This window comes from Boleophthalmus pectinirostris, unplaced genomic scaffold, assembly GCF_026225935.1.
Source record: "Boleophthalmus pectinirostris isolate CB_2022bp ecotype Guang Dong unplaced genomic scaffold, ASM2622593v1 HiC_scaffold_21, whole genome shotgun sequence".
Taxonomy (NCBI): Eukaryota; Metazoa; Chordata; class Actinopteri; order Gobiiformes; family Gobiidae; genus Boleophthalmus; species Boleophthalmus pectinirostris.
The window spans coordinates 20470175-20542263 of record NW_026571175.1 but is presented as its reverse complement, the minus strand read 5'-3'; the positions used below and the strand labels follow the sequence as shown (position 1 = coordinate 20542263).

The window sequence follows — 72089 nt, the reverse complement described above, 5'->3', positions numbered from 1 at the left end:
CCGCCCACAAGTCTTGCAAGTCCCGCAAGATGGGAGATGGGGACATTCGCTTTCTTAAGCTCTATCAAACACGGAGAAGCGGAAAGGAATTGTCTAAAATGTGAGTGAGATTCAACCACATCTGCAAATTTAAACTGCTTAAATGTTTTTATTAATGGATTAAATATCCACCACAAATGATGTATGATAGGCATACATTAATCATTTGTATATTTTACTTTACACATTTATTTTGTGGGACTGCAGTTTATCATCCCACCCGTCCACTTAGTGTGCAGTCGCTTCTGTGATGCACTGTTTTGCATCGGGTCCCGTGGAAATTTAAGTGCTTAAATGATCCAAATGATAAAAAACAAAGTGAAGCACCTCCTGTATTAGCACATGACATCACAAGGTGGAAAAGAGTGTTTTCTGATTGAGAGAAAAACTGAAAGTAGTGTGAATGAAACAAGTCAAAACTCCACGTATGTTTTTCATGAGGAAACAAAATTATAACAAAGATCAGAAAAAAGAGTAATATGGGCCCTTTAAAGTTTAATAAAGCATCAGACAGAGCAGTGCCTATAGTTAGCATCACATCCCCAGGGAATGTCGATGACAGTGCCAAGCTAAAAACACCGTTTTGAATCAAAAGTTCCATATTGGACCATCCCTAATATGAAGGTTGTGTTATTGTAATAGGCAGTATATGGACATATGGCTATACCTCCAGAAAAGTTGTGTCTTGTCTAAACATTGATATGTGTCTAAAACGGTTGCACCTTGGAGATTTTCAGCTCTAAAAAGCATTTGAGCGACAGGTGGGGGGTTTGCACCTGTCAGTTTGAGCAGACTTGGACAGTAAAAGCAAACGGGCTGAATCTCAAACCTGATAAATGACGTGAGATTGATTCTGGTCCAGCGTTCATTTCCTGCATCCTCTCCATCTCCGCGGCGATGAGGGCTCTCTGGTGTTGCTATGCGACAATCCAAATCATTATTGAATAAGTCATTAAGTTAAGGCTATAGTTCACTCTGCGACGCCTGATTTGTCAATGCACAAAAAAGAAGAATGTGCTTTAGAGGGACGTGAAGTGTTTGGAAAACTAAGAGACATTTTTAGACCAGATTTCAACCCAAACATAAAGACTACTCATCAAAAGTTGGGACACACCATCTCTTTTACTTCAAACAAAGCTATAAACATGAAAACTACCACTACACAGCAAATTCAAGAGTGTTAATTCAACTCATGTATTGTTAATTTTAACACTTTTACCATGTCAAATGGGGTCCACAATAAAATTCGTTAAAACTACATTTTCCAAAGTGTAGAAGGCTTAACACTGGTAAAGTGATGTAACCACACTCCTCATAGTTGAATTTGACACTGATTAAGATTTGATTTTTTTACACTAGTGTATAGTGAAAAACTAATAACTCCATATTGCTAAGTTTTAACACTTTATGAAGTAGAAATAGTGTAGAGTCTTACACACACTAATGCTAATTATGAAACATTAACAATGCATAAACTTTTTACCTCAAGAGTCAATCTTTCACTCTTGGGGTTTCTTTTGACACATCCAATGTCCCCGCTGCCGTGTTGTACAGCCTGCAGAAACACCGGGAATTCCGACAGCTCCCCTCAGAGTCAACTGCAGTGTAGCCGCTGAGAGCCTCTCCAGTCCCGCTTAAAGGCAGTGCGCCGGTCCGGAAAGTGAAGAGCATCATGGACACTTGTCAAGGGGCTTAGAGGGCAGCTCTACGACAAACCAGGGACAATAAGCAAATAGATTTTCGGCTTACAACAAAGTCTCAAAGTCTCTCAAGAAGTAGCAGAATCATCAGTGGAACATTATTCACTCTAAATACGCTATTGTGGTACATCTGATAACTTCTTAACTCAGTAAAGCATACGGTTACACCCTTATCATCAGAAGGCCCCCTAGTCAGAAAGCCCACTAGTCAGAAAGCCCACTAGTCAGAAGGCCCACTGGTCAGAAAATCATTACCTCTTCTATTGGTTTGTCAGCAACATATCTCTTGAACAATTGAATGTATATTTGATGAAAGCAACAGGGAATAATCCCTGGATATCAGGGAAAAATTTGTAAACTTTTGAATGTATAACAATTAAAAATGGCTGCAACATCAACATTTTTAGAGATATTGACAGGAAGACGCATAATCATGCATAACAGCATTAGCTAAGGCCAGTAATGCTTAATCTGTTGGTTTACAAACCCACCAATACTATATTAAAAGAAAAAGATTTAAAATAAAATTGAAATGAAGGTTGTAGAGCTCAAATTACTGAATATTTTGCAAGTTGTTGCCTGAAAATCAAACAATTATTAACCCTGTTACACTTAAGACAGCCATTTCCACCCAAATCATTATTTCCTCAAACATTTTTGCTGTATTTTAAGGGTTTAATATATTTATTACTTTTAATATTTACTTTTAAAAATATTTAAAACTTGAAATACAATTTCATTTGTAACAATTTGCAACACTACCTGAACATGGATTTTCTGACTGGAGGGTCTTCTGATGATAAGGCTGACCCTTAGCTTAGCTTAGCTTCGGACGGTGAAATGTGGTTTCTCTCTCGTAGTTCTCCCGCTGGAAACGTTACAAAAGCCCAACACTGATGTATCATTCATATTAAAAATATGAATATAATATATAATATAATAAATATAATATAATTATATAAATATAATAATAATAATAATAATAATAATAATAATAATAATAATAATATTCAAAATAGACACTTTCTAAGTGTTTGATGTTAACACTGTGAATCAACAACTGCTTGTTTTACTCTACAGCACTGTCATAGTTGAAATAACTCTTTACTGTGTTGAAGCATATCTGGATTTTCTTCACTTTACTCACAACAACACCAACACTGTTAGTCTAACACTTTTGAATTTGCTGTGTACATGACATCACAAAGTGGAGCGGGGCATTTTTAGCTTTGGAGATGTAGACAAATTAATGATAAGGGGTTACTGAAATATGTGCAAATGAAACAAAACACAACTCCATGTGTGTTTTTGACGACATAACAACATTGTAACATGGCTAAAAACTTACAAGAGTCAAATGAGCATTATTTAGGACCTTTATGTTTTCCCTTTAGTGGAAAAACGCGATGATAAGAATGGATGAGTGGTGAAATGTATGCAATCAGCAACATCTAATGCAGTGTTATTCTCTTGTACAGTGTTTGTGTCGTGTAGAATTGGCCTCTTTCCCGTCAGAGCTGGACTTAAGTGGCTCAGGCCTCAGATGACAGCTGTGATAAGTGCCTGGCTGCGTCCCATTTCTGTCCAAAGACAACTCCACTCCTCGATTCCTAAAACTGTCAATCAGCAAGAGCCATAGAGTTCACTTTCTAGAATTTTATCTCATAATCTCAGATGGTGGGAAAGGGCCTATGTAACTCTATAGGAGATTTACTTTTTTATAAAGAAATCCACAAACATTGAGCCATATCATTATTTGTCCTTTATAAGTCCTTGTCCTTTATAATTCCTCTCCGCTATATTTGATTACATAATTTTCTGTATTTTATATCTCTGACATATTAGACTGCAGTGTATAGACAGAAGAGTAGGCCCTGAAAAAATAAAACTCTTGACATCTTTAGGGTTGAATTGTGGCACCACTTTCTGAAGCTATCATGGAAACAATATTTCATTTTGGTTTATTTAGATTTAAAACTAAGGAATCAAGGAGTAAAGGAGGAAAGCGAACAGGACTGAAATGCGGCCGCTGATAGTCTGATGCCCAGCTCAGTGCGGAGGCGTCTCGTCCTGCTGTTTGTGTGAGTGTACAGAGCCACGCCCTCCCCTCTGACCTCCAGTGACCCCTGCAGGCTGTCAGGCTCATATGCGGCTGCAGCTGTCCTCATTATGATGACTGAGTCCATTCACAAAGAGGCTGAGCAAGAGGAGGAGGATGGGGAGGGAGAGAGGGAGGGAGCGAGAGAGGGCGAGAGGTACAGAGAGAGTGAGAGGGAGAGAGGGATGGAGAGAGTGACAAAGAGACAGACAGACAGACATAGAGAGAGAGAGAGAGAGAGAGAGACAGACATAGAGGGGAGAGAGAAATGAAGAGAGAGCGAGAGAGACACACATACACAGACACACAGAACCAGAGACAGGTAGAGAGAGACACACACACAAAGAGAGAGAGAAAGAGAGAGGGATAGAGAGACACAGAGAGAGGAAGAGAAAGAGAGACACACACACGGAACCAAAGGGAGGCAGAGAGAGGGAGAGAGATGCAGAGAGAGGGAGAAAGAGAGAGAGACACACACAGAGACAATCAGAGTTACAGAGAGAAACAGAGGGACAGGAAAAAAGAGACAGAGATAGAGGAAGAGTGAGAGAGAAACAGAGAGAGACAGGGAGAGAGAGAGACATGGAAAGAGACACAGAAAGAGACAGAGAGCAAAAAAGAGCAATACAGAGAGAGGGAGCGATACACACAGAGAGACAGAGAGATTAAGTAAAGAATCAAACTACAGCATAACAAGAGCAAAGTTGTGTTACTGTGACTATTTGTAAAACATATTCCAGATCTGTAGTTTGAGCTGTAACTGATAATATTCGCACATGCATTTAAATACAGTTCTTGGTGTCGACAGTATATTTGTCTGCCCACACCATTGACCTGAGTGTTTGTTTATGTAAGACTTGTAAGTTGTTTTCACTGGAGCATTGATTTTGTGTCTCACTGTCCCTGAGCAAAGACAGGTCTTAATTAAATCTAATACGAGTCCCAGGTCTTGCACATGAATAATAACACTTCTGTACACACCACACAAAAACCCGCCCCCTTCCACCGGTCACCTCTGTCACCATGGAAACTGCACTGTCAGTTAAAACCAGGAAGTTATTGACACATGCTCAACAGATAATCAATACCTTTTAACATAAGACAATGAAGAAATATAATGACTTGTAAGAAGGGTTAATGGATTTTTACTGGTACATTTTACGCAGTATGTTCCTACCTCATTTTAAGGGAAAAAATATAATCTCGTTTTCACAGATTTGACAAGTTAATGGGCCTGTTTTACACTATTTTCTGATCTATGTTGTAATGTTGTTTCCTCATCCTAAACATACCCAGAGTTGTGTTTTGCTTCATTATGTTTAAAATAAAAACCCTGCATATTTAGGCAGCGTTCTTTCTCAAACTGAAAACACAACATTATGAATTTATTAAATGGTAATACAGAAAGTGCTCCACTGTGTTTTTAAACTCTGCGTACCTTCACTAGAAAACATGCATCCCAAATTTCAGACTACTGGTCATTGCGCAATGCTTACTGGGAAGGGTCCTCTGAAAAAGTGAGCATCACACCGCAATGTCTGATTTCCCAGTGGGACCATATTGCTTTTGTTTCTGGTTCTGATATTGTCATATTTTAGTTATGGGATTCTGACATTATAATTGTGTGGTTGTTGGATGTCCCAACAGCGGAAAGCTTCTCAAGATATGGACTTCGGAAGTTTGTGAACTCCTTAAATGCAAAAGGGAATCAGATCTGTGTGACTGCAAACCTCCGTTCAAACTGTTGTAACTAAAATATGACAATATCAGAACCAGAAACAAAAGTGTTATGGCTCAAAAGACTTAAAAAGATCGTCTTTGACAATAGACGCATCCCACTGGGAAATCAGACATGGAGGTTTGATGCTCACTTTTTCAACGGGTCCTTCCCAGTATGTGTTGCGCGATGACTGGAAGTTCAAAATTTTGGATGCATGTATAAGTTGGATAATTTCAGAACTGGAGCCAGTCTCTGTTGAACAAAAGGTAAAAGGTAAAACTATTGCTTCATGACTAATAATAAAGCGTCAAACATTTGTGAATAAAACAAACACAACTATGGTTATGGTTTTGAGGAGGTAACAACATTGTAATATGGCTTAAAGCTCACAAGAGTCAATTTTGCATAATATAGGAGCTTTAAAGATGCAATATGTAACTATAATTATGCCTGAGATTTTCCACAGTAACATTCAAGGCTCCAGAAAAGTTCCTCAGTGCACCTTTAAATGCAGGATTAACACTTGATGACATTCACTTTCACTTTATTATAACCTGCAATATCAGTTAATGCATGTTCCTGATTATAAATAAATATTTCAAGCAATTTATTGTATTTTTTTCTATTTTTTTTCTTATTAATAATGACTGAAATGATGTACCCTCTACAGCCAAAAACTGGACCGTATTTGAAAAAGACTTTATATATTTTTTGTGCCTCTAAATGATTATTATAATTATCATAATTGAGGCTAAACAGTGCCATTATTTCTCCTTTTATATCCTGTCTTTATATTTTCTCTCCTCACATCTTTCACACCTCTCTCATGGAGCCATCACTGAAGCTAATGATCCTCCAGGAGACAGTGGCAAAGCTGTGAAAATGTTACAGCATTTATAATTACCATCGCCACATTTGATAGTAGAGCCTGGATCTAAATATAGCACTGATTTAATGTTAAGATTACAATATTCAGGCCACTATAAATGTTTAGTAGCAACTATAAAAAGTTTGCTGGACCAACTTTTAGCTTCTGGCAGTTCAGATTTTATGAAACTGAATTATGCATACCACAGCAGTACAAGTTAAAGGTACACTATGTAACTTTTCTGGTGGTTCTCCAATCTCTCGGGAGATCTTGTTGAAGCATTTTAAACTTTTTACACTGGCTTGTGATTTAAAATGTTGTTTTTGTTTTACTGCTTTTAAAATCATATACACCGTCATATACATTCAGTTTTTATTTGGAATGTTAAGCACTTTGTTTTTAAATGTGCTTTATAAATAAACCTTGAACCTTTGCCTCTCCATATCTGATCTGACCTGTAATTTGGCCTGATGTAATTTGGTCTGACCTGTAATCTGGGTTAATATGAGCATTTTTCAAACATAAATGAACTGGGTTTTTAAAAATGTGAAATCATTGTGTTGCAAGCTTTCAGTCACTGCACTCTCATTTCTCTTTTGTTTCATAATTTATTCCTTTCAATAGAAAAAAGTCCCATTTACACAAGACACAACAATGGTCCATTCATTGTACTTTACAGCAGTGACAGCATGTTCATAGAGCAGCCTTCTGTAGTCTTATTACCATATTATTACCAAGGAAACATTCACCATGTGTCCTGGTACTTTACTGTCTTAAATACTGAGGTTAAGATTGTGAGGTACCATAGTGACCCATGGCATTCAGCTCCAGACAAATGAAGACAAATGAAACGATGCTCGTGTTTATAGGGGCAAATTGGGGATAGTTCCATGTTAGGAATAGGAATTTATAAACAGACAAAATGGCAAAATAAAAACATATATCATATAGAGTGGATTAATATGTACATTTACTAAAATGATGAGGTTGCAGCTGTTACAGAGAGAGGGATGACAATTTTTCAGTGTTAAGTCAATTGGAGTCAGAAGCACCCCCATGCGCACTTATTTGGACATGGCGGCTTGCAGGTTAGTGGCGTCCATGTGTATATACAGTCCATGGTTAGGTTTTTAAGTAATGTTTATAATTATAATGTAAAAGTAAAAAAAAAACTAAATTACAGATTTTTTTAAACCTATAACATGCCCAATATGTAAAATCCTCCAGCTACTATAGTCCTCACAAGCCTAGCTTAAGATCTGGAGATGTTTTCCCTGAATGCTGCTTCTGACAGGTTACTCCAGCAACACTAAAGAACTGGTTAAATGTAGAGGACAAATTTCACTATGGCGACAATAAACTGCCTTAAACATGTTTTGTGAATCATTACCATGTTCATATTGTAAATAATCATTAGTTACATTCATATATGGTATTACTGTCCTGTAAAGTAAAGTGGTATCTCTTTATTTCTAATGTAGATTTAATTACCTTTGCTTTAAGCCATGTTATTATACTTTAAAACAGGGTCTCCAACCTTTTTCCTCTGGTGAGCTATCTTTACAAAATGAAAATGCTGGAGCGCTACTACTATTAGTAGTCACAAGAAATTTAGGAAGTATAAGAGCCATGGCAAGTCTATATCTATTTATTATCACACAAGTTAGGAATCAAAATGATGCATTTAAAATGGTAAATAATCAGATTTTAGTTATTAAGCACAATACATATAATTCAGAAATCCTTTGGCGAGCTACTTGGAAGGGGGCAGAGAGCTGCTGGTAGTTCACGAGCTACAGGTCTGAGACCCCTGCTTTAAAAACATACCTGGAGTTCTGGTTTGTTTCATTCACACATTTGAGTAACCCTTTTTAGTATTATTATTAGTATGTCTATATCTCCAAAATGTGTGTTCCACCTTGTGATGCCATGTAGTGGTAGTTTTCAAGTTAACTGCTAACCTTTAGCTTTAGTTCAAGAGAGAGTGACAATTCCAGGGCTGAATGACAAATGACTCTAGTGAGGGTGTGTGGACCGTAAAAACACAGTGGAGCACTTCCTGCATTACCACATGACATCACAAGGTGGAACAGAGTGTTTTCTGTTTGAGAAAATAACTCAGCCTAAACACGCAGGGTTTGAATGAAACAAAACATCTCCAGGTTTGTTTTTGATGACTAAACTAGATTATCACTAAAATTTTAAAAACATAGCATAATATGGGGCCTTTAAACATGCCTACAGTTTGCAGTTGTATAGTGGAGGGCTGTTCACTGAAACAGCTGTTAAAAAGCTTTTTTTTTTTTTTCACTGATTTGGAGCCATCCCATGAGTGATTAACCAGACCCCTTCTTCTGGAGACTGGTCCCTGGGGTACATAATCCTCTTGGTGCATCTGTCACCAAACAAGCCCCACTGTCTGTGTTTGGAATTTAAACTTTTGCCCTCAACATAATCCAGTTTCACCCTAAATACTACCTGTGGCCATAGACTGAGAAGTGAACTAAGGGAGTGTCACGCCACCCATAGAGTTTGGCACCAGTCAAATGAAACTCAATGAGGTTAGCTGTTATAGGAGCCAGGTCTGCATTAGGAAAAGGAATTTACCTGTTTATATATATACCTATTATATTAACCTATTTTTACATCTTAAAAATACCTTGAAAACATTCATTCTTACTGTGTCACCTCTCCACAGATCTGATCTGTAATGGTGGTGGATCTCCAATCTGAAAAGTTACTCATTGCACTTTAATATGTCTCCTTTAACTCGATCCTCATATTTCGGGCTTTTGTTGTTGAAGTCCACAAAACCTCTAGTGACTTTAGCTCTGCGTTGATTTCCCATGATGCTTCCGGGCTTTCAATACACACATAACAGGAACTCCACTGGGAGAGGAGGCAGGCTTGGAGTACAATGAATAAAATTAAACAGCAATTTATTATCTTTTGACAAGTAATTAAAGAAGTCTGGATGAAAAACTACCTTCTTTTCACTGTGGCATAGATACAGCCACTGCACCTTTAAGATGCCTAATCACAAAAGCATGAACGTGAACTTGATTGGATTAGGAGCAAACTGTCAATCACTCATTTACATAAATACTCAAACTCAAATTGCAAGAATCACAAAGGAAACTGGTACAGTAAAATGCAGACCCAAAAAAATTCAGTTATTTGTGTTAAAGAGCCTATATTACATGATTTTCTGATCCATGTTATAATGTTTTCTCATGACAAACAAATCTGGAGTTGTGTTTTGTTTCATTCACACATGCTTAACACAGAAATCCTGCGTATTTACTCTGAGTTCTTATCTCAAACAGAAAACACTTGGTTCCACCTTGTGATGTCATGTGGTAATCATAGACTGTATAAAAAAGTGGACTAAGCAAGTGTGACATCACCCATAGCACTCAGCACCACTCAAATGAAAATTGCAATACTAGCAGTTATAGAAATTAATTTGGAGCCAGGCTTTATGAATAGAAAGAAATTTTTGATGGACAAAATAGTAAAAAAAAATCCCACCGGGTTAATACGAACATTTTAAGACCAAATGATGAGGCTCACAGCAGCAGTTACAGAGAAACTGGTGACAACATTCTAATGCAAGTCAATGGGAGCCAGCGTATTATTCATGTCCATTTATATAGAGAGTCTATGGTGGTAATACAGGAAGTGCTCTACTGTGTTTTTAAACTCCATACACCTTCACTAGAATCATTTGGATAATTTCAGATGTCTGGGCTCTCTAATGAACCAAAGGTAAAAGGTGCCTGTTAACTTGAAAACTGCCGCAACATAACATCACAAGGTGGAACATTTTGAGCTTTGGAGATGTAGACAAACTAATAAATCATAAAGGGTTACTCAATGTGTGAAAAAAACAACAACAAAAAAAACACAGCTCCAGGTAGGTATGTTTTTGGTGAAACAACATTATAACAGTTCACAGAAGTAAATTTTGCGTAATATAGGACCTTAAATGGTTATAGCCTACTAGGAAATACTGATTAACTGTAGTTGTTTGCAGTAAATGAGTTATGACATATGCAAAGCTATGACATATCCATAGAAACGAGCTGATGACAGATCCCTAACCAAAAAGTGATGTAGTGCATGTAATAACTTTTTAATGTCTAGTCATAGAATAGTGTGAATGAAAGAAAACACAACTCCAGGTGCGTTTGCGATGCGGAAATAACATAAGAGGTCCTTTCCTCACTTCAGACCACAACGTTATCAGAAACATGAACAGAAACATTAAAGCATATTATTTTATCATTTTTGGTCACAGAAAAGCTCTTCCTTTCAATGTGAGCTGTTTGGGAAACTACGATTCAGCAGCTCGGCCAGATGGAAAAACTGTGGATGCATTTGGATTTCACATTCTTTTGATTCTCCAGTTGGATGCGACTCCAGTCTCGAGACTAATGGACAAACTGAAAACTTGGCTTTTAAAATAAAGAGGGAGGAATTAAATTAGACTTGTCGTAAATGGGCAACAAAACAACACACTTTTTCATTGCTGATCACATTATTTAAAGAAGCATTGTGTAACTTTTCTGGTGGAGGGTCCGTCAAATGCTTTTCTCTGTGGAGATGTTGTTGCTTTGTCTGGAATGTTTCACAGTATGGCATTAACATTTGTATCTTCATGGAAACCAAACCAGACCAAGTTACATATGAGATCTGTGGAGAGGCAACCCCACTCACAGTCAGAATACCTGTTTTTCTAGGTATTTTTAAGCTATAAAACCACATGCAATTTAATAAAGGTAAGGTAGAACGGTTTAATGTCATACTGTGGAATATTCCAGGCAGAGCAATGACGTATCCATAGAAACGTGCCGGTGACAGACCCCCAACCAGTAAGTTACGTAGTGCATGTAATAAACTTTTAACGTCCTACTGAACTATTAAAGAGGGGGTATTATACTTCTATGGGGTAATTAAATGCTAATATGGAACATGTTTGGTCCCATTGTTACCTTTCATTGTTTTCAAAATGCAAAATGTGCTGATGAAACTGCTGCACATCGCATCAGGTTTGTGAAGTTGTTGTATACAGTTTCATGTTTTTGTATACTGGATAGTGGACATATAACAATGTACAGCTAACCCTAAAAAGGGTTTGAATAAGGCCTGCAAGAGATCGCTAAATTACTCAAACATGCATGGATGACATCTTAAACCATTTCAGTCATGTTTTTGTTGATGGAACAACGTTATAACATGGTAGAAAGCTTCAAAAAAGTCAATTTTGCATAACACCCTCTTTACGTTTTGAGTTTTTAAACATTACACTGCAAAAAAAACTAAATCTAGTCAAGTTAAGATGACTTGAATTAAGAAAATTTATCATAATTTGAGTAAATTTCACTTGACAAATATTTGCCAGTGGAATAAGACATTTTGTACTTAAAATATGAAAATGCATCTTGCTACATTTAAAATACAAAAAACAACAGCAAGTTTTTGCACTTAAAATAAGAAACAAAATCAAATGTTGCTTGAATTAAGAAAAACACACAGATAATTTTACTGTCAAGTTAAATCTACTCAAATAATGTAAAATGTTCTTAATTTAAGTCATTTTAACTTACCTAGATATTGTTTTTTTCCATTGTATAATGCAGTTTCTTCACCAAACCAGATTAAGATGTGTTATGTTGAATTTATGCTTAATTAGGCTACCCACATCTCCAGAACTGAAAATACATGTTTCAAAATCCACAATACAAATGTTCATTAACCCATTTAAGATTATTTCCAATTTTTTATTCATCTCTCATTCACTCTATCAGATGATGAATACTTGAGCCATGACAACACCAAACAGGAGATGCTGAATATTGTGGGACATGAGGGACGGACTCGGAAATGAAAATCAAAATCAAAATTGCAATAACATCATACAATTTTCAGTTTCAATCATAACATACAGAGAGGTGGGCGCCACATATTACAAACCTGAATGCCAGTACAAAAAAAAAAAAAAAAAAAGGAAAAAAGGAAAATGTAATGTAAAAAATAATACTCACATTCATGTAAATCTCATTTTTATAGGGCTATTTCATGTGGTATCAATGAATAAGTGGGATCTTTTCGAAATAAGCGACAATGTGGCGTTTTATGCTCAGAAATCAGGTCTGAATTTGTTGAAGTTGCTTTATATTCTTATAGATTTCAAGCTGTAAAATGTGGAATACCAAGTCGTCTAAAAGTAGATTAAAATGTCTGAATAATATAGCGCACATTACATACGGGGCCTTTAAGGAGTTTAGCGTTATACACGGGATCAAAGCTCTTCACCTCATTTTAAGAACAGCACCTCGCGCTTTAATCAGGTCTTTCTCACAGTCTGTGTCCGTGGATCAGCTAAGCGCGTCCAAATCCTCCTCTAACCGTGACTCCCGCGTGGGACTGGAGTCTGCTTTGAAACTGATGGAGCCGTACAACTTGGCCGCGTGCTTGGAATACGCGAACGCTCTCCTCCTCATCATCTCGCCTTTGTACATAGAGATCATGAGCAGAGTGGACAGAAGCACGCCCCCTAGTGTCAGCAGGCACAATCCGGCAATTACGCACCGGTCCAAATGCGCTCCAACTCGGGCTTTCTCGCGCTCCAGTCGCTCCATCTCCCTCGCGGACACGCTGTCGGGGTCCACCCTCACATCGCGAGGGATGGTGTAAGAAAGAGCCACTAAAGAGATGCCTGTCAATAAACACGTGACCGCGATAATGAAGCCGTAGTCCACAGATTTGACATCGGAGTTCAGATCGTCGTCAGATAATAGATAAAGTTCCGGTATGTCCTCTTGCGACGCGTCTTCCTCCTCAAAGTAATACTCGCTGGACGTAGTTTCACTTAATCTGCACGTCTCTGGACACGTGCCAATAAGTTCCACATCATCAGCTCCATCCTCGTATTTTTGCTGCTGCTGTTGGCACACAAAACATGTCTCTGTTTGGGGTCCCCGGTGCGCGCTGGGAGCCAAAACCGACTTCCCCACTCCTCCGCCGGGATGCGCGCACTCCGAGCCACCGCTGCTGATGCTGGTAAACTCGCCTCTCGTTTCGATTTGGTCAAAGTAAAACAGTTCCATTTGAATAAGCGAAAGGTTCTTCTTGAGTCGACTCCAACATAAGTGTGTGTAAAGAAAAAAATAAATAAAAGTGGAAATGCAGAAATTAATTCGCTTGGAATGGCAACGAGGCGTTTTCAATCTTCTTCTGCGGCACGAAGAACAGTGAAGCACGCATTAAGTATTCCCCCAGTGAAATCTGTCTGTCCCTCGGAGTCGCTTTTCACTTTACCCCAAAAGATTTTTTATCCGGCTTCAATACGCGGTGATAAAGACGCGGTTTTCAAAGTGAACGGAGGCGCACCACCGCACTTCCCGTCTGCGATCGCTCCTCTGGCGTCTCCCCGCCCCAACAGCCTCTGCTCCCGGTCAATTAGGAGGGAAAGGTCCGCTAGACCCCGCCCATGGACCGGGCTGGACTCACTCGTTATGCGCCGTGACAAGTTCTGGTCCTCCTCAGCACCAGCTAATCAGAAAGAGTGGGAGGAGAGGGAGAGAGAGAGAGAGAGAGAGAGAGAGAGAGAGAGAGAGAGAGAGAGAGAGAGAGAGAGAGAGAGCAGTAGCGAAAGGGGGAGAGAGGAAGTGGAAAAGGGAGCGAGGGGGCAGAGAAAGAGAGAGGAAAAAAAGCAGTAGATGGGGGGTGGACGTAAAGCGAGAAGAGGGAGAGGGAAAGAGAGATAGTGAGAAAGTAAAAGAGAGGGAGTGAAAGTAGGAGAGAGGGAGAGCAGGACAAAGAGGAAGAGAGAGACAGAGCGGAAACAAGTGTGATCACAGACTATGCCTTATTAAATGAACAACACATAAGATGACTATAATGACTTGAGTACAGACTTTGAAATGTATGAACGAGAACAAACAGGCCTACTGAGTTGCTGATACTGCGAGTGGTGCAAATAATACATGACTACGCATAGTTAGGCCTGTCCATTTGGCAAACAGTTTTAAGGCAAATACTGTGTGTGCTTCAGCAGAGACATACAGAACTGCACACAAGGTCATTTCAGCAGATTAGAGATAATCATAGACTGTATTTATAAGTAGGTAACTCAAGTGAACATGACGGCGTTTCTGGCTCCATCAAGCTCCAATTGACTTTACATTGAAAAATTGTCAACTCTCTCTGTCATTTTGGTCTTAAAATGTTCCTATTAACCCGCCCTGCATGATCCTGGTGTTCCAATATTTTGTCTGTTAATAAATTCCTCGGTGCTAAATAACTCGGCTCTAAATTTGCTCCTATGGTCTATGGTCTATCCTGTATGAACTCATTTCATGCTACATGGAGAATCGTAACAGGAAATGGCAGAAGTATTATAGTTTACCATATAGTCACTGTTTAATTGATATAAAAAAAACACTGAACCTGATGGATTTACCAACATGTTATTTATCTTCTATTGATTACTAAACTCTGATTTTACAGAGGTCAAATAAATCTCTTTAGACTTACGATTCACAAGATTTAACTATTGCCTTGGGGCTGTTTTTGTCAATATCATTTACGGGCATGCACAATAAATAAAGACTAAAGCATTCCATGTTACAACTTCAAATGCTCTTTCCTTATCTATAAATGTCCCGTACTTTTCAAGGTGCACAATTAACTTTTCTGTTAGAATTTCCACCAGCTATTAGTCTCCATGACAATGTTACTGCTTTATCAGTAATGTTCTAGTCTGGCATTAAAAGTATCTATCTCCATGAAGACAAGCAGGTGATGCCATCAGGCTTAGTTACAGATCTGCCAAGAGGACTTCGCTCACAGATGGAGTGCATGTTTTTCAATGTATTTCAGAGTAATAAAAACACCAGCAATTTAAAAGCTAAAGCATACCAGAAAAATTATATAGTGCACCTTTATTTATTATAGAAAATTTTCTCTTGTGAGCTTTAAGCCATGTTGAATGTTTTAACAAAAACATACCTGGAGTTGTGTTTAGTGTCATTCACACATGTTTGAGTAATCCTTTTATCCCCAAATCTCAAAATGCTCTTTTCCTTATGGTGATTTCATGAAGCGGTAGTTTACAAGTTAACAGCTCCTTTTACCTTTTATTTAAAACAGATTGGCAATTCAAGGTCTGAAATCATCCCAGTGATTCTAGTGAAGGTTTATGGAGTTTAAAAACACAGTGGAGCACTTTCTGTATTACTACATGACATCACAAGGTGGAACAATGTTTCCTATTTTGGAGAAGAGCTCATCCTAAATATGCAAGATTTGTGTGTTAAACATGAACGAAACAAAACACAACTGCAGGTTCAGTATGTTTGTGATGAGAAAACAACATTGTAACATAGATCAGAAAATACAGTCTCTTTAGATCAGTTGGCTATTGTCCAAACAGTCCCATGTTCCTTTAATAATTTGAAAATGTCTGCAGCTCCAAACACCATTATATTTTATGGCTTCTAATGTAATCAAAAGGGGGATTAGCTTGTAACATTGTTGGGCATGCATACATTTTTAATCAGGGTGAAATATACCGGCTGTCAATGGGCCTGGAGTTGTGGTTCTGGAGGGACTTGGATATCTGTAAACATCATTATTCATGTAGCACTGCTCCTTTGGGACACTGGTTAACAGCATTGTCTGAGCCATATAGGAGTTCAAACAGGATTACAGTGCACAAAGTAAAGTACTTCTCTATTGCTAATATACGAGCTGTTTGCAAATAGTTGTGTGAAAAATGGGAATAGTTTGACAAAGGAGATTTAAAATGCACCACTGATGAAGAATGGTAGAGCTATTTCTGGGTTTAAAATAACAGCAGCAGCACCCCCCCCCCCCCCCCCCCAACAAAGGAAGGAAATAAGAAGCACATTAAGGTTGTTGACACCATCTCAATGAGCAATTTTGTCGAACGACTTGTGTGTATACTGAGAAATGGAGGCCTAGTACGCAGTGGTGGAAAATAACAAAGTAAAAGTAGTAAAGAACTGTACTCAAAGGTGCATTCTGTAACTTTTCTATTGGAGGGTCCACCACTCCATGTTGTTGTTGTTTTTTCTTTCATAAAATGTTCTACAGTATGGCATTTAGTTTAATTATCTCCATGGAGACAAGTAGCTCACGTTACCAGACCAAATTACAGCTCAGATCTGTGGAGAAGTGGGCCCGCTTGCTGTAATTCTGGGAAATAAAAGCACCTGTAATTGGATAAATACAAGATATATTTGTTTAATGCCATACTGTGGAACATCCCAAGCATCACTATGGAGATAAGTAGATGTAGGTCCCACAGTAGAACAGAGAATTGTCTATTTAGGAGAAAAACTATGCAGGGTTTGTGTTTTAAACATGTGAATGAGACAAAACACAACTATAGGCGTGTTTGTGATGAGGACAAAAATATAAAATCAGAAAGTAGTATAATATGGGCCCTATAATGCTCTACTGTGGCACATTCTAGGCCAAGGAATTATAACATATCATGGAGACAAATAGCTGAACTGTCCTTCACCAGAAATATTACAGAGAGAACAAAACATCTTGATTCTCTGTATGAAAAGTGAGTTAAAAAGATGTGTTATCAATTGAAAATAGTTTTACAGCTTTAAATGTACGGCTCTTTATATCAGACTAACAGCAAGCAACATGAATTTAAATCACAACACGCACTTGACTTCACCCCAAACAGAGCCCACAGAGGATTCAGACAAAACAAAAATGGAAACAGCACATATCATAAGCTACAAATATCATTCGTGGTCTGCATGTGGTACATAAACAAGATGTAAAATGTGTTATACTGCATTCAAATCAGGGGGTCTCATCACATTGTAAAAAACAATATCTAGATAAGAACATTTTACTTTATCTGAGTGGATTCAACTTGACAATTAAAAATATCAACCAGTGGAATAAGTGTGTTTTTTTCTTAATTCTACCAACATAGATTTAGTTTCTTATTTAAAGTGTAAAGTTTTTGTTTTTTAAGTGTAGCGAGATGCATTTTCATATTTTAAGTACAAAAAGTAGATAATTTTACTTGTCAAGTGAAATGTATTCAAATCATAATAAAACTTTCTTTACACAAGTCATCTTATTTTGGCTAGATTTTCATTTTTGCAGTGCATCTCTATAGTCTAAACCACTGAAAGAAGACAGCAAATCTTTATTCCACCATCTTGTTTTTCTATACACACTGCTATATACTGTATATATATATGCACAAAAAATATTACTGTAATTACTTGCTCCAGTACAAATTTATTATTAGTGTCAAAATGATGAAGAAGTTCAGTCAATAGTGGATATCTGATTGTGTGTGTGTGTGTGTGTTTTTGTTTTTTTTCAGAATTATTATTGAGGGACACATATTTAAGTTCTTTAAAGGGCCCATATTACACTAGTTTCTGATCAATGTTATATCTGTGTTCTTCCCTCAAACTGAAAACACTGTCATGCTCCTCCTCCTGCTTTTTTAAACATACAACTTGTCTAGAATAATTTTGATAATTTCATCCCAGGAATCACCAATCTACAAAACAAAAAGTTAAAGGTAGCTATTACTTTGAAAACTACCGCTTCATGAAATTACAAGGTGGAACAGAGCATTCTGAGCTTTGGAGACATAGACAGACTAATAATAAAAGATTACTCAGACATGTGTGATTGAAACAAAAGACAACTCCAGGTCTGTTTTTGAGGAGGTAACAACTTAAAGTTACTCAAGAAGCAATTTGGCATGATATAGGACATTCAACTTCAGCAAAAACATAGCAGGATCCTCCAGTTATCTTTGCCCTCCCAGCGTTGCCATGGAAATTTGCCCTCCATGCATGATGCTGTATGAAAAGGTGTGTGTGGTGTCCTTGACTTGTAAAGAGGCCGAGACTCTGGATGTCTGATGCAGGAGAAGTTTAAAAAACATGAATATACAACACAAAACTGACCATTCCAGTGTGGCTATGTACTGTAGAATCAATTATAAACACACAGATCAGGTCAAAGGTCAAAGGTTCGGCCATAATTATGTTTTCCCGAAGGTCAAATTATTATTCGTGTTGCAGACGGACAGACAAACACAATCACTGATGCACAGTATAGTATGTATATATTCAGTCAAAGTCTATTTTTTATTTACCTTATTTTTAATGCATACCTTTATTTCTATTTTATTATGTTTACTATTATTATTCATTGTTTTATGTGGTACCATAACAGCAAAGCAGGTTCCTAGTTTCTGAATTCTGTTCACTAAAAATGGCAACAAAACGTATTTTAAATGAACTCTTATGAGCAAATTTATGTAAAATTTTGGCTACTGTAATCATTTCAACCCCCACCCGACTAGCTCAGATTTGACAGAAAAAATTCTAGGAGGTTCACACACTTTCCAGCGGGAAAACTCCCAAATTTTAACTCCGAACTCCTTAGTTTTGTCATTAAAAATATTTTGTCAACTCTCCCCGGACCTGTTTTTAGCAGAGTTGTCCAAGGAGCCACTTTCAGATTGCTGTATCTAAAAAAAAAAAGGTAGATCCTTCAAATTTTCAAGGCTGGAAAGTGTGCAAACCTCCTAGAATTTTTTCAGTGAAATCTGAGATGACCCTTATCATTGTTTAATTTATTTACTTATAGGTATTTTATTACTTAAAAATGCATAGCTGTCATTGTCTCTATGGAGATGTTTAACACAATACTGCAGAATATTCCAATCAAAACAACAACATCCATGACAACAAGAAGGTTTTAAACACAGACACAAAGTTACACATTGCAGCTTTAATTGTTTGTTCTCTTACCAGTCCAAGGACTTATTCAAAGTGCAGATTTGTATTTCATTATTTATTTTCGCCAGAGAAAAGTGACACGCCTCCGGGCTGCTGTTAAATTCTAGACAAACAAAGGGGAAAAAAACAAAACAATAAACCAGGACTGCAACATCTGTCGTCATTACAACCAACATTATACAAGAGTGAACACGTTTTAACATCGCAGCTTTGAGGGGGCATCACAAAATAACTACATATGTTAAAAAAACTGACAAAAAAGAGCAGTTAACAGCAGATTTTGTCCTAAGATTTTGCAGTTGCTATAAAAATCCACGTTTTATCATCATCGTTTTATGTTTGTCCAGATGTGGGCGGACATTTTACTCCTGGGATGTTATTACTTGGACCAAGAAGAATGTGTTACAGTTAAAAAATGATATAAAAGTACATCAAGATACTGTGCATATTCTGGGGTCAAGAAGGGTAACTTAAAGGTGCATGTAATGTAACTTTTTAGTTGGGGATCATCTTCGTGTTTCTATGGATTTGTCATTGCTCTGCGTGAAATGTTCCACAGTATGTACTTAATATTATGTCACAAATCTTCTCTGCTAAAATTGGCCTTTCCTGCTCTGTTTGATGTTATACTTGAACCCTCTATGCCAAAGTATCATAAAAATTTCATTGCATTTGTTACCTTCATTGCCCGACGCTTTATTCTTCTTAAATGAAAGTCTCCTGCTCCATCCACAGTCCATGCCTGGATTAGAGACATTCTATATTTTGTGGACATGGAAAAAGTAATATGTACTCTTGGGGGGTCATTGAAGGCTTTCAGTTTGTTGAGTCTGTTTTTTTCTCTCTGTTCCAGAATGATGTTTTTCACTCTTGTCTTTGATTGATTCCGATCTCTCTCTCTCTTTTCAGTCTGGTACATGTTTATTGAGTAGGTGACCTGATATATATATGTGTATATATATATATATATATATATATATATATATATATATATATATATATATATATATATATATATATATATATATATATATTTTTTTTTTTTTTTTTTTTTCTTTATTTTTATTGATTTCTTTTTTCTTTTTTTCTTTTTTAAATTTATTTTAATTATTATTATTTATTTATTTATTTATTTTTGCATGTGTGTGTGTGTGTTGCTTTGTCTTTATTTAAATATTTTATCCTGACAATGCTGATATTTGGAAATTGTTGTTCACAGTATGACATTAAACAGCTCTGCCTTACATTTATTCAATTACAGATGGTTTTATTACTCAAAAATAAAGAATCTGAACAGATCTGACCTGTAACTTGATCTGTTTTGGTCTCCATGAAGATAGAAAAGTTTAATGCCATACTGTGAAACATTTCTGACAAAGCAATAACATCTCCATGGAGAAACACATTTGACAGACCCTTCACAATGCACCTTTAAGGCAGTTCAAATGAGTCACATTTTGAAAACAACATGGCCATGCACAACCTTCAAAACAAATGAATTCAGAGCATTTTTGTAGTTTTTAATTTCAGTAGAGAAAGTTCAGTTTCAGTTCAGCAGGTGTTTACTGGCATCGGAAACCATCTTACTTAATGAGGCTAATCTCAGAGAAAACATTAAGGATCAGTAATGGAATTGGATTTTGGTTTTAAAGGGCTATTATGTGGCATGTTTGTTTGTTTATAGTGAAAAGCAGCACAGCGCTACTTTTGGTGGAGGAGCTGCTTGTCGCCATGGAGACGATATTGCCTTGCCTGCTACAAGCTGGTCAGATCTGTGGAGAGGTGACAAATCCCTCACAATAAGAATGCATGTTCTTTAAAGATGCACTGTGTAACTTTTCTGGTGGAGAGCCTGTTATCTCCTCGTCTCCATGGATATGTTGTCGTTTTGTCCAGAATGCTCCACAATATTGCATTAAACATATCTCCATGTAGACAAAAGTAACACCACCAAGCCAAGTTACAGGTCAGATCTGTGGAGAGGTGACATCCCTCACAATAGGAATGCATGCTCTTTAAAAATGCGCTATGTAACTTCTGGTGGAGGGTCCATTATCTCCTCGTCTCTGTGGATATGTTGTTGTTTTGTCCAGAATGCTCCACAGTATTGCATTAAACATCTCCACAGAGACAAAAACTGACACCACCAAAAGTTACATGTCAGATCTGTGGAGAGAAGACTGTAGTGTGACTACATCTGGCCCCACGCTGGCACCAAAATATGTAGGAGAAATCTACATGGGCTCACAGCGTGATACCGTGATGTAGGGGGTAATTGATGTTACAGATTGGAATTTAGGAGTTCTAAGTTAAAGCAGTACTAACGTGACCTTTGTGAGTGTTTGGCTCTGACTAGAAGTAAATTTGGGGCACCACTCAACAAATGTTGAGAAATATTACCAATCCAATTTAATCAATTACCTATGTTAATTCATTAATTAATAATTAATTAAACAATTGATCTGAAGGTTTGTAAATTCTTGACCATATCAGTGACTTGCATATTTTGAATGACATCACTGGAAATAACATCACTATTCACCAAAGCAAACTGTGGTTTATGGATATTTATTGACCAAGTTAAACAGACAGTATTTAAATATCAAATATGCAAATGAGTGTAGGTCACTCTAAACTGGTGTCTAGAGATTTGAGATTACGCACAACTTTAAGAGTTATATAAAGTTCTGTGCTGAGTCTAGATTGATAACACAAGCCATTCTGTAACAGTGCGCATACAACCCGGGGAGCGTGGAGATGTCCAGTCACGATGTGGTCCTGTTCGGTCCAATGAGGGTCTGAATTTCTCAGGACGTCGGTTCTGAAGAATCAAACGCGATGAAATGGACGAAGGCCACGTGATCTGATGAATCTTCCAGGCTCAGTCGGCGTCAGGCTGAGGGACACTGTCCTCTGTTCCAGAGGATTGGAGGATACGTTTCTGTGTCTGTGAGGTCTAACAGCGCGGGTCACAGATTAGGGCTAATCATCAAAAAGACTATGTCTGCAAAAATGCGAATGTTTAAATTTGGAAAAAATATGAAAGCTTCGTTTCCAAATCAGTTCAGCTACAGGTATTCAAATAAAAAAAAAATACATCAAGCGACTGGCACAGCTTGAACAGAGGGAGAACTCAGGCGTTGTCCCTCCTGTTTGGCTCTACTACATCTTTTTCATTCTGAGCTGAACTGCTTCAGCGATCTTCTGCTGAACAGAGGTCTGAACCAACTGGTCAGAACTAGGCGATCCGCGAAACTGGCAAAACTCTGGGCAGAGGTCTGTCTTTCTTGTCTTAAATCTTAAGATAAGCGGGAAAAACTGACCAATGGTGGCTCTGCGTGTGGAATGTGAGTTAGTTGAGTGGGGGTTTTATGACATAGTTAACATATCACACACTATGAACATTAACAGTTTTACACAAAGAAAGTATTCACATGACATTTACAAAATCAGTATTAAAACGCACTGGCCATAGTTCATTGAATGAATTGAATTTCATTCCTTTCTTTCTCTGGAGAAAGTCTATTGGCTTGAGATTCAGAAATTGTTCCATCAGAAATCCCATAGTGTCTTTAATTTGTCGATTATAGTCAGTGAACAAGCTTCAGTCAATTGAATTATCAATAGGTGAAGCTTTGTAGAAAAGTTAGTTTGTAAAAAGATCTTTAATCCTTTAGGGGTCTTTGTGCGTCATGCAGGGAGTGCATGAGGTCGGTAAATCTTGCTTGGGTGACAGGTCCGAGATAGGGAGGTTCAAGCAAGTGGGGGAGGGGTATAGAGTCATCAAAGTTAACCCCCGTCAGAGGCTGTTGTCCAAACTTTGTGCAAGTCTATTCCCTAAGATATCATGGCAACAGTCATGATTTCACATCTTCCATAGGTCAAAGGTCAGTCCTCTTACAAGACCCTGCTCATTTTTTTTTTTTAACAATAAAAATACCTGTAATTGCTAAATGCTGCTGTGGGACATTTCAAGCAAAGCAATAACATCTCCATGGAAAAAAATCATATGTTTAGATCCTCCACCAGAAAAGTTACACAATGCACCTTTTGGCAAAATAAATATGTTTAATGGCATATGGTGGAACATTCCAGGAAAAGCAGTCACAACTCGATTTAAACAAGCAGGTAAAGTTACATAGTGCAGCTTTGACTGAACCACAATGATAAACGACAATTAAATATCTGAAAATTGGTGAAAAATCTTGTGAATCCATTTCAAATGACAGTCTATATTTTGGCGCATACACAACCCAAGTGTTTGTAAGTCTGTGGAAAGTTTGAAGAAAACTTTTCACTTTTAGCAGCTAACAGTTGGTCTCTATAGCAACAGCTGACATTGCCTGTTGCCTAGGAAACATGGTAAAAGTTTTTAAGTGTTTAGAGAAATAAACTTTTGCCCTATGGCTAAAAATATAATCCTAACTGCACACTTATCATGAGAACAGTCTATTCTCTGCACGCCACTCAGGCAATCAAATCAGGGGCCTTGTTCACATGGACCAAAATCTGATCCCAATCTGATCTCTGGACTTTTTACATTAGCTACTTAAATGTGCATTATGTAACTTTTCTGGGGAGGGTCTGTCACCTGCTTGTTTCTATGGAGATGTCATTGCTCTGCTTTGATAGATCCACAGTATGGCATTAAACAGCTATACCCTACACTTAGTTGATTACAGGTGGTTTTATAACTCAGAAATTACTAGAAAAACAAGTATTCTGATTGTGAGAAGGGTCTCTCTCCACAGAAAAGTTACACAATGCAGTGTTAAATAATCTTATAACTCCAAAAATCTAAACCAGATTTTGTTTGAATATTCAGCCACAGCCAGTGTAGGCCATTATTTTAGGTCTTTACAGTTCAGATCTGTGGATAGTTACCCCCATTCGCAGAAGGAATTATTGTACTTTAGTATTATTGTATTTTCTGAGCAATAGAAACAACTGTAATGAATAAATGCTATAGATGGATATGTTTAATGTTATACCATGAACATTTTAGACAACACAATAAAATCTCCATAGAGACAAACAGGCACCAGAAAAGCTGCACAGTGCACCTTTAAAGATGCACTACATGATGGTGTTTTCCTTTTGCCATTATAGCATTATATCTCCATGGAGACAAGCGGCTCGTATTTGTTTCTTTATTAAAAACCTGTGAGTAAATGCCATGCAGATACAGTGCACCTTTAGACCTTAAATACACCATTTGATTTGTCTGTTTATTGACTCTTTATTATTGTCACAGCAACACTGGAAAAAGGTTGGCTGTAGTCAGTGCTACAGTGCTTTTTCTCCTTAAAAGTCCTATATTACAAACAATGTACTCTTGTGAGCTTTAATTCATGTTCGAATGCAGTTACCTCTTCCATAACATACCTGGAGTTGTGTTTTGTTTTATTCACACACACACGTTTGGATAATGTTATCCTTGGAATTTCCTTCAGTAATGAAGATGTATGGAGTTTAAAAAACACAAAGGAGGACTTCCTGTATTACCACATCACAAGGTGGAACGGTGTGTTTTCAGTATGATAGAAAACCTCACCTTAAATAGGCAGGGTTTGTGTGTTAAACATGTGTGAATACTGCATATAGTCCAGCCCTGTTGGCCTCTGCACAAGCACATATGCACTCTGACAGAAGACAAATGGTCTACCTGCAGCTGTGTTGTGCACTGTCCTGTGTTGGAGTCATGTTTAAACCTGGAGCAGAGCCAGCAGAGCCCCTCTCTGCGCACACACACCAAAGCCCCTGGGGTGTGTGCGCAGACCAGCGGGAAGGGTGGTCTCACATGTGCGGCCATGTTTGGAGGAAAAAGCAGCTTAAAAAGACAGAAAGAGGCTGGTGGAAATATATGGACATATTCAGCTAATGATCCGTTATTACTTAAAACAAAACTTTTTTTCATTTTCAGCTATTGAGTACTGTATTCAAAAAAGCTGTAAACGTGGGCAAGAGCTACATCAAAGTTTTTCATTTGAAAGCTGCCCTCCAATTGGACAGTCACACTGTAGACCAACCAACTAAAGTTTTCAAGTTCTGTAAATTAACAGATACAATTAAAATAATTATTTTTATGTTGCCCTTCATCACAACTAAGAGTCGTGCAGCTGTTGGCTAGTCCAGTGGATGGTTGCAAATCAAACTAGCGAGTAGCAGATTTTTATTTCCATACTTTATATCAAAATGACAGCATGAATCCTGTGCGATACCAATAAAGAAAATAAAACTGAAGAACAAAGTGAGTACAGAGCCTTGACTGATGATTGGCGGTATGGTATCTTGAAAACAAGAGTTTAAAGATTGCTCAAGCCAGTGAGTAAATGATGAGGTGACTCACTATAATGTAGCTAAACACTCAAAAAAGTAGATTTTTCATAATAGGTCTTCTTTAATGCCAAACTGTGGAACATAGCAGGCAAAGCAATATATATATCCTCCCACAGGAAACATTACTGCACCTTTAATATGTCTCCCTTTAGCCAGAGTGTAAATACTCCATTTGAAATGCTTTCTCTAATAAGGAATAAACCTTCTTAATGCACTCGTCTAATAGTTGTGTAATTGTGCTTTGAGTCTCCTCCGTCTCCACTCGTCCAGACCCATAAATGCAAATAGAAGCTTTTAGGCCGAATATCTACAGGACTTAAGAGACTCAGAGTGGACTAATGAAAAGCATCCACAGAGACTCACATCATTCAGTCTAAACGGGCTATGGATTCATCATATATGCAACATTTTCACTTTTTACAACTAAACAGAAAATTTTAGATGAATGGATTAATGAAACAAGTGTGAATGAAGAAACATACAGCTCCACATATGTTTACAGTATAATGGCTAACTTTATATAACTGTTCTATGTTGCTGCTGCCAAACTGTGAATTTCCTTTGGGAAATAAAGTATCTTTCTCTCTATCTTAAAAACTCAAAAAGGTCATTATGTGTTCATAAAATTGTTAATCGCTATGGCAACAGTTTAATATGTAAGCATTCTGAAACTAGAGAATGCAGAAAATTTGACAAATTGAAATACTGGTTTTAAATGATGTGTTTTTTTCAGTCCAACAGGTTTTATTTACTTGACTTTGAGGCAATCTCTGGCATTTCACACTGACAGATGCTGCTGCTGGAGGAGGAGGAGGAAGAGGAAGAGCAGAAGGAGGAGAAAGATGATGAAGATGAGAAAGAGGAAGAGGATGGAAGGGGGAGGAGGAGGAGGAAGAGGAGAAGGAAGTGGAGGAAGAAGAGGAGGAGGAAAAGAAAGAGGAGGAGGAGAAGGAAGAAGAGAGGAGGAAGAGGAGTCTGCAGAGGTGGCACTGAGCCCAAGGAGAAGAACTATAAGAAGTCTGGAATGAGGTCACACTGGGACTCAAGATTAGATTATAGAAAGAGGAGGGAGGGACCGTGTGATTAAACAGATACATCGTGGTCGTGTCTAAAAGGTGCACAGATCTGACCTGGGACTTGGTCTGGTTTGGTCTCCATGACGATAGAAAGGTTTGATGCCATACTGTGAAACATTACAGAGAAAAAGCATTGGATGGATCCTCTACCAGAAAAGTTACACAATAGACCTTTAAGAAATAGCAAAAATATGTAGAAGGAAAGTTTTCAGTATGTTTAATATTTGAGCACTTGTGATAAGTTTATATAAGGTGTGGAATAATTAAACTAAGAGTCAGTGTGTGGATTTAAAATAAAATAAAACAAACAAGTAAAAACATTACATGTTTAGTTTTGTCAAATATTGGTTGCATAGCACAAATTTGATCATAACCTGCATACTTTTAGAGTGATGAAAGCCATGGAAAGCCACTGTTGCCATAGCAATTAACAAACTAGATACTGGTAAATGGTCATATTTTTATACAGCTCTTTTCCTCCTTCAAGGCACTCGAAGTACTTTACATCGAGGAACCCCTCACCCATTCATGCACACATTCATACACCAGTCTGCGCAGACAATGGAGGCGAGGTGGATTAAGGGTCTTGCTCAAGAGCACAACGATAGCACTCATCTGTGAGAGCTGGATCTGACCGCTCCACCAATGAGGTTGATTTTGAAACCTTGAAACGAACCGTCAACCTTCAGATCAGTTAACAAACACTACCAACATCTAAGTTACTGATGTCCCACATTAGCCTATTTATTTGTGTTTTATTTTTTCATTTTATTTGGAACTCAAAATGGCACCTATCAACAGAAAATTGGGCCATAAATTCTTCACCTGTCAAGACCTAAATGTCAACTCACCAACAGTCTGCAATATTCATGGGAGTTGATAGGGTGGGATAAAAAGGTCTGTTGTCCTGGGCCCCAAGGTCTTAGGGGCCCAGAATTAGACCCTCTTCTTATAAATTTATATTAAAGGGGTGCCCATGTGATGCTTCTGCCTCTGGGTCCCCAAATTTCTGTTGACGGGCCTGGCAATATCTAACCCTACTGCAGTATAATCCAAGTCTTTTGAGTGATTTATAAATGAGTTTAATTATTTTTATTCATTTATTTATTTTTGTTTATTTTGTTTCTTTTGTTTGTGTTTGTGTCTTATATTAAAAGCAATTTTCCAGTCATGACACGTTCAACGCTTCAATATGAAAACAATAAATTACTAATCACACACACCAATAAATAAATAAATAAATAAATAAAGGACAAAACCATTGCATAACCACATTCACTGAAAGTCTGTTCTTATACAGTTTTGGAGACACGTGCAATTTCACTTATGTTTTCTGATGTGAAATCTGCTGAGAAAGCACTTTAGTTCAGAATCCAGGCCAAACTTTCCTCCTGCCCCATAATTTACAGTAAGAGGCTGCAGTCAGAGCAGTGTAAGGAAACAGGGCTCTGGGCCAAATTAATATGGGCTTTCCTTAGATCCATTAGATTAAATGGAAAAGCTTTTGGACACTCATTTTAAATTCTATAGATACAAGCATAAATGTACTGTATAAATGTTGTTAGAAATAGCTGCACAATACTTTTTAGTTGCATTAAAAATATATATCTTTAATGGGGAACATTTCTGGGGAAAATCTTCTACATAGATTATTTATTATTAGATTATTGTTTCATTTGAACAGTTATTAAATTAAATGTTATCTACCAAAAATATACTGCCTTTAATAAACTGTCTTGGCTCTAATGTGCTTTCTGCATTCAACAGCGCCTCACAGTGGATATGGACACAACCTGCAGTTTGAAGTAAGAGTATATATTATGCTTAATGGCTGTTTCACTAAAGTAATATAAACAAAATCGAATTAAAACACTTAATAATAACTACGCCATTTTCTGATCTGTGTTATAATGTTGTTTTCTTATCATAAACATACCTGGAGTTGTCAGATGAAGAAAAGAGATAGAGCACTTCATTACGTCATAAAAGAGTTAAAAAAGGTTAAACTAGAAATCTTAAACAGAAAAGTGCCCTTACTGGAAAATGTAAAAATGGACACAGTACAAACTCAAGGCACTCTGAGTGAATATATTAAAAGTTCTTTATTGCATGAAGGAACGCCAACACATTTCAACCAGCAAGATGGTCTTCATCAGGGCAAAAAAATACCTGGAGTTGTGTTTTGTTTCATTCACACATGTTTAACACAGAAATCCTGCATACTTATGCCGAGTTCTTCTCTCAAACAGAAAACACTCTGCTCTATCTTGAGATTTTCAACATATTTTTCAACTTTTCTTTGCAAATTGCTTCTTGATTGGTGTAAATCTATCATTTATATTTAGAACAGGTATTACTCTAACAAATCAAGTAACACATTTGAGACTCATCAAAAACTGTCATACACACTTTAAAGGTCCTATATTATAAAAACGGACTTTTGTGATCTTTCAGACATGTTATAATGTTGTTACCTCTTCAGTCCCCGAATTCTTCAAATCTCAAAATGCTCTATTCCACCTTGTGATGTCATGAAGCAGTGGTTTTACCTTTTGTTGAGTAGAAGTGGATTCCAAGGCTGAAACGATCCAAATGATTCTAGTGAAGGTGTATGGAGTTTAAAAACACATGGGAGCACTTCCTGTATTACCACATGACATGACAAGGCAGAACAGTGTGAGTGTTTTCTGTTGGAGAAAAGAACTCATCCTAAATACGCAGGGTTTGTGTGTTAAAGATGTGTGAATGAAACAAACACAACTCTGGGCTTTGGGTTTGTGATGAGGAAACAACATTATAACACAGATAACAGAGAACACTGTACTCTGGGGCCTTTAACCACAGGCCCATCATATTTGCACTGGTTTCATCCCATTGTGTTCATTTCACCTACTAGTATTGACATTGACCGAAAGCGTTTAAAATTACTTGCATCACTTCTTTAAATCAATGTTGACTTGGGTCATTTACCACTTTAAGCTTTCGTCACTTTGAATTATCTGTATCTCACAAGATTTTCCTGACCACAAACACGAAAGCTGTATATTTTTTTCTATGGCGAGCACTTAAAATTGATTTACTTCATTGGATGCACTTGGTTACAGGCAACAGAGGAAAATGGCAACATAACTCAAAGAAATTGACTATTTTATGGTTCATACGCAACATACATCAATATAGCAATGCACTGTGGGAAATATAACCCAAAGAGAGTCAATAACCTGTATCTTTCCTCATATTTACTGTTTAGTGAGTGGTCTTACAGTGCGTTAGGGGATGTTTTTAATAGTCTAGCCATGCAATGTTGATGACTCAGGCAGATTAATAGTGTGTCTTATAATATAATCCCAATAGAGTTTTGCACTGGCTCTAAATCATTATAGGGACGATCCATAGTGACCTTTGACCTCAGGGGAGATGCTATTGTGAGAAAGGCAATTTAGTCAAGAAATGCACTCAGCAATTAAAGCTAATTACCACTGGGAAAACACAATTACTGTTACTGATATTAGACTTGGCCTGTCTAAGTCTAATTTCAGGAACAGTAAAAGCAGTAACAGTGGTAGAACTTTAGTATGTGATTTGTTTTTTGGTAAAAGTTGCATATTCAAAACATAGACTGTATAAAAAAGTAGACTAAGGAAGTGTGACGTCACCCATAGTGTTTAGCTCCGGTCAAAGGAAGTTCACGATCCTAGCTGTTATAGGAGCGAATCTGAAGTCAGTTTTGTATTAGGATTTTATTTACAGTCAAATTAGCTAAATAAAAACACCAGGATCATGTCGTGCAGGTCAATACAAACATTTTAAGACCAAAATGATGATGCTCACAGCAGTAGTTACAATGTAAAGTCAAGTGGAGCCAGAGCTGATAGAGCCGGAAGCGTCCCCATGCTCACTTTTTTTTTTGGAAGGCAGAGGCTAGCAGGTTAGCTATGTCTATCTATATATAAATATAAATGATTCAAAAATATTTATAACAAGAATTTTATGCAATAAGCTACACAATACATTTCACAATACATAATTACTTAATAATGACAAGACAGTTGGATTAAATTAATTTAGGCAGTACTTATAAAACAGGTTTTACACAATCATTTTATGACAACAGACACGTTTCTTCATTGTAATTGGTCACAGCGGTCTTCATGAGCTGACAGCCAACTCCACTGTAACAGCCGTTTACAGAACCTCAGGGAATAGAACAAACTCATTAAATCCAGAGAAATTCTTACATTAGTTTATGCTCACAGTTGTAGTAGTTATACTTGTCCAGAAGGTGGCACTAAAGTACCTTAAATTATTTTTGTGCGTGCATTTTCAGATGAGAACGAATTTAACGTGAAGGTCTATTTTTGATTTAATGACTGAATATTTGCCTACTCTGTAATTATCCACATAAATGAGGCCTACCCATGAGCACAAGGCATTTTGTATTTTATATGATTTTATCATCTTGATGATCCCATGCTGGAGCAGGCTGGAATAGACTCGTATTATTTGTGAATAATGCATTTTGTGTTTGGAAAACAAAAGTTAATGGGGGAGTGTGTTGGCACTTGCAGTTGATTTATGTAGATTTTTTTTTCTAAGTCTTTCAATAATGAAACCACTGAAGGTTGGAGGATTGATTGATTCTGCCCTTTGGCAAGACACTTCATCCATCTTACAGTGTGGGGAGAGCGATGGTGGTTGGAGGAATCAATGGAACAAATTGGCAGCTTTTCTGCTGTCAGCCTGCCCCCAGGCAGCTGGAGGCAGACAGCAGACCATCAGAGTGTGGAGGGAGTGAACAGTGACTACAGTGTGGAGCTCTGAGAAGCTTTGTTGGGCCTGTAAAGGACATTATAAAAGTAAAGCATTATTATGATGTATATTTAATACCATAACGTGTAGCTACACACCAGTCTCATCTAATCTGAAGATAAACAGGGTTAAGCCTGGGTGGATGGGAGATTGTTGGAGATATCAAGTGCCACATGGGTTTCACAGTGGGCACATTTAATGTCTGGACTTTATGTTACTCCTGGTTATTAAAAGCTCTGTTGACTAATGTGATGTGTGAATAACTGGACTACTTTATGCTCTTTCATTTATACTAGATTAGAACAGAAACAGAATGCACTTGTACTCACTGACTCCAAACCATGTAGTTCACAGAGAAACTCTTCACACCCGTTTGTCCTGAAATGTGATCATGGTCGTATGAATGCTGATAATTACATAATCTTGTGCTCCACCTGCTCCAGAGCCTTGGACACAGAAAACACAATGAGTGAAATAGTGCATCTTTGGCTCTGTGCGGCTCCTCTGGTGAAGCACAGTTGGTGTGGAGGAGCGCTCCCACCTCCACACAAACACGTTTCTGTCCCTGGGCTGAAGACATCAGGCTTCATACAGTATTATACACAATATGGACCGTGTTCAGTAAGGCTTAACAGTGCTGTCGAGATAAAGGAAAGCGGCTTTTCTTGACTCTAATAGCCTGAATCTTTATGGAGATGATTAGGTGGCAGATCCTCTAACAGAAAAGTTACATAGTGTACCTTTAAATATAACTATGGGTATAAATAAGCAATAAAAACAACCAGTAATACAATCTGAACCTGAGATGCAATTAACTGTCATTTACTGTGACCACATCATAAAGCGCTCTTATGCAAACTAGTTTCTATCTTAAGAGCTGGCAGCCCAAAGGACCTCATTGTGCACTGCTTTCAGAAAAGGCAATGGAGAAATTCAATTTGTCAACTAGTTTATTTTGGTCAAATACATTTCACAGTTCATCCAAGCTGCTTCTTCAGTTCTGGTCAGAATGCTGGTGGACACTTTCTTATATCTGTCTAAAGGGAGGGGATAACTACACTGAAACTACTCTGAAACTAACACACCTACTTGTTGTACAGATTCTAATAGTTAGCTAGGCCTGTTGCATTGCATTGAGTGTGGGGTCAGGCCCATAATGGGTGCTCAGAATGATTATGCTAATATGACTCTACACTCACTGTCAACCAGCATGTGACCAGAGCTGCAAAACGTATTGGACCAAAAAAAAACTGGTCCTGTTGACAAATTTGAATGAACTTCTCCTTTGCCATGGATTCTACCTGGACTGAGCCATTTTACACACACAGAAAAGATAATTTGCTGCTCAACCACAAAATGTAAAAATCAATAAGGTTTAGATCAGACTGTATAAAGAAGTGGATTAAGGGAGTGTGACGTCACCCATACCATTAGGCTCCAGTGAAATTAAACTCACAAGGCCAGCGGTTATAGAGGTGAATTTGGAGCCAAGATCCATATAGGAATAAGAATTTATTTAGAAAAATAAAAACACCAGGATCATGTAGAAGAGGTTAATACAAACATTTTAAAATCAAATGAGGAGCCTGACAGCAGCAGTTACAAAAAGACAGGTGACAATTTTTCTGTGTAAAGAGAATTTATGGACCCAGCAGCACTTCAGTGAACGCTTCCTATTTGGAATGTGGCACCTAGCAGGTTAGCTATGTCCATTTATATATATAGTCTATGATTTAGATAGAAAACATATTGTGGTTGTGACTAAATTAACACAACAATATTATTTCAGTTAATGAAAGGACCCATATTACACTATATAATAATGTTTCCTCATCACAAGCAAGTTGTGTTTTGTTTCATTCACACATTTAACACACAAACCCTTGTTCAGTGTTCTTCTCTCAAACAGAAACCACTCTGTTCCACCTTCTAATGTCATATGGTAATACACCACTGTGTTTTAAAACTCCATACACCTTCACTAGAGCCCTGAAAGTGCCAATCTCTATTGAACAAAAGGTAAAAGAAGCTCTTAACTTGAAAATTATCACTTCATGACATCACAAGGTGGAGCAGAGTATTTTGAGTTTTGGAGATGTACACAGACTAATAATAAATGGTTACTTAAATACGTGGGAAGGAAAAACTAAACACAATTCCAGATGTTTTTGAGGAGATAACAAAATTTTGATTGTAAGAGTCAATTTTGTATTATATAAACACAAATTTGACCTTGAATTTAATTTGTTAGTTTCATTTTTCCAAAAATCCTTTTTTGTGATGAAGCTGAACAGTTTTGTCTCATCAAACCCTCAACATGAGCAGAAAGGGCCCAGCTGTGCCTGCGTTCACACCATTCACATAATCTGTACTGGTGACGATGTCCTCAGTGTGAAATACTGACTGAATCATGCAAGAGCTCCATTAATTTAGCATTAAGGGCACTTGAGACACCCATACACAATGTATGGCCCAAATACTCTCTCCGTATAACAAAGGATTAAGAAGGAAAATACTGTTACGAGGCCAACATGTGAGCGGAAATCTAGATGTGAATGTATTTCATTTACATTGTTAATTCACTTATGTGTGCTCTGTATGATGAGGGCTTTGTAATATGCAGGAAATCATTGTTTTTTTCTCAACATCTGCAAGACTAAATTCAATGAATGTAGGATGTATAGGATGTGTAAGCGGATCTTGCAGGAATTATTTGGTCTTCTATAACATAATGTTACATTATTGTGATATTTAGGTGTACTAAGCAATTTTTTTAGTAAGGGGTGCGTCACCTGCTTGTTTCCCTGGATATCCAAGTGCATTAACTGGAATGTCCCACAGTATGGCATTAAACATATCTTTCATTTATTCAGTAAGTGGGGTCTCCTCTCCACTGCATTTGACCTGTAACATGGCTTGGTGGCATCATCTCCTTGTCTCCTTGGAGAAATAGAAGTTTAATGCTATATGGTGGAACATTTCTAGCCTGATTCATCAGTCGGTTTCACTTCATGGAAACTGTCTCACATTGCAGCATGAGGATTCATTCGCTCGATGGTAGGCGGGTACTTTTTTTATTTAACCAATCGCTGCTATTTGGTCATGACATATGTAATGCGTAGCTAATGGGGCTAACTATCAAGCTTTTTCCAAATCCCGTAAGAAGAAGGGCAATAATGTCATTCCCCTTGAAAAAATTCACCAAACATTCTCTTTGTTCCGACTTTAAATCCTCGATCGACAGAATGTATGGCTCTTCGCTGATTGGCTGGTGCTCGAACTCGCACTTCCAGGGTTCTTCCAAACCATCTAGTGTATTACGATTCGTGACCTAGTCGCTGGAATGAAATGAAATTGAGAGGAGGCACGAGGTGGCGCCAGGCATGGTAATGACATCTCCGTCAATACAAGGAGGTGGTGAACCCTCCAGCAGAAAAGTTACACAGTGCAGAAATTTTGTGTGACTGCTTGCATGAAAAATACCATATAGTTATTCATTTAGTATTTATATAATTGCTGTGTGTGTGTAAATAGTACCACATAAAAATCTAATATTAACCGTCTAAATCACTTTCAGCTTCCTGTTATATAATTTGAAGACTTTTTCCAATTCAAAAGATGTAATATTAGGTTTAAATGTCTAATCACTATGGCAACAGTCCTAAATTTTCATCATTCTAAAAGTACTAAAGACAGGCCAAGTCTTACTGACACTTCATGGCCATCACTTTTTTAAAAACAGGAAAAATTTATTATAACATGCGTCATGTGTCTTTTACGCATCAACCAAGAGCACCTCATCATCAGAAATCAGGTATGTATGAGAAGAACGGTAAAGCTAAAGACTCAAGACTTCACTCTCATCTCAGTTTATGAAAGGAAGGAGCATTATACTTGGCACCAGAGAGGGGCTATTAGAGTGGTCTGTGGTCGGAAATGTCAGGATGGGCTTATCCGTTCGCATGCGTAATGAGCGCGCGGTGCCAAGAGCGGGACTCATAACCAAAGCGCCATCTGTCCACCGGCCACTCTGACCACGCGCTCCGACGCAACAGGCGTATCACCGCTCCGAGACACTGACAGGTTTCATCAATGGACAACATGATCATACAGCTGTCTTCAAGGTTTTACTAGTTTTGATTTTTTTTGTGTGATATTGCCGTGCGTAAAAATGGAAAACTCGACCAAGGTAGCGAACCAGACTTTGGGTGTGTGGACAGATTATAGCATCCAGTACAAAGTGGTGAGTACTTTTTTACTCTTCTTCATCTGCGCTTTGGGGATGGTCGGAAACGTGATGGTGATCCTGGTTGTGCTGACCACGAAGCACATGCGGACCCCCACTAACTGTTATCTGGTCAGTTTGGCCGTGGCGGATCTGATGGTTCTTATAGCGGCAGGTTTACCCGCGATACCCGACAGCATCTTCGCTTCGTGGGTGTTCGGACACTACGGCTGCCTGTCCATCACTTACTTCCAGTACCTGGGCATCAACGCGTCCTCGTGTTCCATCACTGCGTTCACAATAGAAAGATACATCGCCATTTGCCACCCGATCAAAGCCCAGTTTCTCTGCACACTTTCCAGAGCTAAAAGGATTATTGTGTCCGTATGGGTTTTTACGTCCCTCTACTGCGTAATGTGGTTCTACCTGTCAGATATACAGGAGTTAAAATACGACAATATCGTCATTAAAACTTGTGGCTACAGAGTTTCCAGGAAGTACTATCTGCCAATTTACTTCTTTGACTTTGGCGTCTTCTTCGTGGTGCCTTTACTGCTGTCCGCGGTGCTGTACGGACTCATCGCCAGAATCCTGTTCTTGAATCCGTTGCCCTCGAACCCTAAAGACAAGAAGAAGAAGAAGAAGAACGCACAAGCCAACAGCCACGCGGCCAACAACAACACGAGCTGCAAGAACTCGCGCCACTCCAGCTCCACCGCAACATCCCGCAGACAGGTGGGTGGCACCGGGCCAGAGAGCAGCGCACTGCGGACTGTGCCAAATGGTCCACTGAGGTAAAGTGCGCCTGGAGTTATAGAGAGCACTTTTACGCATGGGTTAAGCGCAGTAGTAACAGTAGAAATGGTACTCTGGCGCCAAACCCACCGGTGGAAACATTTTGCTAGTAATAAATATAATGAGGAATGTGGTTTTATTTGGAAAGCAAAAACATGGGTTTCAGGTTCTTGTTGATAAGAGCCATTTTGAGTACTTTTCACAGTTCAAGATAAATTAGTTTTGAATTGTTTATGGCAACAGTGTAAATTCTTCATCAGTTTGAAACCCATTATAATTTTGTAACACCCCAAAACATCAAAATAACACAAGTTTTAAAAATACATTATTGCACACAGTTAAACACAGTGAGAAGATTCAACATTTATTTTGTCTAGAGAAAGATCATCTAATTTGTGTGAACTCACTAATTAAAAATGAAAAGGCAAACAAATACAAAAAATATTTTTTTTAAATTGATGAAAAATATAAAATGAAGATATTACATTGAATTGTTGAAAGTAAATAGTATTACTCACAATGTAGGTAATGATCATGCACAGTACAATCTATTATTTTCAAATTAGTGTATTTAGGCATCGAGAAATCAGCTTGCATCAGCTTTGGTCTTATTGAATAGACTCCATCCGTAACCATTGGTGACAGGGGACAAAAAATTATCTCCCAGAGGCTTTTCAGGTCTGACAGTGACAATATATTCGGCTTTGATTTCTGAATCTCATCACTTCGCTCTTCTCACTTGAGGTCCTTCAGACTAGCCCCTGACAAAGGACATTGTTCTCTCCACAATGACACTTTTGTATGAAAACTGAGCCTGGAGGAGCAGATAGTGTAGAGATATGAGACCAGATACACTGTCCATCATGAAAACAAAACAAAATGAGGTGTTTGTGATTTAACATGTTCTTTTGGGGGAAAAAATATACAGATATAGTTGTTCTTTGAGAAAAAAAAAAGAGAGAGTGCAGATCAGTACAATTATTTGCACTGAGAACCATTTTTAGTTTAGGGTCTGCCACCTGTTTGTTCCCTTGGAAATGTAATTCTTTTGTCTAGAATGTGCCACAATATAGATTAAATGTATCATGAGGGAGACAAGCAGGTGGCAGCACTACGCTACATTATAATTCAGATCTGTGGAGAGTCGCCGCTAATTACAAAAGGAATTATTTTATTTTTAAACAAGAAACACCTGTAATGAATAAATGCTAGATGGATATGTTTCACTTCATACCAGGTAGCAGACCACCAGAAAAGCTGTGCAGTGCACCTTTAATATCATGACAAATTTGGAAAAGAGACATAGGTTGACACTCAATTTCATTTCTCTCCAGTGACTAGGTCAGGAATACGGAATACACTAGACTGTTTGCAAGAACCTTGGAAGTGCGAGTTCGGGCACCAGCCAATCAGCGAAGAGCCATACATTCTGTGTTGGCCACGATTCAATGTAAATTTTGTGTAAAATAACACCTTTAAAGAGTTTTCAATAAAAGGTGCTGGTTTGTACTGTAATAGAAGACCTTTATATCAGTTGCCATAGTGGAGTGACTGTGGTTCTAATGCATGCTGTCGTCGTGTCCTTAGGAAAGACACTTCATCCATCTTGACAGTGTAGGTGTACTCGTGGTGTGTGAATGAGACAGATGGGAATTAGTTCACAGCTACAGCTACAACCCGGTGTGTTTACAGCATGTTATGTTCATTAACGCACACCACCAAATGAACAAATATACAATATATTAAAGGGACAGTCTAGAATTTTGGACATAGGATCTTATTTCCTAGTTAGCTAGAGTGTTGGAGACGTGTGGAAACACATTTTTAAATATTCCATCCAGTCCTATTTGCAGAGGTCACTGGTGCTAGGCTAACACCTGTCAATGGCGATAGTTATCCTGCCACTAAAAACAGTCTTACCCAGTCCACAAAACACCCGAAGAAAACCTATTATTACCTCAGACTGTCAATGTAAATGTCTGTGTTGATAGAATAATGTTTGAAATAAAACCAACCTTGCATCGCATGAATCATCGCATGTTGAGGGACTATTTTCAGCAGCGGAATTTTACTTTGCCGGTAAGATAGGTGCTAGGTGATATCACTCTGCCGCTGCCAAGCTTTCAATCAGGAAGTACAACACACTGCTGCTGCTCAGACATAAATCCTTCAAATTCAAGGTTGGTTTTACTTCTAAAATTATTCTATCAACACAGACATTCAGATTGGCAGTCTAATGTAATAACTGTTTTTGCCTCGGATGCTTTGTGGAGTGGGTAAAACTGTTTTTAGTGGCGGCTAACTATGGCCATTGACATGCACTAGCCTAGCACCAGTGACCTCTACAAATACAAGGACTAGATGGAATATTTAATAAAGTGTCTCCACGCCTCTCCAACACTCTGGCTCACTAGGAAATGAGGTCCTAGGTCAAAAATTCTGGACTGTCCCTGTGAAGGTCCAATATTATGCAAAATTTACTCTTAGTAAGTAAATCTTTATTTATATAGCGCTTTCACAGACATTTTCTGTCCCCAAAGACGCTTTACAGAGCATTATTCAGCATTATTCATTCACTCTATACCCTGGTGATGGTAAGCTACTATTGTAGCCACAGCTGCCCTGGGGCACACTGACAGAGGCGCGGCTGCCATGCCACTCGGCGCCATTGGTCCCTCCGACCACCACCGTCACTCACACACTTTAATACTAGGCAATGTGGGTGAAGTGTCTTGCCTAAGGACACAATGATTGAATTGATTGTATTTAACTGACCATGACTATCAACTGTTTATGGAGACCTGTAGCATGTTTTGGGTTGATGGGGGAAACCGGAGCACCCGGAGGAAACCCATCCAGACACGGGGAGAAAATGCAAACTCCACACAGAAAGGCCCAGGCAACCCGGGGATCGAACCCAGAAGCCTTTTTGCTGTGAGGCATGACTGCTAGCCACTCAGCCACGGTGCCGCCTAGTTGTGAAATATGCAGGGTTTGTGTGTTAAACGTGTGTGAACGAAACAAAACACAACTTCAAGTATGCTTGTGATGAGGAAACAACATTATAACACAGATCCGAAAATAGTATATGTGCTCTTAAATACCACTACTAATACTGCAACCACTACTACCAGGCTCTCACCAAAATTTACTAGTACTACCTGAAAATGAATACAGTGTTACTCCACTATTTTAACCATGTTTTTCCTGATCCCCTCCGCAGGTAACCAAGATGCTAGCTGTGGTCGTGATCCTGTTTGCGACGCTCTGGATGCCCTACCGCACTTTAGTGGTGGTCAACTCCTTCTTAGACCACCCCTATCTGGACAGCTGGTTTCTCCTTTTCTGTCGTGTTTGCATTTATCTCAACAGCGCTATCAACCCGGTCATCTACAATGCCATGTCCCAAAAATTCCGCGCGGCTTTCCAAAAAATTTGTGGTTGTCGTAGGAAAGAGTCTGGCAAACCAGCTGCGTACAGTGTTGCTCTAACTTACAGCGCCGTGAAGGAGACGTCAATGGTAGAAAGCACGGATCACTATACGACTGAATTAGAGGAGCTAACGGTCAATGATGAACTCCTAAGAGATCAGAAAATCATGTACCCAGATACTTGTATTTACAGTAGGGCTGACTTCAACAATGCTTGAAAATGTTTGGTTTTAATTTATATTTTAAATAGAAGTGTAATGGTTTGAGTGACTGTTGACATTTAGGAGACCCACCACATATAAACACCACTACTGCTAATAGTGTGGAAAGGTAAACAGAGGTGACGGTAATGATCTTCAACAGTATTGAACCGGTGCAGATGAGCTTTTAGCAGTGTAGTGAGCGTGATCGTCCATGTTTGATAACTTAACCTTTACACATAATGGAAATGTATGCGTATAAGAGGCTATAAGAGTAATATAATGGCATGTTTTGAAGCTGTATTTCAGGGTTATCCTGTTGTCCTTTTATTAGCCTGACTTGAACTGTATTGTGAGGTAACATGGGAAAAGTACTTCAGATACACAGGACAGGACTAAAACAGGTCTAAACCAGGACTAAAATGGACTGAGGACTGAGTGTCGGGACTGGTCTGGAGGTGTGCCTGCGTAGACTGTTAGGTGACTGTGGGAGACACCTTGCAGACACCTTGATCCGCAGGCCTGGGGTTCTCTTTCTCGCTCTCAAGTCCAAAATTAGTCCTGGTTTAGCCCTGTTTTAGTCCTGTTTCAGTCCTGGTTCAGTCCTGAGCACATGTGTTGTAGCCTATGATTTATGCTCTGTAGGTGATTATGAATGGTGTTATTGTTTATCACATCAGTGACGTCATGAATCGTGTACTCCCACATGTCCTATGTCCAAAAATCCTCACTACACCACTGGTGGTGAGGATATAGTTGCGACAAGACCTAAACTGAACCAGTGACAATGTAATTCAGGGGTATTTGTGCTACCTGTTGAGCCACAAAGTACTATATTGCATTGCATAGTTTGACAACTGTAGCGTGGGTTTTCAAATAATATATTCAGATAATTATTCAGGTAATAATAATGTAATAAAATGATGTATTTCAAATGCTGCACGGAACCAAGAATGAAGCAGAAATTTGGATACCTATTGCACTTTTTTTTACCAGGCTACCTCTCATTGTTGAAAATATGAACTGACTTGCACCAAACATAAATCCACAATAAAAAACAAATGGAAGAATATAAAAACATTTTGGGTAGAGACACATTCTCACAGCTTCATCAGCAGTACAAATGTGGAGAAGGCTTTTAATCTTTGTATAAAATTTGATTTAGTTTAAAGTAATCTAAAAGTACATAGAAATATTTAAGATTTGCTGTTAGATAAGATAATTCATTCACTGTTGACTAATATCATAACTGCAATTAGATGGACCACCTCAAAAAGTAATAAAAGTTGAGTATTTTGGTGGGACAAAAAGCTAACTACAAGCAGTGTTCTGTCTAACACTCTGATACTCAAGTGAGACTTTTATCCTAGCTTTGTTTTAACACAAGAACTGATTTAGCTGGAACTATAACAGGTGAGCTGATTTGTGTTGTTAAACAAGTTCTTCTCATATAACATTGTCACTGATAGTGTTTGCAAATGTCACTTAAAAGTATCAATAGTTCAGACACACTTCCAATAACTGAAACATTTTAATTAGACCAGATTGAAGAACTGCCTTCTCAAGGAACACAATAACACAAAGTAGAAGCTGGGATTGAACCTGGGGCTGTGCAGCTAGATATCTTTTAAATGAAACCGGGGTTCAGTCTTTTCTTATAGTCAATGATGAAGTCTTTTAATAGACGGGTCTACAGCAGGCCCCAGAGTTCAGACTTTGAGAGAACACTTGTTATTGTGTTTAATAGCAATGATTAATTTATGTATTGTTTATGATTTGGAAATATAACTTGAAATATTAATGTTCTTTTGCTTTTTGATAAAGAGTAGGGGAAGGTACTGAGGTACAACAGTAAAAGTACAATACTTAAGTGAAATACAGAAAACTAAAACATTTACTTAAGTCAGTTTTATAATGAATACTTTTACTTTTACTTCACTACATTTGAGGGCAGGTATCTGTACTTTCTACTCCACCACAATTTTGATCTGGACTGAAAATTTAAAAGTACTTTTCTTTCTAGTTTGAGATCAAATGGCTGAAACTCATTTAATTTGAGTTAACGTCCCAACATTGAGCAAACCAAAAACACAAAAACAGCTAAGATAGAAAAATAAGAAATCAGTTGAATCACTTCAAATCAGCGGAATATGTTATCATAATCACTACACGTTTATTTAATTATTCAAAAAATTTCAGCAAAATACTTCAGCATTTTACTCTTAAAGTAACAGGTACTTAAGTAGTTTTACTTAGGTAGATTTTTTCATGTGATACCTTTACTTTAACTTGAGTATTTCATCCAACAAAATTGAGGGCTTCATCCATACTTCGACCTGTATTTTGCAGTCTATATTGCTGCATTTTAGGTGATGTCAATACATTCTATAGGCCAATAATATTTAATAAATATGTGGTCAGCTAAAATGAATATTAATCAAATTCTACTTTTTGCTGTAATACAGTGCATTTTTGGATCCAGTCCCTAATAGAAATGATCAGGTTCAACATTTGTGGATTTACCTTTTGGATATTTCATGGTGAAGTACAATGTAATCAACAGGAAAAACTGGCCATTGCCTTCCATCTCAGAGTATGAAATCATCATATTTTACTATCTGAAAAAAACGCCAATCATTGAACCAATAATTGTAATGTTGCTTTTACAGTGAGTCACTCTTGAACCTTTTGGAGAATTTGTTTTTTTTTTTACTGAAGGACCTGACCATCAAAGTGAGATGAACTCTGTCACAAATGAAACAGAAAGCTACCACTTTTCCAAAAAAAAGCAAAAACACTGATACTGCAGAAAGAAATGTACAAGGAACTAATTTAGAAAGTGCCATTTGGATGTATAAAGGATGTATTTTGTATAAAGTTTTACTTGGACTCAAAAATACATGAATTATAACTATTGCTTTAAAGGTGCACTATGTAACTTCTACAGTGTAGGGCTTGCTATGTGCTTGTCTCTGTGGATCTTGCCTGGAATTCTTACCATGTGGAGGCTTGCTTCTCCATAGATCTGACCATTAACCTGTCTCCATTGTGCAGTTTATGTCCAGTTACAAATGCACCTTTACTTATAGTAGCCATTGTGTTTTTCTATGCTCATCTACAATCATAAACATGTGGGAAAAGGCGTTATGGGAGCCCTAGGGAACAATGTACAATCCGTTACTCTAAGTAGCTAATTAATGAATGAAAATGAATTACACTTGCATGAGGAGTTCTAAACAATCTTGACAAATCTTAAAAAACAATTCTTCAGTGAATAAATGAAGATTACAGATTACATAAACAGACAAATGAAGCAATAGTTACAGCTCATGTGTAATGTTTTGTACAGTGTTTTATAGTCTGTACATATGGGACAGGGTCAGTGCCTCTGGAGCTTTCACTATCACAGCCCTGAGTCCTCTTTCTCTCTTTCTCTTCCCCTTTCCCTTTTTTCTCTCTCTCCCTGTCTTTTTGCTTCATGCTGAGTAAATGTAACACAGGATGTATACAGAAGTGTGAAGTCTCCCATAGCGTTCGGCTCCAGTCAAATGAAGCTCATGATGTTGGCGGTTATAGGGTGAATTTAGAGCCAGGACCATATTAGGAGTAGAAGTTTATCTACTGACAAAAAAGTGAAATAATAAAACACCAGGATCATGTAGATGAGGTTAATATGAAAATTTTAAGACCAAAATGATAAGAGGTGAATGTTTCTCAGTGTAAAGTAAATTTATAAATACAGTCTATGGTCCTTTATGTGGAAGTGCATAATATTGGTGTGTCTTTTCATACATACTGTTTACAATTGAAGGTCTGTGTTAAGCCTGGCAAGTCATACTTATACTTTTGGATCCAATCAGAAGCATGCCTTGCAGATGTCCTTGTTTTATAATTGTTTTATGATTTAAAGTTCTGGTGTACATTATATGCCTTTTCTGTCGCTTAGTAAACTAAGACAGATAGTGTGCTTTTTTTTTTAACATTACACAATTTATACCTTTTAGTGCAATTTTCACAGTTCTCAAAAATCTAACCTTGAGGTGTTTTTTCTATGTCCATGGGTTTCCGGGTGATACAAAATTTGCATTGTTGCTATAATAATTAATAATGAAAAGTCCTCATAATGTTGCTTATGAACAGGAAGATAAAATCCATGAGAGGATTTTCAAAAGATTACATCAGTTCACTTTGGGACTACAAAATATTAGCTTGTAGATAAATCTGTTTTGTGCAGTACATTTGTTATGCAATGTCCCTGTCAAATAATTAAATAAATAAATGACTTAGTTAGGTTAGTTAGAGATAATATGTTTTGAACATTTAAAAATTTAAGAACGCATATACATATACATATAGTCTGCATACTTGGAAAGATATTCAAAACACAGACTTTTAATGGAAAAACAAAAAACTGAAGAAAAATAAAAAATCAATCTTCAAAAAAGGAGTAGGAAGAAGCATAGTTTATTTAATTTTATCCCTAATTTACTGTATTTCATTCTTTAAATAAATAAATAGAGAGCATTTGCCAGGCTAAGAAAGCACATTAAGTGATAATGAATCTTAAATAATGTAACAATGTGTAAATTTTTATTTGTAAATAACTCAGCAAAGCCCTTTTTGTCATTGCCTTGGTCATGTTTTGTTTTTATATTGTGATGTTTGTGCAAATAAAGTTATTCATGCAGAAATCTGTGGTCTTATTGAGCTAATTCAACCCCAAACATCTGAAAAATAAATGAATAAATAAACAGAAAGTAGCCTTGTGGTCTTCCAGAGTCTGACATTATCTGTTTGGTGGGGTCTTGATTTTTGTTCTAACTTTTGTAATTGCTCATTATTAAACCTGGACAATACAAGAGAGAAAGTACAGCGAAAAGGCAGTACAACCACCTACTCACTGTCAGACACTTAACTTATAATTATTTTGTACAGCAGACTCAGTTATCATGGTTATTAGGAGTGTCCTATTGTTCCCACTTAAAATATGGCAAAAGACACAATAAAGGCCAAAAAGATCTCCTGTGGTCAGATGCTCTGCTCAACTTTTGCAACAAATACAAGTAGTAGTTGTAGGAGTAGTATTAGTTAGTAATAGTAGCAGTAGAAGTAGTAGTAATAATAGTAGTGTACAATAATCAGTCTATGTGTTACAAAGCAGGGTCAGTGTAGTGTATATGTCTAGTAGTAGTAGTAGTAGTAGTAGTAGTAGTAGTAGTAGTAGTAGTAGTAGTAGTAGTAGTAGTAGTAGTAGTTGTAGTAGTAAGAAAACTCCCTGTTCCACCTTGCGATGTCATGCCAGGAAATGTTCCAGTGTGTTCTCCACACACTTTCACTCGAATCATTAGGATAATTTCAGCCCTGGAATTGACAAACTCTCCTGAACTAATAGTAAAATGTAGCTGTTAACATGAAAACTACCATTTCATGACATCGCAAGGTGGAACAGAACAATTCTGAGCTTTGGAGATGTAGACAGAATAATAAAAAAGGATTACATAAAAATGTGTGAATGAAGCAAAACACATCTCCAGGTCTGTTTTTGATGAGGTAATAACATTATAACACGTCTTAAAGCTCACAAGAGTCAATTTTGCATCGGACCTTTAATAAGCTGATAATTTCCACACTCTTTTCTGCTTATGTTTGTTGTTTTGTTTTTTCCTTTAACGGTCTCCATTTATTGCCCGATCATTTGAACTTACTCATGCAGAGAAAAAGGCTCATTAGCCATCATAAAATGCTCCCATTTACCATCCTGAGGTCTAGGGACAGTACATTTAAAATCATTAAACACACATTTGCACATCTGTTCTGGCTCCACTGATGTGCCAGAGGGAGCTATAATTATCAATACTTTTATATTTTATAGGTCTACAGTGTTTTAATATTCACTTAGATGAAATGATTTGTCCTGGATTACTGTTGCTTTTGGGTATTATACCTGTGTTTTTTCCTATCCATGGATAGAAAGCCAATATTATGTGATCAAAATCTTATCATAATGTTTTGGTTCAGTAATGCCATGATGCTGCAACACTAGCAATCAAATCATGTTCTGATGAAATGGCAATAGCAATATGTACTGTATTTTTTGGACTATAAGTCACTCCGGAGTATAAGTCATCTTGAAAGGCAAGTTATAGTAATAACAATAGAGCAGAGAACAACAGGCTGTTAACATCACATATGAACAGTTCTTCAGATAACTGTAGCATAAACAAGAGAACAGAATACATTTGCCGAACTCTCCATCTCACTCCAGATAATTAAATCCTCAGTTTCACTTCTGAGCAACTCTGTGACCTTCAGAGGTAAACAGAGCACCGCTTCCTCTTCTGTGACTCAGCATCAGTTCCAGTTAGAATTATTCCGGCTTTTCTGAATCCCAACAGGATGGTTTCGGATGTCACTGAAGTCACATAAATTTTTAATTTTCAGTGGTAAAGAAGTATTGGTGCGATTGATTAACATGATACCAGACAGGACATCAGCTCTTCTGCAGGAAACATGCACAGTAGATCACCAAGTGACAGTGGCACAGACACACAGGCCTAGAGCGCACTCTCGCAGCTGTCAGTGTGAAAATTTTAACTATATAAGTTGCACTGGCGTATAAGTCACAGGACCACCTAAACAATGAAAAAAGAGCGACTAATAGTAAAAAAAAATACAGTAGGTAAATTTGAAATGGCCCATATTACAATGTTGTCTGATCTACACTTTACTGTTGTTTCCTCATCATAAAATATACCTAGAGTTTTGTTTTGTTTCATTAACACAGAAACCCTGCATTATTTAGTCTAAGTTCTTCTCTCCGATTGAAAACACTCTGTTCCACCTTGTGATGTCATAGAGGATGCTCCACTGGGTTTTTAAACTCCATACACCTTCACTAATTATTTATATAATTTCAGCCCTGGAATTGCCAATCTCTACTGACCAGAAAATAAAATGTTATGTATATGTTAACTTGAAAACTATCACTTTGTGACATCACAAGATGAAGCTGAGCATTTTGAGCTTTGGAGATATAGACAGATTAATAATAAAGGATTTCTTAAGCGTGTGTATGGTATGTTTTTGAGGAGGTAACAACATTATACCATGGTGAAAAGCTCATAATCAATTTCTGAATCACAGTCAATTTAATGCAATATAGGAGCTTTAAATACATGCAGCCAGTTTAGTTTGCAAAAAGTTGATTCAATGTTGTGTTCAAGCTTAAACAGGCTATGATGGAGTGGGCTATTTAACACCAATGAATATCTAAACAGCATAAACAAACACAGTGACAGTGTTGCCCATATGCCCATAATGAGACACATTTGTTTATATAATCTCCATCTTCAAAATCCCCAAAGCTTATGACACTGTGTTATTTTCTGGACCTTTCAGTGGTGTTTTCAGGAGAATCTCATCTTATTCTCCTCAACACCATAATAACCAGGTATACAATAATCAGTCTGTGTGTTATAAAGCAGGGTCAGTGTAGTGTATATCTCATATGAATGATAGATTCTAAATAAATAGCAAAAACAACAAGTCAAATAAGGTATAATTATATATGTATATGTAAAAGTAAACAAACAAGTAGTTTCTACATTATTTATTTTATTTATGCACTGAAGCTCACTTAGTATTTGACAGCAGTATTTGGGTAAATGATGTAGATGACCTAATGAGGAGCAGATAAGAGGTATTTTGCTGCAGGTTTGTGAAGCAAACAGTGTGAATCATCTTTAAACAGAGGAGCATCTGCTGTTTATCTCAACACCTGTCAACACAACACAGGCCTATTCTCCAGGACACCAGTGTAAGGGACAGGCTCACTCAACAGAGGAGTCAACTATATTCAGTTAATCAATACTCACAATAAATCAGATCAGAGTTGAATTACAGTTCAACCTACGAAAAATTGACTCCTGAGAGCTTTAAGCCATGTTATAATGTTGTTACCTCCTTAAAACACACGTGGAATGTGTTGGAGTTTTGTTTCATTCACACATGTTTGAGTAACCCTTTATTATTAGTCTGTCTACATCTCCAAAGCTCAGAATGCTTTTTTCCACTTTGTAATGTCATGAAGTGGTAGTTTATTTTAAGTTAACAGCTACATTTTACCTTTTAGTCAGCAGAGACTGGCAATTCCAGGCCTGAAATCACAAATCTGTATAAAAATCACATTTGAAGCTTTATTAGACTTTAAAATATGCACAAAATACTTTTACTTTTTACTCTTTTTTAAACTGGTACTCTAATACTTTTACTTAAGTATATTCTTTCATGTGATTCTTTTTCTTTTACTTGAGTATTTTTGTGCCCTGTACTGTGTCTGTGTTCGTACATTTACTTAAGTAACAAAGTCAAATGTTTCTTCCACCACTGTTCCTCAGTATAAACCTTATATAATAGAAAGCCTCTTAAACTAAACAGTTAAATAAACAGACTTTTAAATTCTGCTCATGGTGGATCAGCACAACTTCACTTTCTAAACTCTCTCATGAATAACAAAGCTCTTGTCACTTTGATTGACAGCTGCTGTGAGGGCGACATCACAACACAACGGAGATACACTGTGCGTGTGTGTGGGCGGGTGTTTAGCATGTTGTAGGGACCTGCATCTCCTATAGAGACATGAAGTACATCCTGACTATTATTATTATATAAACAATATGATTTCAGTTTGGGAGTCAATATTTACCATGAGTACTTTTTTCTTTGTTCTGATGGGGGAATTTGTGTTATAATTCTGTAACTTGAGCTGAAAAATGTTGAATAAAGAACTTCACTATAGATACAAATAAACATATTTTTACTGTAGAGAAAAACAGAATTGGTTTGCAGTGGTCCAAAGTTATTCCTCACCTATGCATTCCAAACAACTTAATTATTCACTGCAGTCTACAAAGAGTTTATAAGTGCATTTCAAAACTTTCATTGGACAGTAAAATATTTTCCAATTAGATGCAGACTGCACACTGTGGACTTATTTTGTGATTTTTGCTCAAATACTTAAAGTAAATCAAGTACAAATAGGTAAAGGAAATCAAGTACAGGCCCTTCAAAGACATGAAAATATATTCTCATACAAGTCCAGAAGAGCGCCCCCTGGAGTCTAATCACCTCAGCAACTGCATCATTTCTGAGAAAACCCTGTGTGAATGTTGTGGGTTCAGACTGGATCAAGAGCTGCAGACTGGAAGAGACTTCAGACAGGCTCAGTTCAAATCAGTGAGATAATAGAGGGGAGGTTTTATGAGACAAAAACAAAAACATGGAGGAGAATTATTACATCTCCACCACAGTAGGGGGCGACAGGCGCAGAGCCAGACGACAGGTGTTCAGTGCCTTACATTGAACACCTACAAGTCTGAAAATATAACACCACAGGAAACAGTTACATTTGCATTACAGACAGTCGCTTTTATGGCCTGTTTTTCTGACATCGGCCAATGTCAATGTGAGCTAATGATCCAAACAGTTTGTGTTGAACAAAATGTACAAAATTACTGTTTAAAGCTCTAAATAATTATTGTACTTAATCACACACGATAATACAGCACACTACAGAAAACATATTTAAGAAGTAAAATTTAAAAAAATAAAAGGGCTTTTGTCTTACCCCGGTACAGATATAACTGCTCCTCCTACAGGGATGCAGACCAGGTACCCATGAAATACATCTTCATTATTATTATAGCAACAGTATGATTTCAAACTGGGGGTCAGTATTTTTCATGAGTACTTTTCTTTGGTCTATTAGGGGAATTTGTGTTTTTTTTTGCTTGTTTGTTTTTTTTTCCCCCCCATGATTTAGAATTTGAGTTCAAAACTGTCGAATAAATGTCATGTGAATTCAGATAAAAGTTAAATATTAAAGCTTTTCATTCTGCCATTTATTTATTACAATTCATGTTATTGTACATGTATTTTCATTGTATTTTTTATTATTTAAGTGCATCAAAAGTGCGTTGTTAAATAAACAAATTAAATAGTCTAATTTGTGCTTTTTATCCTGTTTCATTTCAGTAGAAAATTATGTGCAAAAAGTGTTTAGTGTTAATAATAATAATCTACATTTTAGAACAAATGAAGTAAATCAAACTTTCCTGTTTACTCAAAACATAGTGAAATCAGTTTTGTTGTCTCTCCTTTGAATACATAAGACCTTGTTACTGCAGTGGCTAACCTATGATTTTCACAATAATAATATCTGATTAGCTTTCTTTGGTTTGTTGCACAGATACACCAAATAATGTGCAATCAAAGTCTGTCAGATTCACTGTGACCAGGAGAGATGTACCTCTGTTTGCTGGAATGATTTAATCATGTAAAAGCCTCGTCTCACGTGCAGAGGAGAGAGGAGACAGGAGCCAATGGGACAGACAATAATTATAAAGCCATTGTTTATCAAAGGGACTGGGTTCATTCAAATGTTTCCATACAGTCGAGATCTGATAAAGAATAAAGGGAAAGAGCCACAATTTAGAAAAGATATGAACAATAATTTATGATTTAAGAAGTTGCATAAAAACAATGATTATTGCTACAAAATGGTTCAACTTAAAGCTGCTATATATAACTTTTTATTTAAGGAGTGGTTGGCTGCTTTTGTGGCAACCTGGCTCACTTTTTGAAACTTTAAGGTTTTTTTGAGTTTTTTTCATCATATCACGGGATTTAACTAACTAAGAAGTGCAGCATGTGCAGTTCAAGGGACACAAGTAGGGGGCTGTTGGTTTCTGTGAAAAGGGCTGTTTATTTTTTACGTATCCATGGAGACCATACAAGAGATAAGCTAATGAGCTAAGGAGTGAGCACATAATATATTCAGTTTGTTATCATTCAGGACAAAAAAGGTGCATTCTACTCCCTGATGATATTGTTTTGTCTGGAATGTTCCACAATATTGTATTAAACTTATTTATCTTCATGGGGACGCCACCAGGCCCATTTACAGGTAAGATCTGTGAAGAGGTGACCCTGCTCACAGTAAGAAAGACAGTATTTTTGTGCAATAAAAACATCTGAAAAAACATTAAACACAAGATAGAAATGTTTAATGCCAGACTTTGGAACATTCCAGGCTAATCCATGGTGGAAAGTTACCAGAAGTTACATAGTGCACCTTTAACATACTAAATCAATTACATTTATTATATCATGTTTTCACAAGTTTTCACTGTATTTTCAAACATGCAAACTGATTCAAAGTGCAGGCTCACTAACATATTAAACAGACTGTAGAGCCCATTTGTAATAAATGTGTTTGTGCTGAAATGTAATTCATCTTTCTTAATTTAATCATTTTAATGAAAACTGAGGCATTACTTATACAACATTAGATTATTGCCTCGGTAAAGGTAAAGTTTGATATATGGTTATACTTTATGAATTTATGGAATTAGCAGTAAAGTAAGTGTTGTCCAGGGTTGAATTTCAAACAAGCGATATTTTTTCAATAAATATGAACCTCATTAAATTTTCTGAACTGTTATTTAGTTAGTCATCATCCAATGGTGTGACTTTACGGACGCTTTTGATTTAAAGGTGCACTGTGTAACTTTTCTGATTATGGGCACTCCATCTCCTTGTCTGTTATTGATGTTGTTGCTTTCCTTGCTTTCTAAAGTATCGCATGGAACTTATCTCCATGTAGACTAGCAATAACCAGGCCAAGTTACAGGTCAGCTCTGTGGAGAGATGACCTTGCTTACTTTAAGAAAGCATGATTTTCAAGGTATTTTAAGCAATTAAAACACAAGATATACAAGTTTAAATACTGTGGAACATTACATTCAATGTAATGTCCATGAAACAAGCAGGTAAACATGAATGTTTCTTACACAGTGAAGCACAAATGCCTATTGAAGGCCAGTCCAGGCTTGGTAATAATACAATAATAACAAGACCGGAAGATAACAGGTGAAAATAAACTGTAAAACCGTTTGAACACAACATGAAAAGCCTCACTCTTCTGCTCTGGTGTGTCGGATGGTGATGAAACGAGTTATTCCCTCTAAGTATTTCCTCTGGAAGGTCTCTGTGTCTTCCCTGTGGAAGGTCTTGCTGCCACATATGGTGTAAACTAGCTCTTTAGTTAAAAAGAAACTGTTCATTTTACACAATCCAACAGTGCCTTGTATTAAATAGTTCCTCTTGTAGATCTTGCCACATATGGTGTAAAAAGCCTGTAGCATTTCAAATGTCCATAGCTAGCTCCTCAGCTTTGGCCAGCCTCTTGCCCGGTCTCCATGGACATGGAAAATAAATTACAAAGAAAGATGAAAATTAAAAATCATGTTGTATAAATCCACTGTTGCTTTTGACTATTCTAAAAAAGTAGTAAAACATTAGGGGACAGGAATGCTACTTGGATGTGTAGAGATTGTGAAAAATTGTTCTTTCCTGTCCTGTCCTCAAATACAAAATTGATAAAGCTGAGGAGCTCAAAAAGTGCAAAATAATTGGCCTTCATCAGGGCAATGAGGGCTGTGATGAAGACCGAAGGGCCGAAACACGCCTTTTGTGATTTTAACTTTAAATGTCATGTGGTACTAAAGGCTTTTCATTATTTTATACTTTTTAGGGCCTCAGTTTTTTCAACTTTGTACTAAAAAAGTAGTATTTACATTACATAACAATTAAAGTGTATAATAACAATTCATTCATGGTGTTTTTTGCACAACTGTATTGACACTGTGAAAGGGTTCAAACATCTGTATCTATAGTATCTAGTTTCCAACAGCCCTGAGAAAGTGGCTGCATGTTCCTCTTATCAGTCATAATGATAAGAGCCTTATTTACTCAAAACACAAAGAAAATCAATCAGAATCAAAATGTAACGCAAACTTCCAACTGTTTGAGTGGTTTAACAAATAATACAGCACCAGTGACCTGTGTGGGATAAATCTTGACAAAGCGTGGTGTTATATATTGATACACCTACTGTACAAATGTAGCTGATAAATTGTTCAGATCAATAAAATCTCACAGGAGTTGAATAATTTCTCCATCTCTCGTTGTTTAATGGCTAACAGCAGCTTTTGTGGTGCTGGTGGAAACCTTAAGCTGACTCAGGCACAATGATTTCTAGTCCAGATATTCAGGAATGCTGTTAATGTATTCTCTGAAGTATTTTAATACTGCTGCAGATGAACTGGATGCTCTTTTGCAAATGTTTAAATGTTTAAGAATGCATTAGATGTGAAAAAAGTAAGGAGAATACTATTACTGAAAAATGTGCACTTGTTGTTGAACTCAAAGTAGTACATTATAAAGTAGGGGTGTGCAAAAATATTGAAATATTGACATATCCTGATACAAAATTTAGTGATACAGTATTGTTACCTTGGGTGGCTGTGTCAATATATGGTGTGGTTTGACATCTTTTAGCATTTTTTTGTGACCGCACAACAATTTTGTTGCTTATATATTGGAAGGGAACTTATACACTTGACATATTCATAGTTTTGTTTATTAAAATAGATGTATTTCATATTAACTTTGCACAAGTAGTGATTTAACAAAGAAATACTGTTGCTAAAATGTTTTTGGTTCTTTAAAAACAGCACTATATCACAGAGTATCATGTGCAATATATTAACTATTGCATGTATAACCATATCATGATAATATCATATATCGTATCAAATCATGAGGGACCTTATTATAAAGTGCTATGCTATGGTATTTTTCAGGTATTACTTGAATAACTACAATTACCATCAACACTACTACTACTACTACAACTCAGGTACAATTTATTTTAACATTGGTATTGAAACTTTTAACTCTATCGTCATAGTCTTACTTTTAGTTAGAACCAGGGAAGTCGAGATTATTTGGCTAATCAGTAATCATTATTATTCATGTGAAAATATGACCATAAAACATTACAAAAAATGTATCACCGTGACCACTTTGAAAACAATTTCATGTCAGTCTATACTAAAAAATAAAGTTAAATTTGAAGTGTTTTTTCTGATCTTTCATGTCACATGTTGTTATAATGTTAATTAGACAGCAGAAATGAAGGAATTTTTTTTATTTCACTGCTGTTTGCTTATGCTGTTAAATCTTGCCACGAAAAACAAATCTTGTGACACCTCTTTTTAGGATCTTAAACCAATTCTCAAACAAAACTCATTCTCCACCTACAAAATCTATTTGCCTCATCTATTGCCATTGTATTATTGTGTATTAGACCATTAGACCATGCAATAAGGTCCAGTCATTTCCACTTGTTTTTCTCATGTTCCCTTCTGCATCGTATCCTCTGTGATTCCTCTACTCAGACTGTATATAACATGTTTTATGTATGAGCACTCCTATTTCCTCTCAAACTCTGCATTTCATTTGAATTCAGATCCCATTTATGTGTAGAAGCAAACCGCCAAGGACCTGATCATGTGCGTGAGACCAAAGGGGGCGTGACCGAAGACAGTGTGATGTTTAGCCTGATGCTGGAAGACCTCAGCTTCACCATCCAAAGCTTCTCTCCTCTGCCCCACCGTCACCTGTATGCTGCCATAGACCCGAGAGCAATGCTTGGTTCATTAAAGACAACAACTCAACTCAACTAACTTAAATCAAAACTCTTGGCCACCCCTAGTTTATTGACTTTTTTTTTTCTTTTACATCCATTAAAATGATCTCCCTATAATGATCTGGTCAAAACATTCAGATTATTGAGTCCTTAGGCGTGCATGTATGTGACCTTAATAATATGGTAATGCAGTTCCTTCAGAAAATACTATCATCAAGTAAGGCCAGTTACTGAAGCTTACAATAAGATGGAAACAGTATAACAATATGACACAGCCCGGGGTCTCAAAAGCAATATTTGTTTTGAAAATGTGTGAAAAGCTTTATATTTGTATGAAGTCTGTCCAAACTAGTATTGACCAGATGACACCAGCTTCAGTGAACTCAGAAATAACTCAAAAACTTTAGAAATTAGTTTTTTAAAGGTCCTATATTACACCAAATGGATTCTTGTGAGCATTTAGCCATGTTATAATTAAAACATACTAGCAATCCTCGTTTATTATTCTGTTTACATCTTTAGAGCACCCTGTGATGTTATGTAGTAGTTTTGAAGTTGACAGCTACCTTTACCTTTAGTTTAGAAGAGACTGGCAATTCCGAGGCTGAAATCATCCAAATGATTCTAGTGAAGGTGTATGGAGTTTAAAAATACAGTGGAGCACTTCCTGAATTATCACATGACATCACAGGGTGGAATAAAGTATTTTCTGTTTGAGAGAAGATCTCAAATTTGCAGGATTTATGTGTTAAACTTCTAAATGAAACAAAACTTCTGAATGAAACAAAACACAACTCCAGGTATGTTTGTAATGAGGAAACACCATTAACATCAGAAAATAGAATTATACAGGCCCTTTTAAACTGTCAAATTAAATTGGATTTCTGTACAGTGTTGTTATGGATTCATTAATGCCTCGAAACAGAATATATTCACAAAATGTTGTTCTATCTAATAAAAAAAAAAAAATTAAAAAAATCAATATTATTTTTAAAGAAAAATCCAACCAACCCTTTTCAAAATTGCATAAAGGAAATGGGGCTGAGGCTCGGTGTCCAGGGTTATAAAAGTCGCACAGAAATCATAACAAGGGCAGGACATTTCCACAAGAAAACTGTGTCCATACAAGTTTTTCTAAGAAGGAGTGAAGGACCTAACTTCTGACTCCGAATTGAAAACTATCAAATCTTTCCAAACAACTTCTCAGGTGGGCTTCATTTTGTTCACCGTGTCACTCACATGTCCTGTACTGCTTTTCCAGTGGAAGGTGCACCAGGTTTTCTCCATGATTTTATTTCCTGGCTTTGTTCTACAGCACAGTGGGATTGGGGCGACAGTAGCTCAGTTGGTAGAAGTTGGCGGTTCGAAACCCACTCTCAACATAAACATGAGCGATCAGACCCATTAACCCACAGGTTGGTGGTGCGATTCTAGCTTCCATAGATGAATGCTGTCATTGTGCAAGACACTCAAGCCCCCTGGTGTATGAATGTATGTGTGAATGGGTTAGTTGTTCCTTGATGTAAAAGTGCTTTGAAGGTGGAAAAGCTCTACATCTACATCTACATGTATTATTATAATTGATTATGTTATTACCTTGCTTCTACGGAGTATGGCATTAAACACATCTATCTCCATGGAGACAAACAGGTGACTCCGCCACATCAAGTTACAGGTCAGATCTGTGAAGAGGTGACACCTCTCACAGTAATGTATATTTTGAAGCAAAAAAAAAAAAACACCAAAAAAACCAAAACAAAAAAACAAGTCCGAGTGCAGCTTTACACGTACTTTAACTGAACACAACACAAAACATTCACCCACAGCATCTTTTCTTCTTCTTCTAAAAAAAGAAATATCACATTTTACTACAAACAATATAATGTATGGATGCTGTAAATGAGTAGATGATGTAAATTCTTAAGGACAATCAGAGTGAGAAAAGTGAATATGTTCTTCTCTCATGGTTCAAAACTGAATACAGGCCCTTTTCATTCATTATCCATAATATAAAACTGGTATCTCCAGTTCACCATAAACATAACCTTATTTAATGATAGTCTGTACCTCTAAACATGACTTGAAAATACAGTTAACACTGTAAGATTGGTTACATACAAGAGTAATTTGGTTATTTTAAAGTACTTTAATTGCCCAGTTTATTATGTAAAGTAATCTTCTAATGACCATAGACTTTAAAACTCAAACTGCTCTAATTACTTCTTTTTAAAGTTGCACAATATTTTTTTTGTCTCCTAACACACAGTTAAATTTGCATTTTTCACTTTTTAATACAGTACTTTATATTCATGCCATACTTGATGAAAACACTTATGGAATACAAACTGGCTTTTCTTTCCCAGCAGAGCGGCATTGTTAAGAAAAATACAACATTTAATGCAAGACTGTGCTCCAAACAGGTTTCACCAGCAAAACAAAGCACAAAAACAGGTTTAATGACATCAATAAAGTAATGGAAACTCACCAATTAATTAGAAGCAAACAAAAGCATATTTAATATAAGCAAATACTACTTTTATGTACTTCTGTCTGTTCTGTTGTGGTAGAGGGGCCGTCACCTGCTAAATGGAGATGTTGCCTGGAATGTTCCACAAAATGGCATTATGCTTATTTATCTCTACGGAGAGAGCAGGTGGTGCCATATGTCCTCACTTAAATTATCTTAAGAGCATCCTAATTATTCTCTGCGATGAGTTTATTAGCGTTTTTCGGGACTATGACAGCATGCTAACCATGCATTTCCTGATTATTTGACATTAAGACGTTTTTATAATCAGATCCAGACAGCACACTCACAAGCTGCTTGTACAATATGGGGCAAGACGCATTTTTGCTCAAATCAGGTCTTTTAACAAAATCCAATCAAAGTATTTTTACATAAATATATGTAATATTAAAGACACACAAAGAAGAAGAAAATGCTTCTTTATGTAAAATGAATTTGTGGAAAATGGTAATATAATGACAGCCGGATGCCTAATTAAGATAACAAATATCTGTGAGTCATAGAGCAAGTGTCTACTCAAGATGCTTTTCTATGCTTTAATAATGAATGAAACTACTTTTTGGACAATTGCTAACGGTAACCAAGGTGTAAATTATGTGAGGTGGTCTTTGTCTATCGCTGAAATGGAAATCTCAAAGACCCAAAGAAGACTATTGATTTTTGTTGTAAAGAGCCTGCCTCATTCATTAAAGCCTCAAGCAATTTTTCAATCATATGACCAAAACTAAACAAAACAGAAGAAAGACAGTCTCATAGTGTCTGAAACCATTACAGTTTCTATTACAGCACATATCAATAGTTCATTTGTAGTTCATCACTGACTTGGACTAATCTTACCGATCAACCAAGTGTGAAATTAACAGTTTGTTTTTCCCGTATCTGTGGCGACCGTGCAAGAGGTTAGTTTAGGAGCTAACTACAGATCTAGCCATGGACATTTAAGATGCTACAGGCTTTTTTACACCATATGGCTCAGCAAATGTGGCGGAAGACCTTCCAGGGGAAATACTTAGAGCTAACGGTCCATTTCATCACCATTCTCTCCCTCTCCAGTTCTTAATAAATAAATAGCTATTTTCTATTTTATTGCAATATATATTGTTTGAGCATCTAAAAGGAATATAAATATAATGTGGCTGATATCAGTGCAGCCAAATCCCAATTTTACAACACAGTAAAATATGAGGGTGAACTATGTAAGTTTTCTGGTGAAGGATCTGCTTGTCTCTGTTATTGCTTTCCCTAGAATGTCCGACAGTGTGGCATTACACCTATAGCAATACTTCATAAATTAAGGTGTTCTTTGAACTTTTGTTTATTTATTTTGAACATGCATGAAACAGTTGTCAAGTCAAACAATGGAGACAATAATCTGAAACAAGTGACCCTAAAGAAAACCGAACAATATTGTTAAAGAAATTTTAGATTTCATAAGCCGGACCTACAAGGACAAATCATATATTGCTTTTAGTAACGATAATTGTATTGCTGATTTTTTCTTGTTTATAAAATCACTGAACATGACGCACCATTTGTTCATGTTATAATTTGATGTTTTGGTTCTCAGGACAATTATCCAGACAGAAAGCAGAATGAGCCTCTCATGAGTCTCTCATTTGGGTTACCGTTTATGATGCTGAAATCTAATGAGTTAAATTCTGAAGGTTCAGAGCTTTCATATGAGTGACCTGTGAAAAGGTAACAGCGCAGGTGTCATACAGTTCCTTTAATTCAATATACTTAAAGGTGCACTGTGTAACTTTTCTGGAGGGGGTTTGCAGCCTGTTTGTCTCCATGGACAGGTTGATGCTTTGGTTTAAATTGTCCACAGTATGGTATTAAACTAATTTGTCTTGCATTTATTCAAATACAGGTGTTATTTATTGCTCAAAAATATATTAAAAAACAAAAGTCCATTCTTACTGTGAGTGGTGTCACCTATCCACAAATCCATGCTGTGGAACATTCTAGGCACATCTCCATTGAGACAAGCAGGTAATGGATCCTTGAGCTGACAAGTTATAAAGTGCAGGATATATTTAAGCAATAAATATATGTCCATGAAAAAGACGTATGTGAAAAAACATGTTTGCCAAATGCCAATGAAAAATCATTATTGTTTGAATTGTATTTTTCCTTTTCAGTGCTCTCAAACAAACAGCTGAGCACCGTCTCTCCACTGTGGGTCCTGAATGAATTCTGAATCCTGTCTTTTGTGTGCGCTTAATATCTTTTCAGCAGAGTCCAAATAAAGCAGTGATATATCATCTACAAGGATAATAAAACATGAGCCGCTCTGGTCTGCAACTGGTGGTGACGAAAGCAGTTCACTGTATTTAATGGTCTTAATAAACAAAAGTGATAATTTTAGACAAGGCGCTTTTTAATATTTCAGTCCTATTGAAATTGTATCATGGATTTTAGCTGCTTTATCAGGATTTGAATAGATAGTAGTCAGTGCGCTCTCAGAAATAATCAATGGCAAAGACAGATTCATATTTATATACTTTATTATTAGGTTAAATTTTCCGTGATTAATGGTTTCGTCACCAACACGATCACACAGTTCATGTTTAAACGGCTCATATAATGTTATATAATGTTTTCACATCACAAACATACCTGGAGTTGTGTTTTGTGTTCATCCACACTTTTTATACACGAACTCTGCAAACTCTGTGTTCTTCTCTCACAATGAAAACACTTCCACCTTGTGATTTCATGTGGACTGGTGTCAGCAGTACCACCTCATCATCAATGCAGGGAAGACCAAGGAGATGGTGGTGGACTTCCGCAGACACCACTCTACTGCCCCCTCAGTGAACATCCAGGGAAGGGACATTGAGAGAGTGGACTCATATAAGTACCTGGGTGTTCATCTGAACAATAAACTGGACTGGACTCACAACACAGATGCACTGTACAGGAAGGGCCAGAGCAGGCTCTATCTCCTGAGGAGACTCAGGTCTTTTGGAGTGGGGGGGCCACACCTGAAGACCTTTTATGACTCTGTGGTGGCATCAGCCATCCTGTACGGTGTGGTCTGCTGGAGCAGCAGCATCACAGAGAGGGAGAGGAAGAAGGACAAGGTCATTAAGAAGTCCAGCTCTGTCCTGGGCTGTCATCTGGACTCAGTGCAGGAGGTGGGGGACAGGAGGGTCCTGGCTAAGGTCATCTCTATGCTGGGCCATGAGTCTCACCCCCTGCAGGACACTCTGTCTGCTCTGGAGAGCAGCTTCAGTGACAGACTGATTCACCCTCGCTGTGTGAAGGAGAGGTTTCGCAGGTCTTTCCTTCCTGCTGCTGTCAGACTTTACAACAAACACTGTTAACACTGAACATGTGCCAGTCAATTATATCCATGTGCAATTATTTTTAAGTCTATTTTAAAATTATTTTTAAGCTATTATTTATTATCTGTGTTACCTTTTCCTGTTCTGAAATTGCGCATTGCAACACTGCAATTTCCCCACTGTGGGACTAATAAAGGCATATCTTATCTTATCTTATCTTATCTTATAATACAGGAAGTGCTTCACTGTGTTTTCAGACTTCATACACTTTCAGTAGAATCATTTGGATAATTTCAGACCTGGAATTGCCAATCTCTACTGAATAAAAGGTAAAAGGAGCTGTTAATGTGAAAACTACCACTACATCACAAGGTGGAACAAAGCATTTTGAGCTTTGAAGACATAAACAGACTAATAATAAAGGGTTATTCAAACATGTGTGAAAGAATCAAAACTCAACTCCAGGTATGTTTTTGAGGAGGTAACAGCAAACACTGCTTAAAGTTCACATGAGTAAATTTTACGTAATATAGGACCACTCTTGAAACTCTGTTTTATTCAGTTTATCCAGTTTGAATTTGTTTGCATTGCCGTCAGTTAACAGTTGTGAGATCTTCTAACCTTTATTTTGCATGAACCATATAATGGGCACTAATTTAAGAATCACAAAACCAAAATCTGGCCCCTATTTCATAATATCCCTGTTGTACTGCAGTCTATGTAAAATGCAACATAAAAAGCATATCAAAATTAGAATTCTGAATTTGTATTCTCTGTACATGTATTCAGCTAGCCAGGCTGGCACCACCTAGTGCCTCCACTCAATTTAATTTCTCTACAGCGCCTAGGTCAGGAAACAAATACACTAGACGGTTTGCAAGAACCCCGGAAGTCTGAGTTCAGGCACCTGCCAATCAGCGAAGAGCCATACATTCTGTGTTGGCAATGATTCCCGAGATCGAGAATTTAAAGCCGGAACAAAGAGAATGATTGGTGAACTTTATCAAGGGGAAAGACGTCATTGCTCTTCTTCCTACGGGATTTGGGAAAAGCTTAATATACCAGTTAGCCCCGTTAGCAGCGCATTACACACAACACAACCAAATAGCAGCGATTGGTTAAATAAAAAAAGCACCCGCTGACCGTCCAGTGAACACATTCTAATGCCGCGAGGTCAGACGGTTTCCACGAAGTGAAACTGACTGATGAATCAGGCTAGTATTCAGCTACTTCTCAACACTGAATATAGTGTATGCCTCCTCTTCTATGTGCAGTATTAGAAACAGTCCTCAAATACATAAGACACAACATGCACTTTTTATCCCAGGGTGCTTCATGGTCATTTGATTCAAACATAAACATATATTGTGAGAGCAACCCTTTACAACTAATGCGAATATCTGCTTAGAGAACTTGAATGTCTTTTCATGTTATCATAGAAAATTGCTAATGTTTTTTGTAGAGGCAGTAATTGATATTGCCAGTCAAATCAAATATTGAGCTTTAGGCCAATTGTATGGATAAAAAATAATGAACACAGAAAATGAAATGGCATTCAGATATTCTCCTAATGTATGCATGAGGGATTTCTTTGCATGTGCCGTACGTGCCTGGTCATATTGTTCATTAGGACGGTTTGTGAGAGCTGAGAGAAGAGACCCTGCAATACCTGTGTCCCATGCACAGTTGAAACACATTCATATGGGTTGATTCAGAGGTAGAGCACGCTGTACATTTATTTTATTCATGCAAAATGAAAGAAAAAATAGAATAACAATAATTCTATATTGAACTTTGCAGAGATTTTTTTTCTTTGAACTCTGATCAAATGGTTGCATAAGTTTCCTTTTGACTTAGATTTTTTTCTCACTCAATTGATATGAAAATTAGCACCATTAAATTGCATTATTATACATTACAAATATGAAATCAAGAAAAGCAGTTGTGGAGCCTGTGAGGAAGCTGGACAAAGTGGTCGAAATAGGAGGCAGATGACACAAAAAAATTTGTCTTACACAGACAAAATGTATTTAAAAAAAACAGACTTCTGGGTTTAACCAACAAAAACACAAATAGACAAAAAAAATAAGTAACTCAAAGCAAAACACCAAATACCTACACAAAAGTCCCCCTAATTGGTGACACCTGTTTGCTTTATACTTCGTCCACAGGAAGTACCTTAACTCCCCAAAGTAAGTCCCCTTTCAAAATAAATCATGTTAAACATAAACTAACATGAATTTAAAATCAGACAAAGGTCTCACTTTGTCACAGAGCCTAACAAAGTATATTTAGAACTTAAAAAATTGAAGTATCTATATTATAATGAAGGATCAGTAGGTCTAAAATGTAGACCTAGAATGTCTGTTTCATATTTCCCTTTTACAAAATGTCTAATATTTGTTTTGTAGAAATTAATAGAAATACCAGACTTTTGAATACCAGAGCTTGTGAATGTGGTTTCTTACAAATGCAGTCCCAGAGTTACAAATCAAAATGGCCCTGAATGAAAGCGTGGGTTGCAGCTGGAAATAACTTTAGCTTCTGAGGAAAAAGGTCGACACGATTTTACAAACATGCAGGAAAACGTACAGTGAATAAAAGTATAAAGTCAAGACCACATGTTCTTTGAAAAGCCAAAAAAAAAAAAAAAGCCAGAAAATACTCAAGTTGATTTAAAGGGCCCATATTACACTATTTTCTTGATCTATGTTATAATGTTGTTGGGTTCTTCATCACAAACATACCTGGAGTTGTGTTATGTTTCATTCACACATTAACACATAAACCCTACATATTACATATAGAATCAAAAGCAAAGAAAATAAGGCGTCTGTATGACCAACCTCTATGTCAGGGTTGTCGGAACTATGGCCAAATGCCGCCCTCAGGACAATTATTGTTGGCCCTCGGGCTTCTTGCCCAAATGGCCCAAATTACCAAAAGGTGTACTATTTACAGAAATTTTTCAAAATTTCATTAAAAAACATTTTGATGTAATATAGACCTAACATAAAAGATACAACCCTTCTTCCAGATGTGGAGGCTCAGTTAAACTTACAACACATTTTGAATGATTTACTTCATTATCCTGTCGTCTTTGACTCTTGTCTTCATATAAGTTTTCTCTTAGTGAAAAAACTTTGGACACACCTGCTCTATTTATTTCAGTGGAAATATAAGCTTCTGTTTGGATAAGAAACCAAAAAATACCAACAAACTTTTACTATCTCTCTGATGTAAATACTATAATTTTGGGTCATGACTTCATTGACATGACATGTTGTAGCTAGGGGTATCACATTAATTGCGTTAATTGCGATTAATTAATTACAGTCATATTTAGCGCGTTAATCTCATTTTTAATCTCTAACTTTACTGTTTCTGTATGCGAGTTGCTTTATTATAAAATCTGTTTTTATGTGTTGTTGGGACAACAACACACACACAAAAAAACACATTTATATATTTTTTTATTTCGGTAATTCCACTCATTGCCAGAAACCCACACAAAACGCGCGCAGTAAGAGCGATGTAAACATGTTAACATTGGCGACGTCAGTCACAATGGACGAGGTCGAAGAGCCAATAGAACAGAGGCAGCAGTGCACAGGTAAAAACGCATTTGTGTCTTGGAAATTATTCTCCCGACGTGAAATATAAAAGAAAATAACAAATATAAAATCGCCTACATCTTAAATGTCACTGGTGAAAACAACCGGCATAGGCTCATGATGTCTGCACTACTGTCCTATAGTGACCTGCCACATGAGGGGACACGCACACAAACACACACAAACACAAACACACACCTTCATCATCGTCATTAACCTGAGAACGCGCGAATCCGTTTCCTTCAGTAGTTACTGCGCGGACACCGACGTGCTCCCGTGAGCCGCGTACGTTTTCTCGCGTACGCTGCGTAAACTGCGCTTCCTCCTGTGCGCCTCTAAACCAGAACTAACACCAAGACTAAAACCGGGACTAACCCAGTCCAGGTCTAAACCAGGTCTAAACCAGGACTAAACCAGGACTAAACCAGAACTAACACCAGGACTAAAACCAGAACTAAAACCAGGTCTAAACCAGGACTAATCCAGGACTAAACCAGAACTAACACCAGGACTAAAACCAGGACTAACCCATTCCAGGACTAAACTAGGACTAAAGTAGGACTAAAGCAGGTCTAAACCAGGACAAGGACTAAAACCAGTGATCTCATATATAAAGCATTTCTCTATCAATAATATTTTTAATATGGTTAAGGAAAGACTGGACTTTTTATTGTCTTTAAGTAGACAAAAGTTATTATGTTCAGATTTCCTCGTCTTTGCTACTTTACAACAAACAGTTTCTTATTCAAGAAGACTTGGGCTCAACAGCCAATTTGGAGAGATTTGTTAAACAATAAATGACTTTATAAAGTCACTTTTTTTGTTCTATATCAGTCTTTTGATCTGCCACAATGATGTAATAATGAATTTAAATGAAAATACCTCAAATTGAAGGCTTTTCTCAGCAATTTTTAGGTGAGATTAAAAAGAGATTAATTCGATTAATTAATTACAGATCATAATTAATTAATCTCTCAATATTTTAATCGCATGACAGCACTAGTTGTAGCTACACTTAATTCTTATGTAATATGTTGCTTCTTGTAAACATTACTGGCACACATTTTAGTATTCAGGTGGTGTCACACAGTTCAGATCCATTATGGCTGTTTCATGTTCACTTAATAATTTCTGTTTTTATGCCCCTAGAATTACTCCTCGTCAATACGTGCTCACCCTTTGATTTTAATGAAAGGCTTTTAATGACTATTTTGTATAAGGTGCTATGTTTTGCAGTGAATAAAGGGACTTTAATGTTTCTCTGTGGATAATACTACAGCTGCTTGGCCCTGGTCATATGAAGGACAGTTTGCACATGTCTATACAATGAAAGTTATGGTGTCAATGAAGTTGGTTGTTTAGTTTGTATTCCTCAAATGACCCATGTGTGTGCTCTGATTTATATGGTAATCCTTGTTGGAGGAAATATTGTTATGTGTTGTCACTTTTGTTTATTTAAGGGTTCACTGCACAGCTTTTCTAATGGAGAGTCACCCATCTGTTTGTCCTCATAAAGATGTTCCACATTTTGGCATTAAACATATTAATTTCCATAAAGACATTTTTTATTTTATTTTATTGTTTCTCCATGCACCATGCATTTAATATAATCACTGTTTTGTTTTTATATCAATTCAGGTTTATTTTAAAACAATTGTTTAACAAAGAAATCAATATATATATTTTGTTATCCATCCCTAAGTAGCAGTATTGCAGAGGTAACAGTACTCTTACCTTGATGGTCTAATGATACTTTACTTTCTGAAAGAAGAACTAAATATGCAAAATGTGTATGTGTTAAAGATGTGTGAATGAAACCAAACACAACTTCAGGTATGTTTTTGATGAGGAAACAACAATATAGAAACAATAATATAGATCAAGGTATTTTAAAAGTAAAAAAAAGTGTTCCATCTACAATTATATTAGCCTCTTCAAAATATCGTAAAAAATATTGTACCGTGAGATGCATATCTTGATAATATCGTACAGTGAGATTTGGATATCATTACATCCCGATTGTTTCCCCATCACAAACATATCTGGAGTTGTGTTTTGTTTCATTCACATGTAAAACATGCAAAATCTGCCTATTTAGGCTGTATTATTCTCTCAAACACTTTGTAACATTGGGATAATTACACCCAGGTATAGGGTTTAGAGATTTAAGAAAAATGTAATCATGATTTTGTTCCTCAAATTTATCTGAATTTTGGATTATTTTTTGTTTATCTGATTAAAAACTTTTCTGTACAAAAACAATACAGCCAGTAGATCAGTCTGAAGTTTGATTGCTTGAATCCCTCTCATATTTCTTTCAGTGTTTGCATAAACTGCTGTGTGAATGTGTGAATGAATGGAATATTGGTTTCTTTAGTGGTTTGAGTGCCCACTGGAAGTGTTATATAAATGTGAAATAAATACATGAATTAGTACATGAATTGCAGAAATTTGAAGTTTAAATAATAGACCATTTTCTTTCTTGTCTCCATGGAAAAATCTGATTCATCAGACCTCGTAGCATTAGGATTAATTCGCTCGATGGTAGGCAGGTACTTTTTTATTTAACCAATCGCTGCTATTTGGTCATGATGTATGTAATGCACCGCTAACAGGGCTAACTGGTATATTAAGCTTTTCCCAAATCCTGTAGGAAGAAGGGCAATAACGTCTCTCCCCTTTATAAAATTCACCAAACATTTTCTTTGTTCCAGCTTTAAATCCTCATTCTCAGGAATCGTTGCCAACACAGAATGTATGGCTCTTCGCTGATTGGCTGGTGCCCGAACTCGCACTTCTGGCATCCTTGCAAACCGTCTCATGTATTCCGAATCTTGACCTAGTCGCTGGAGAGAAATGAAATTGAGCAGAGGCACTAGGCGGTGCCAGCCTGGCTTGGAAATGTTATTGCTCTGTCTATAATATTTCAGTATAGATTAAACCTCAATCTATCACAAAGGATACAAGCAGGTTACAGCACCACACTACGTTACAATTCAAATGTGTGGAGAGTTGCCCCTACTCACAGAAGAAATAATTGTATTTTTAAGCATTAGAAACACATGTCATGGATAAATGTTAGATGTATATGTTTAATGTCATATTTTTACTTTTTATCACTGTTTTTTAGTTTAGATTGTACCAGGTTGTACCAGGCTATAGCGAAAGTGCCATTTGTAGTCCTCGGGCAGGTTCATTGATTGATTGTATTTAATTAACCTTAGCTATCAGCTGTTCTTCCTGGAGACCTGTGTAGCATGTTTTGGGTTAGTGGGGGAAACTGGAGCGCCCGAAGGAAACCCATCCAGACACAGGGAGAAACATGCAAACTCCACACAGAAAGGCCAGGGCGACCCAGGGATTGAACCTAGAACCTTTTTGCTGTGCCGCCCATCGCTGTGTACAGATAATATAAAAGTAGTGCCTACAATACATTAGAACATTCATAGATCATAGACCACAGACCATTTGATCCTGTATTTGAATCCTTCTCACTCTCTCCTTCCACGCAGCTGCCATATGGTTGTCTGGTAATTATTCCAGTCTCTCACACCTTTAGAACAGTATTCATACTGGAAAGTTTGATAAACCTGGAGAGCCCCTTATCCCATCCTGTTGACATTTGGCCTTATCCGAAAATGAGAAAATAACAGTCATCAAATACTGTGAAGAGTGTTTGTCTAGTAAAATTCACAAACAGCTGTGCATATGAAAATGTATGTACTTATAGTATATAGAATTTATAGTATATAGAGTTTGTGTTGTAAAATTAAACTCAATAATAATAATTATTATTATTTTAATAATAACATTATTATTAAAATAATAAGTTTAACATTTTTTTACTATACTCAATACTCAAGGTGTACTTCATCCTGGACACTGTGGTCAGAACTTTGCCTCACAGCACAAGGGTTCAACTCGCAAAAACTACCTAAAAGGTGCTGTGGTTTTATTATTTTTAGTTTTAGGTGTCAGCACTGAAGATGTCTTTAGAATAGAATAGAATACTTTTGATCTAAATCACTACTTTTTTTTTTTTTTTTTACAGTTTTTATTACAGTTTGAATATAGATATTTTCACATAATCATGCTGTGATTTTTCAGGGATGAAACTCAGAATTCTGGGCCTCAGATCAACACATGCACAACATATTTCATGAAAAGTGTGAAGGGCCCCTTCCTCCACTGGGCCCCGGGTAAACAGTACCTTTAAGGTTCGGTCCGACACTCCTGCCTTTTTAACAGCTTCACTTCGAGATCAAAAACAATGCAAGGTATTTTATTCCAAGCAGCAGCTGTTGTCAGTCACCATAATAATATCTTATTGTCTTGGATTTCCCTGAGACATATTTCTGTTGTCCACACATCGGAGTTTGTACCTGACTCTGTCTGAGCGATAAACTGTATAAAAGAAGTGAACTACGATGCGATGTCACCCACAGCGTTCAGCCCCACTCACATGAAGCTCCCAGTGCTAATGGTTACAGAAGTAACTCTGGGGCCAGGCTCTATATTTGGAAATCCGACAACGAGTATCATAGCATCCACAAGAGCTGATCATGATTGAGGTTGTTAAATGTGCAACGAAACACACTAGCTGTCAATCAAACCTTTTGCTAACGCTAGCAGGAGCAACCTCAGGGAATGAAGGCGTCTGATTGGTCTGTTATTTATGTTCATATCTTGATTTAGGGACAAAGTAGCAAAATTTAAAAATCTGGATCATGTAGAGCGGGTTAATACGAATATTTTAAGACCAAAATGACGAGGCTCACAGCAGCAGTTAAAGAGAGGAGCGACAATAGCCCATTGTAAGTTGAATTTGGAGCCAGGGTCTGAAGGAGCCGGAAGAGCCTCCTGACACACTTCCTATTTGGAACGCGGCGGCGACTGCGTTAGCTATAGTGTTGTGAGAACTGGAGGGAGACTGATCTAAAGAAAGTAAAAGTGTGTCTATGTCCAAACAGCCCGTACAGAGTAGTGTTTTAAGTCTCAACTTAAGACCCACTTTTATTTTGTGGCTTTTAACACCATGTGAGCTGTGTGGTCCTCTGTGTCTTTTATTTATTTTTATGTTTGTTTGTTGTTTTTTTTACTAGTTTTATTGTCTTAATGAGGAATCTGGCGTTAAATGAAGGTGTTTTTAATATTTCTATTCAATATGTTTTATTTGTATTGTGCAGCACTTTGGAAACTATTGTTTATGAAATATGCTATATAAATAAATTGGATTGAAAGTAACATCTGTTTTATATTAAATTAACATGGTATAATTTATAGATTAGGGAGATTAACTGTTTGTACAGATGAGATTCATAATATCTAATGACCTCACCAATCACATTCTGTTTGCAAAGTTGGCTTCACATTTATACTTTCAATCACTTCCTCCTGTATAAACCAACAAGTTCTTACCAAGTATCAAAATAGTTCAATATATATGTAAATTATAGTTCTCTACTGTTTACTGAATTGATGTCTAAGGGCCCTCTCCATGCTGCTGTCTGCCTGATTCAGTTTCTCTCAGAAGTGCAGACCCTCACTTACTCAATTCTCTACACAAACCTCGATTTTGTGTCTTGATGTGACACCTGGCGGGCATGTTATCTTGTGACACCCACATTGGACAATTTACCGCTGTTATTAAAAGCTTGATTGTGTTGTGTCCTTTTGAGGGCCTCGTGTGCCTGGCCAAAATTGATTGATGATCAATTAGAGCAGCTATAATGATCAGATATCATGTGTAATAATGTTAAACGAACGCAAAGTTATAAAAGTGTTAGACACAGCGACACCTCGTGGTCACTCAGTGCACTGGCAGCGTAATGCGCACGTGCATGACATCGTATAAAGTCAACTGTCAAGTGGCAATAAGTTCATATGGTAAAGTGATCATAAGAGCACTTGGCTTCTTACATTAATGTGTTGATTTGACAAATGAGTCACTATACTCCAAATTACCCCAAACTTGGGTTGGTGTCAACTACGGCTACTGTCAAAATCACGATTAGGAAAACGCATTATTTACACTTTTCTGCGAAAAAATAAAATAAAATGGCAAGTGATAGTAAAGTGCAATACATCATACGCACAAATACATAACCTCTAGGCAACAAATAAAATAATAAACCCTAGAAGAGTCTACAAATAAACTTATAATTAAAGATACACCTAATCTTAGCATTTAAAATAAAAATAACTATCATTCAGCAGATAATTTTAAGGTTATGTGTTGTGGAAGCAGTATTTTTATCCATGTGCCTACAAGCGAAGACTCAAAGAGAAGCGAGATTGGAAGTGAACCCCCTATACAGGGGACACAGAGCTACATGGCACTCTATTGACTCCCAGAATGAGAAACTGACCCTAAAATGGTGAGAGAGATAGCTTGTAGAGCATTCATCCTCTGATCTGAAGGTTGGCGGTTCGAATCCCGTTCTCAACATAAACATCATGGGTTGTGCGATCAGATCCACTGACCCACAGTTTGACTGATGTGACTCCAACTCCCACAGACGAATACTGTTGTTGTGTCCTTGGGCAAGACACATAACCCACCTTGCCCCCAGTGTCTGCGTACACTGGTGTGTGAATGGGTGAGTGGCTCCTTGTTGTCAAGCGCTTTGAGTGCCTTGAAGGTGGAAAAGCGGTATAGGAAAAAGTGACTGTTTACCATTAAGAAGGAAATGTGCCAGTTTTGCCCAAAGAGGAAAGTGACAGGACACCACTTAAATGTGTTGAAGCCCGATAAATATTAATAAAATCTACCTTGGTTTACTCACAGTGGAGCTCAACAGTTTGCTCTGGTTATGGATGTAAATTTTCAGTTAATTTTCCCCATAGTTAAAAAAAATAAAAATAAATTAATAAATAAATAAATGTAATCTCAAGAGTTCAAAGCCATGGTGGAGGCGAACCTATGGGGATTAATATCAAAAACGCAGTAATCGTACCAGTCCTTAAAAAACTAAACCAAAAAAGACATAAAATTTCAATAAATAAGTAAAATGTAAAATAATAATTTGAAAAAAAAAAAAAAGAAAATGTAATGGAATATCTGAAATTCTAAAATGAATGGGAAGTTTACTTTGAGAACCAGAGGTCACTGTTGAGCTCCATTATGGGTGAGAGGATCCCTGGCAAAGTATTATTAACAGCTATCGAGTGTAACCTACATTAATTGAAAATTGATTAAAAAAAATAAAAATTAAGAATAAAAATATCCTGAGATCGTCAGCAACTTTATTAATCCTAAAGGGCAATTCAGTTCGCAGATCTCTAGTCGTGCATAAACTATAAATAAAATTATTTACATACAATACACACCATACATTCAACCCTCAGTGCATCAGCGGACACATGAGCAAATGTACTTTCCATTTAGAAGTTTTATAGCAAAAGGAATACAAGATTTAGCGTAGCAGTTGGCCTTTTGTTGTGGGGAGACATATCGCCTCCCAGAGGGCATTTGCACAAACTGCGACACATGGTTAGGCTTAAGGCCTTAGTTTTTTGGAGCAGCCTTTCTCTCCACACAGCGGTCAAGTCCTCCATCTGAACAACACTGAACTCATGCTTCCACCATCAGACTATTCTTATAGACTTATTCTTATCTTTCCAACCAACTAATAAAAGAAAATGTCAACAAACTCTTGATAAAATAATGATAGAAATTTAAAATGTTGGATGTTACATTAAAAAAGTTAAATTTCCTCATCAGATGAACCCATTGTGGTCCTCATTTGACAATTTGCCCTTTGTTCTTATCAAACCTTAGGGAGGAATCAACAAGGACTGATAAGAGTCTAACATTTTTTCCCATGAATAAAGTTCACTTTTGGACTGTGACCTCTTTTCCAAAAGTCCACAACAATACCTTTAGTCTTAGCCATGTTTAAGTCTAAATGGTTATTGTCACACCATTTATTCCAATGTATGAAACAATGGGGTTGGACATTTAGCCAATCATCA

General features: G+C 37.0%; 2 protein-coding genes across 2 annotated transcripts; one reads left to right on the top strand and one right to left on the bottom strand.

Moving 5' to 3' along the window:
- Positions 1-12805: 12805 nt before the first annotated feature.
- Positions 12806-13537, bottom strand: LOC110167360 (transmembrane protein 74-like). The gene has a single exon (XM_020932696.2). It carries the CDS (start codon positions 13535-13537, stop codon positions 12806-12808), a length of 732 nt encoding a protein of 243 aa, XP_020788355.2.
- A 22113-nt stretch (positions 13538-35650) lies between these two features.
- On the top strand, positions 35651-40148 carry LOC110167481 (thyrotropin-releasing hormone receptor-like). Its single transcript, XM_020932838.2, has 2 exons — positions 35651-36439; positions 39723-40148. Exons 1-2 carry the CDS (start codon positions 35651-35653, stop codon positions 40146-40148), a joined length of 1215 nt encoding a protein of 404 aa, XP_020788497.2.
- The last annotated feature ends 31941 nt before the right edge of the window (positions 40149-72089 follow it).

What these genes read in the sequence shown, in the direction of transcription:
- LOC110167360 (XM_020932696.2), bottom strand. Translation starts at nt 13,537, where the DNA reads ATGGAACTGTTTTACTTTGACCAAATCGAAACGAGAGGCGAGTTTACC.
- LOC110167481 (XM_020932838.2), top strand. Translation starts at nt 35,651, where the DNA reads ATGGAAAACTCGACCAAGGTAGCGAACCAGACTTTGGGTGTGTGGACA. An exon ending in CCGCAACATCCCGCAGACAG is followed by an intron (nt 36,440 to 39,722) that starts GTGGGTGGCACC and finishes TCCCCTCCGCAG; the next exon opens with GTAACCAAGATGCTAGCTGT.